We start from the raw sequence: 72,089 nt of genomic DNA on the forward strand, positions 1-72,089 counted from the left end.
GCAAGCTTCCGTTTCCGCGAGATCTGATCTGGAGACACTTCCCGGTGCCCTGCCGGAGGGGACTTTGGAGTTGGATGGCTTCTTCATCATCATCGTCGCCTCTTCAATGACTCGTGAGTAGTTCACTTCAGACCTACGGGTCCGTAGTTAGTAGCTAGATGGCTTCTTCTCTCTCTAGGATCTTCAATACAAAGTTCTCCATGATCTTCATGGAGATCTATCCGATGTAATCTTCTTTGGCGGTGTGTTTGTCGAGATCCGATGAATTATGGACTTGTGATCAGATTATCTATGATATATATTTGAGTCTTTGCTGATTTCTTATATGCATGATTTGATATCCTTGTAAGTCTCTCCGAGTCTTGGGTTTTGTTTGGCCAACTAGATCTATGATTCTTGCAATGGGAGAAGTGCTTGGTTTTGGGTTCTGCCATGTGGTGACCTTTCCCAGTGATAGTAGGGGCAACAAGGCACACATCAAGTAGTTGCCATCAAGGGTAAAAAGATGGGGTTTTTATCATTGGTTTGAGATTATCCCTCTACATCATGTCATCTTGCTTAAGGCGTTACTCTGTTCTTATGGACTTAATACACTAGATGCATGCTGGATAGCGGTCGACGTGTGGAGTTGTAGTAGTAGATGCAGAAAGTATCGGTCTATTCACATCCATCGTTTACATCTCCGCTTTTACTTTGCTTTGTTACTTTGTTGCTTTCAGTTCTCACTTGGCAAACAATCTATAAGGGATTGACAACCCCTTCATAGCGTTGGCTGCAAGCTTTTGTGTTTGTGCAGGATCTTGAGATACTCTTTCGCCGGATTGATACCTTGGTTCTCAAACAAAGGGAAATACTTACCGTCACTGTGCTACATCACCCTTTCCGCTTCGGGGGAACACCAACGCAAGGCTCCAAGGCCACGGGGGAAATCCTTTGCATACTTGCCTAGGAACTCCCTTAAGGCGTAGCCGTAGCTGAAGGATTCCTGGTGCCGTCGACACAACTATTTCTGGCGCCGTTGCAAGGGATACAGAGCAAACATCAGAAGTATTTCTGGCGCCGTTGCCGGGGAGGAGAAATCAAGATCTATTCAAGTAGGTCTCACAAACTCTTCTCTTGCATTTACTTTTGTTGCCAGTTGCCTCTCGTTTTCCTCTCCCCCACTTCACATTTGCCGTTTTCATTCGCCTTTCTCCTTCACTGTTTTCTCTTGCCCTTGCCGTTTTCCTTTGCCGATTTCTTGCTTGCTTGTGTGCTTGTTTGTTTGTTGAAGACATCATGTTTAAAAACACCAAACTTTGCGACTTCTCGAGCACTAATAATAATGATTTTATTAGTACTCCGATTGCTCCCGCCACTAGTGCGGAATCGTATGAAATCAACGCAGCTTTGCTGAATCTTGTTATGAAAGAGCAATTCTCTGGCCTTCCTAGTGAAGATGCCGCATCCCATCTCAATACCTTCATTGAGCTTTGTGATATGCAAAAGAAAAGAGATGTGGATAATGACGTGATTAAGTTGAAACTTTTTCATTTCTCGTTGCGAGATCGCGCAAAAACTTGGTTTTCTTCTTTGCCTAAAAATAGTATCGATTCTTGGGATAGGTGCAAAGATGCTTACATATCCAAGTATTTTCCGCCGGCTAAGATCAACTCCTTACGTAACGATATCATGAATTTCAAGCAACTTGATCATGAACACGTTGCACAATCTTGGGAGAGGATGAAGCTTATGATTAGAAATTGTCCTGCTCATGGCTTGAGTTTGTGGATGATTATACAAATCTTTTACGCCGGCTTGAATTTTGCTTCTCGTAATATATTGGACTCCGCCTCAGGTGGAACGTTCATGGAAATCACGTTAGAAGACGCTACAAAACTCCTAGACAATATCATGACCAACTACTCTCAGTCGCACACTAAAAGGTCGCCTGCTAGCAAAAAGGTGCACGCTATAGAAGAGATTAACTCGCTTAGTGCTAAGATGGACGAGTTGATGAATTTGGTTGCTAGTAGAAACGCTACCGTAGATCCTAATGACATGCCACTATCTTCTTTGATTGAGAGTAGCAACGCTAGTCTGGACGTGAATCTTGTCGGTAAGAACAATTTTGGCAACAATAATGCTTTTAGAGGAAACTAGGTTCCTAGGCCTTTTCCTAGTAACTCCTCTAACAATTATGGCAATTCCTACGGCAACACTTATGGAAATCAAAACCAATTACCCTATGATCTAGAGAGTAATATCAAAGAGTTCATCAACTCTCAAAAGATTTTCAATGCGTCCATAGAGGAAAAACTACTCAAAATAGATGATTTGGCTAAGAGCGTTGATAGGATGTCTTGTGATATTGATGCTTTGAAAGTTAGATGCGCTCCTCCCAAGATCAACTTGGATGAAACTTTGAAAGCTATGCGCACCTCCATGAATGAGAGCAAAGAAAGAACCGCCCAAATTCGCGCTAGACATGAATGGTTTAAAAGGGTGCGTTCTAGTGATGCAAATCACGAAGATCTTAAATTTCTTGGTGTGTCTCCTCTTGAATCTTTTTTTCGCGTGTTAAACCTACTTATGGAGGGGCTGGATATGAATCCACTTTGGTTGAAAAACGCCCCAATGATTCGGAGTCCACCTATCTTGATGATAAAGGTGTGGAGAGTGGAGTAGAAGAAGTCAAAATTTTGGGTAGTAATGAAACTCCCACTCTGGATTTCAAGGAATTCAATTATGATAATTTCTCCTTGTTTGAATGCATTTCTTTGATGCAATCCATTGCAAACTCTCCACATGCTTATAGCCAAAGTAAAGCCTTTACCGCGCATATCGTAGATGCTATGATGAAATCTCTTGAAGAGAAGCTCGAACTAGAAGTCTCTATACCTAAAAAACTTCATGATGAGTGGGAACCTACTATCAAAATCAAGATAAAAAACTATGAGTCAAATTCTTTGTGTGATTTGGGTGCTAGTGTTTCCGCGATTCCAAAGTCTTTATGTGATATTCTTGGTTTTCATGAGATTGAAGAGTGTTCTCTTAATTTGCATCTTGCGGATTCTACTGTCAAGAAGCCCATGGGGAGGATCGATGATGTTCTTATTGTTGCAAATAAGAACTATGTACCCGTGGATTTCATTGTACTTGACATAGATTGCAATCCTTCATGTCCCATTATTCTTGGTAGACCTTTCCTAAGGACTATTGGTGCTATCATCGATATGAAGGAAGGGAATATTAGATTTCAATTTCCCTTAAAGAAGGGCATGGAGCACTTTCCTAGAAAGAAAATAAGATTGCCTTATGAATCTATGATGAGGGCTACTTATGGTTTGAGCACCAAAGATGACTATACGTGATTCCATCACTTTCGCCTAGATAAGGGCGTTAAACAAAAGCGCTTGTTGGGAGGCAACCCAATGAATCTATCCTTTTTATTTCTGTTTTGTGTTTTCCACACTCTCATAATTCTGTTATGATTGTGTTTTTTGTGTTTCTTTTTGCGTTTGTGCCAAGCAAAACTGTTATGATTAGTCTTGAAGATGATCGTTTGGTCACGGTGGAAAAGACAGAAACTTTCAGCTCACGAAAAGAATTTTCATTTTTTTTCTGTAAGAGCTTTTGAGTTGATTCTTTCTTCTGCGGATTTCTACGCAAATTATTCACACTGTCGTAATTGTTCAGAATTTTTGAAGTACCAGAGGTATACAAAACATACAGATTGCTACAGACTGGTCTGCTGTTAACAGATTCTGTTTTTGTTGTGTTGGTTGCTTATTTTGATGAAACTATGCATAGTATCGGGGGGGGGGGGGGGGTATTAGCCATGGAAGATTGAAAGTACAGTAACCCAACATCAGCACAAGTAGAATTTAAGTTTGCTACAGTACCTAAGGAAGTGGTGGTTTGCTTTCTTGTACTAATGTTATCACGAGTTTCTGTTTAAGTTTCGTGTTGTGAAGTTTTCAAGTTTTGGGTGAAGTTCTTATGGACAAAAAGATAAAGAGTGGCAAGAGCTCAAGCTTGGGGATTCCCAAGGCACCCCAAGAGATTCAAGGATGCCGTAAAATCCTAAGCTTGGGGATGCCCCGGGAAGGCATCCCCTCTCTCGTCTTCAATCCATCGGTAACGTTACTTGGGGCTATATTTTTATTCACCACATGTTATGTGTTTTTGCTTGGAGCGTCTTGTATCGTAGGAGTCTTTTATTTTTGTTGGGTCACAATCATCCTTGGTGCACACCTAGAGAGAGAGACATGCACTCACCGTGATTTTGTCGAGCTTCACTTATATCTTTTGGTAGACAATTCAGCTCACATGTGCTTCACTTATATCTTTTGAGCTAGATACTTTTGCTCTTTGTCCTTCACTTATATCTTTTAGAGCGCAGCGGTGCGTGGCTTGATAGTTGATCTATGCTTTGAAAGTAGTCTCAAAAGGGGTAGTTATCCAAAGGGATACGAAAACTTCCACCTTCATGTGCATTGAATAGTTAGAGAAGTTTGATTCATCTCAATTAGTTTTGAGTTGTGGTTATGGTAATATTGAAGTCATGCTAGTAAGGTGTTGTGGATCTAGAAATACTTGTGTTGAAGTTAGTGATTCCCGTAGCATGCACGTATGGTGAACCGCTATGTGATGAAATCTGAGCATGATTAGTATATTGAATGTCATCCTTTGCGTGGCAGTCGGGATCACACGATGGTTTATACCTACCAACCCTTCCCCTAGGAGTATGCGTTGAATGCTTTGTTTCAATTACTAATAAAACTTTTGCAACAAGTATATGAGTTCTTCATGACTAATGTTGAGTCCATGGTTTAGATGCACTTTCACCTTCCACCATCACTATCTTCTTAGTGCCGCGCAATTTTCGCCGGTGCACAAAACCCACCATTAGCCTCCCTCAAAACAGCCACCATACCTACCTACTATGGCTTTTGCAAAGTCATTCCGAGATATATTTCCATGCAACTACCACCATGACATGTGCCACCATGTCTACATTGCTTTTGCACGATCGTAAGATAGCTAGCATGATGTTTCCATTGATGTCTATGCCATGCTAGATCATTGCCACGGTACACTACCGAAGGCATTCCATATAGAGTCATAATCGCTCTAAGTTTTGAGTTGAAAGTGTGATGATCATCATTATTGGAGCATTGTCCCATGTGAGGAAATAAAAGAGGCCAAAGAAGCCCATAAAAAAAGAGGCCAAAGAGCCCACCAAAAAAAAGAGAGAGAAAAAGAGAGAAGGGACAATGCTACCACTTTTTCCACACTTGTGCATATTGAGCACCATGATCTTCATGATTGAGAGTCTCTCGTTTTGTCACCACCATATAGCTAGTGGGAAATTCTCACTATATAACTTGGCTTGTATATTCCAATGATAGGCTTCCTCAAAATTGCCTTAGGTCTTCGTGAGCAAGCAAGTTGGATGCACACCGACTAGTTTTCTTTAAGAGCTTTCACATACTTGTAGCTCTAGTGGATCATTTGTATGGCAATCCCTACTCATTCACATTGATATCTATTGATGAGCATCTCCACAGCTCATTGATATGCCTAGTTAATGTGACTATCTTCTCCTTTTTGTCTTGCAACCTCCACCACATTCCACACCATCTATAGTGCTATAACCATGGCTCACGCTCATGTATTGCGTGAGAGTTGAAAATGTTTGAGGAAGTAAAGGTGTGAAACAATTACTTGGCCAATACCGGGGTTGTGCATGATTTAAACTTGTTGTGCAATGATGATAGAGCATAGCCAGACTATATGCTTTTGTAGGGATAACTTTCTTTTGGCCTTGTTATTTTGAAAGTTCATGATTACTTTGCTAGTTTGCTTGAATTATTATTGTTTCCGCGTCAATAGCAAACTATTGTTTTGAATCTAATGGATCTGAACATTCACGTCACATAAGAGAAATTACAAAGGACACCTATGCTAGGTAGCATGAAAGCATCAAAAATTCATTCTTATCACTTCCCTACTCGAGGACGAGCAGGAGTTAAGCTTGGGGATGCTTGATACGTCTCAAACGTATCTATAATTTTTTATGTTTTCACGCTGTTATCTTGCCTTCTTTGTATGTTTTATGTACCTTTTCATATCTTTTTGGGACTAAATTATTAATTCAGTGACAAGTGCCAGTTCCTGTTTTTCCGTGTTTTTTGACTCTTTTCAGATCTGATTTTGAAATGGAGTCCAAACGGAAGAAAAACCCCGAAATGATTTTTCCCGAACGAAAGAAGTCCAGGGGCTTTTGGTCCAAGCCAGGTGGGCTCGAGGGAGCGCACAAGCCCCCACTCCGCCACCAGGGGGGAGGTGGCGGTGGCCAGGCTTGTGGCCTCCCTGGCCGCCCCCTGACCTAGGTCTTTGGCCTATAAATTCCCAAAATTCCGCAAAAAACAGGGGATCCTCGAAAATACTTTTACGCCGCCGCAAGCTTCCGTTTCCGCGAGATCTCATCTGGAGACCCTTCCCGGCGCCCTGCCGAAGGGGACTTTGGAGTTGGAGGGCTTCTTCATCATCATCATCGCCCCTCCAATGACTCGTGAGTAGTTCACTTCAGACCTACGGGTCCGTAGTTAGTAGCTAGATGGCTTCCTCTCTCTCTTGGATCTTCAATACAAAGTTCTCCATGATCTTCAAGGAGATCTATCCGATGTAATCTTCTTTGGCGGTGTGTTTGTCGAGATCCGATGAATTGTGGACTTGTGATCAGATTATCTATGATATATATTTGAGTCTTTGCTGATTTCTTATATGCATGATTTGATATCCTTGTAAGTCTCTCCGAGTATTGGGTTTTGTTTGGCCAACTAGATCTATGATTCTTGCAATGGGAGAAGTGCTTGGTTTTGGGTTCTGCCATGTGGTGACCTTTCCTAGTGACAGTAGGGGCAGAAAGGCACACATCAAGTAGTTGCCATCAAGGGTAAAAAGATGGGGGTTTTATCATTGGTTTGAGATTATCCCTCTACATCATGTCATCTTGCTTAAGGCGTTACTCTGTTCTTATGGACTTAATACACTAGATGCATGCTGGATAGCGGTCGACGTGTGGAGTAATAGTAGTAGATGCAGAAAGTATTGGTCTACTTGTTTCGTACATGATGCCTATAGAAATAATCATTGCATAGATATCGTCACGACTCTGCACAGTTCTATCAATTGCTCGACAGTAATTTGTTCACCCATCGTCTACTTGCTTTCATGAGAGAAACCACTAGTAAACACTACGGCCCCCGGGTCCATTCAGATCCATCGTTTACATCTCCGCTTTTACTTTGCTTTGTTACTTTGCTGCTTTCAGTTCTCACTTGGCAAACAATCTATATGGGATTGACAACCCCTTCATAGCGTTGGGTGCAAGCTTTTGTGTTTGTGCAGGATCTTGAGATACTATTCCGTTGGATTGAAACCTTGGTTCTCAAACTGAGGGAAATACTTACCGTCGCTGTGCTACATCACCCTTTCCGCTTCGAGGGAACACCAACGCAAGGCTCCAAGGCCACGTGGGAAATCCCTTGCATACTTGCCTAGGAAGTCCCTTAAGGCGTAGCCGTAGCTGAAGGATTCCTGGTGCCGTCGACACAACTATTTCTGGCGCCGTTGGAAGGCATACACAGCAAACATCATGCAGCACAAAGAGGCACGGGAGTAAAGGCTCCACATCCACGGGATTGAAGCCTCAAGGAGACACGATAGTATGTCCTTGAGATCCACGGCACTCCAGCGTCTATAGCCACGGGAGTGAAGCTGGCAAAGGCATGTAGTTGTATCCTATAGAGGCACGGTACAGCCACGGGAGTGCAGCATGAAGAGGCACGGGACTAAAGGTTCCACATCCACGGGATTGAAGCCCCAGGGAGGGATGACAGTATGGCCTCGATATCCACGGCACTCCAGCGTCTATAGCCACGGGAGTGAAGCCGGCAGAGGCACGTAGTTGAATCCTATAGAGGCACGGTACATCCACGGGAGTGCAGCACGAAGAGGCACGGGAGTAAAGGCTCCACATCCACGGGATTGAAGCCCCAGGGAGGCACGACAGTATGGCCTCGAGATCCACGGCACTCCAGGCCCTACGGGCACATGAGTCAAGCCGACAGAGGCATGTAGTTGAATCCTATAGAGGCACGGTACAGCCACGGGAGTGCAGCACGAAGAGGCACGGGAGTAAAGGCTCCACATCCACAGGATTGAAGCTCCAGGGAGGCACGACAGCATGGCCTCGAGATCCACGGCACTCCAGGCCCTTAGGGCACGGGATGACAGCGTCTATAGCCACGGAAGTGATGCCGGCATAGGCACGTAGTTGAATACTATAGAGCCACGGTACAGTCACGGGAGTGCAGCACGAAGAGGCACGAGAGTAAAGTTTCCACAGCCACGGGATTGAAGCCCAGGGAGGCACGACAGTATGGCCTCGAGATCCACGGCACTCCAGCGTCTATTGCCACAGGAGTGAAGCCGGCAGAGGCACGTAGTTGAATCCTATAAAGGCACGGTACAGCCACGGGAGTGTAGCACGGAGAGGCATGGGAGGAAAGGCTCCACATCCACGGGATTGAAGCCCCAGGGAGGCACGACAGTATGGCCTCGAGATCCACAGCACTCCAGGCCCTACGGGCACGGGATGACAGCGTCTATAGCCACGGGAGTGAAGCCGACAAAGGCACGTAGTTGAATCCTATAGAGGCACGATAGAGCCACGGGAGTGCAGCATGAAGAGGCACGGGAGGAAAGGCTCCACAGCCACGGGATTGAAGCCCGAGGGAGGCACGACAGTATGGCCTCAAGATCCACGGCACTCCAGGCCCTACGGGCACGGGATGACAGCATCTGTAGCCACGGGAGTGAAGCCGGCAGAGGCACTGGCATGCAAGCTCCAGAGCCACGGTATTCAGACTATAAAGGCACGTGATTGAAGCCACGTAGTGAATGTTCAACCGGAATATTTTGAAGTTTCCAGGCTGATTCTTGACGCAACCGGAATATTTCGAAGTTTCCACGGTATTCTAAAACCTCAGCATTCGTTTCGGTGGCCCCAAGCACAACTATCTCTACACTGTAAAAAGAATATCCGACTAACCCGTTGTACATCACTCATTTTTCCTCTGTCGCCCTCTGTTCTCTTTCGGTCCTGATGAAACAGTGAAACTCACTCTACGATTCTCAAGTTATCTCTCCATTTCCGCAGTAATTTTTTTGTATTGTTTGTTCCATCTTGGAGATTTTTTATTCTTCGTGTTGCAAATCGATAGATCTACGCTATTATGATTAAAATTTTGCGGTTATCTCGTACAGATCCGCTAGATCCCCGGGGGAAGGTTTCCGCTCCATTGATTTTCGACATCAACGAGCTACTTCGAGTAGGAGAAAGCTCTACAACCGACAGCGAGGTACGACGTCGGAGACCTATGAGACAATTAAATTGCATTATTGTGGGCGCGGAGGTTAAAGGTGAAGGTTAGAGAAAACCTAGTAGCTCTGTGTCTAAAACCGGTGTGAGCGGAGGTTAAAGGGGAATGTGGATGAGGCGTTGTGTTGTATTCCTTACTGATAATCCTGTGGTGAGAGTGGCTCTGGGGGCGTGGATGGCATTTATAGATTGTTGTTTGTTGAAGTTGCCAGAATTAGAAAGGAGATTCGAGCCTCTGGACGGAAAACTGTCGTATTATTAGATACAGTTGTGTGTAATACAATGCAACTGGCTAATATTATACATAAGTAGCCGGGCATACTTTTTTGCATTGGCAACGAAGTGAACACTAGTTTCCTGTTATAATTGTTGCACGATCTGAGCTAATATTATACATAACTTGCACATTGCTTTTCCAGCTCTTTGCATGTGAACATCTCTTTTACTCGAACATGCTTGTGTTGATAATTTCGTGTATACCAAAGTTGACATGTAACTTCTTGTACGTTGTCTATATATTTTTTTGCAGTAGAATTATGAGTTGCAGAACATGTAAGTGTTGGAATTATGCCCTAGAGGCAATAATAAATATAGTTATTATTATAATTCCTGTATCAAGATAATCGTTTATTATCCATGCTATAATTGTATTGAATGAAGACTCATTTACATGTGTGGATACATAGACAAAACACCGTCCCTAGCAAGCCTCTAGTTGGCAAGCCAGTTGATCAAAGATAGTCAGTGTCTTCTGATTATGAACAAAGTGTTGTTGCTTGATAACTGGATCACGTCATTAGGAGAATCACGTGATGGACTAGGCCCAAACTAATAGACATAGCATGTTGATCGTGTCATTTTGTTGCTACTGTTTTCTGTGTGTCAAGTATTTATTCCTATGACCATGAGATCATATAACTCACTGACACCGGAGGAATGCTTTGTGTGTATCAAACGTCGCAACGTAACTGGGTGACTATAAAGATGCTCTACAGGTATCTCCGAAGGTGTTAGTTGAGTTAGTATGGATCAAGACTGGGATTTGTCACTCCGTGTGACGGAGAGGTATCTCGGGGCCCACTCGGTAATACAACATCACACACAAGCCATGCAAGCAATGTAACTTAGTGTAAGTTGCGGGATCTTGTATTACGGAACGAGTAAAGAGACTTGCCGGTAAACGAGATTGAAATAGGTATACGGATACTGACGATCGAATCTCGGGCAAGTAACATACCGAAGGACAAAGGGAATGACATACGGGATTATATGAATCCTTGGCACTGAGGTTCAAACGATAAGATCTTCGTAGAATATGTAGGATCCAATATGGGCATCCAGGTCCCGCTATTGGATATTGACCGAGGAGTCTCTTGGGTCATGTCTACATAGTTCTCGAACCCGCAGGGTCTGCACACTTAAGGTTCGACGTTGTTTTATGCGTATTTGAGTTATATGGTTGGTTACCGAATGTTGTTCGGAGTCCCGGATGAGATCACGGACGTCACGAGGGTTTCCGGAATGGTCCGGAAACGAAGATTGATATATAGGATGACCTCATTTGATTACCGGAAGATTTTCGGAGTTACCGGGAATGTACCGGGAATGACGAATGGGTTCCGGGAGTTCACCGGGGGGGGGGGGCAACCCACCCCGGGGAAGCCCATAGGCCATGAGGGTGGCGCACCAGCCCTTAGTGGGCCGGTGGGGCAGCCCAAAAGGGCCCTATGCGCCTAGGAAAGAAAATCAAAGAGAAAAGAAAAAAAAGAGGAGGTGGGAAGGGAAGGAAGGACTCCCACCCACCAAACCAAGTCCAACTCGGTTTGGGGGGGGAGCCTTCCCCCTTGGACTCGGCCGACCCCCTTGGGGCTCCTTGAGCCCCAAGGCAAGGTCCCCTCCCTCCCACTTATATATACGGAGGTTTTAGTGCTGATTTGAGACGACTTTTCCACGGCAGCCCGACCACATACCTCCACGGTTTTTCCTCTAGATCGCGTTTCTGCGGAGCTCGGGCGGAGCCCTGCTGAGACAAGGTCATCACCAACCTCCGGAGCGCCGTCACGCTGCCGGAGAACTCTTCTACCTCTCCGTCTCTCTTGCTGGATCAAGAAGGCCGAGATCATCGTCGAGCTGTACGTGTGCTGAACGCGGAGGTGTCGTCCTTCGGTACTAGATCGTGGGACTGATCGCGGGATTGTTCGCGGGGCGGATCGAGGGACGTGAGGACGTTCCACTACATCAACCGCGTTCACTAATGCTTCTGTTGTACGGTCTACAAGGGTACGTAGATCACTCATCCCCTCTCGTAGATGGACATCACCATGATAGGTCTTCGTGTGCGTAGGAAATTTTTTGTTTCCCATGCGACGTTCCCTAAGAGTAAGAACGTGAATTGTGCTGGAGTAGAAACTAGCGTTCAATGCACTACAGTAGCATTTCAGCTACCGCTGTGTTATGAGACATGCGCTGTAAGTAGAAAAGATGTGCATAATCAACGAAATGATTGTGTTTTTCAAAGCACACCTTTTACCAAAATGGTGGACTACTGCGTGAAGCATTCTTTACTAGTCTGGAAAACCCTACTGATTGAAGAATTTTTTAACTGATTGAAGAATTCCTACTTGCTGATTGAAGCATTTTAATTTTTTTTGCAGTATCTGCCATGCTACTGTAGGCATCATGTTGTTTCGTTGGTGAACCAATGGAAGCAACGAGCTCTGGAAGAGGAGGGCGAAATTAAGAACCCCGTGCTTCTGACAAATGAAGATCTCTCTTATGAAGTAAACATGACTGATGAAACTCTCAGGTCTAAAATTCATGGACCTGGCTGGAGAAAGTTAATGAGTGATTATGAGCTTCGGCAGCAAGATATCATCATCATGAAGTTAGATGGCGAAGGTCTCTGCATTCGAATTGATTTGAGGTTGAGTGAATGCCGAGGAGGTCTCAGAGCATAACCGAAACCATCAATTGGTATGGTTTTCATCCACCCTACTGATTTGCGTTATCATTTATCATTTGGCAATGTACCCCTGTTTCAATTAATAGTAATGATGCTACCTCTTTGTTTAAATTTTATATACACAAAACTATTCAGACAACTATTCAAAGGTACTTGACTTTTTAAATTAACCATTAACAACACTAACTGAATCCAAAGATTATGTCTCAGTATAATTGCCACTATTACTTCAAGCAAATTGGCATAACAAGTTTTTATTTAGCTTGAGACAGTTATTTTGGGACGGAGGGAGTACTTATTAATTTGTTTTGTGTGCGTGCTAAAAATTTGGTCCTTCTCCATCATAACAATCTGCAGAGAATTCCGTCAGTTGTTCTAAAGACAATGAATGCCAGATTCGTGTACCTTCCGCCAAGAGGCGTCGTAAGCCTTGTATAGAACTCTGATGAAATCGATGTTAAGACTACTTACTCGATAAGAGCTGACGATACAATGGAAGTGACGGGCTTTTCGGGGTTTGCAGAAGAGTCAAAGTTGAAGGTTGGCTCAATAGTGCTTATCACGATTGAAAAGCACTGGCCAAGAATGTGAGATATGAGCTTACTGCGCCTTACAATTAATGATCTCTCCTGAAATAGTGTGCTCGTAGTGTCTTACTAAGCAAACTGCATGGTGTGTTTTGTTTTATAATTATATGACAGTAGGTGGTCGTATATACTAAATATATTATCATGTCCAGCTAGACACTGGTCTGAATTGAGAGTTAAGAATGATCTAATGTTTATTACCTTCATCACTTTAGTACATATAACTGTGGTGAATTACAAATTTTCATTTCAGTTGTTTCCTGTGCATTTGAGGGATGCTTCGACACCATCTCGTGGACTGCAGTATAAAAATTATGTGTAGAGTTTGATCTCGACAACTAATCTCATAAGTGTACGCCAACTCATTGTGTTGAACGTTATTGCTTCTCCCAAGAGACAGAGTAGTGCTCATTGTCCTTTTGCTATGCATGTGTACATGCACTGTTAATATTATAGTACACGACTGTGTGTGGCTTTGCTACACATGGAACCGTGTGTAAACTGCCAGCGCACTCACGACAACGGTGTGACATTGCAACGACCGGCAACATACAGGGGCACGCGCGTGGCCCTTCCTATTGAACAAGCGTGTCTGAATGCCCCCATTGAGTTTTGCTGAAGAAAGCCGAACAACCAGCACACTCACAGAAACGGTGTGACATCGCAACGATCGGCAACAAACAAGGGCACGCCCGTGGCCCTTCCCATTGAACAGGCGTGCCCCAATGCCCCCCGTTTAGTTTTGTGACGAACGACGAACAGGTAGCACACTCAAGGCAACAGTGTGACATCGCAACGATTGGCAACACACAGGGTCACACACGTGGCAACACATGGGGGCCCGGCACGCACGTGGCAACACACAGGTTCACACGCGTGGCAACACATGGGGGCCCGGCACGCACGTGGCAACTCACAGGGGCACGCGTGTGGCAACACACTGAATGGATCTGCACGCAGTGAAGAGTGAAGACCTAACCGTCTGTCCAGATCCACGTCGCACAGAGCGCGCTGTGAAGAGCGAAGGCCTAGCCATCTGTCCGATCCACACAGTGAACGAACCAATTGGGACGGAGATGGATATCCAGCCCGGTGCTCTGAGCACCAAGATGGCGAGGCTCGCGCCACCGGCAATGCCCTGCTCTAGCCCGGATTGCATCAGCGACCTCCCGCACTCCATCCTCGGTAAGATCATCTCCCGTCTCTCCACTAAGGAGGGCATCCGCACTCAAATCCTCTCAACCCGGTGGCGCCCTCTTTGGTGCACCGCGCCTCTGAATCTGGACTGTCGTGATATCCCTTTCTCTGGAGTTTTTAATGCCTTCGATAAAGCAGATCACGAGATCATTTGTAGTTTCGTGTCCACACCGGAGGAGCTCCACCGCATAACGTACACTGGAACTGCTTTTAATGAATACACTGTTGTTGAATTTGATGGGAACATTCCAGAGGCCTGTTGGAAATATGCCCTAGAGGCAATAATAAATTAGTTATTATTATATTTCTTTGTTCATGATAATCGTTTATTATCCATGCTATAATTGTATTGATTGGAAACACAGTGCATGTGTGGATACATAGACAAAACACTGTCCCTAGTAAGCCTCTAGTTGACTAGCTCGTTGATCAAAGATGGTCAAGGTTTACTGACCATAGGCAAGTGTTGTCACTTCATAACGGGATCACATCATTAGGAGAATCATGTGATGGACTAGACCCAAACTAATAGACGTAGCATGTTGATCGTGTCATTTTGTTGCTACTGTTTTCCGCGTGTCAAGTATTTGTTCCTATGACCATGAGATCATATAACTCACTGACACCGGAGGAATGCTTTGTGTGTATCAAACGTCGCAACGTAACTTGGTGACTATAAAGATGCTCTACAGGTATCTCCGAAGGTGTTTGTTGAGTTAGTATGGATCGAGACTGGGATTTGTCACTCTGTGTGACGGAGAGGTATCTCGGGGCCCACTCGGTAATACAACATCACACACAAGCCTTGCAAGCAATGTGACTTAGTGTAAGTTGCGGGATCTTGTATTACGGAACAAGTAAAGAGACTTGCCGGTAAACGAGATCGAAATAGGTATGCGGTTACTGACGATCGAATCTCGGGCAAGTAACATACCGAAGGACAAAGGGAATGACATACGGGATTATATGAATCCTTGGCACTGAGGTTCAAATGATAAGATCTTCGTAGAATATGTAGGATCCAATATGGGCATCCAGGTCCCGCTATTGGTATTGACCGAGGAGTCACTCGGGTCATGTCTACATAGTTCTCGAACCCGCAGGGTCTGCACACTTAAGGTTCAACGTTGTTTTATGCGTATTTGAGTTATATGGTTGGTTACCGAATGTTGTTCGGAGTCTCGGATGAGATCACGGACGTCACGAGGGTTTCCGGAATGGTCCGGAAACGAAGATTGATATATAGGATGACTTCATTTGGTTACCGGAAGGTTTTCGGGCATTACCGGTAATGTACCGGGAATGACGAATGGGTTCCGGATCTTCACCGGGAGGGGGGACCACCCACCCAGGAGGGCCCAAGGACCTTGGGGGTGGCGCACCAAGTAGGTGGGGTCAGCCCAAGGCTGTCTTGCGCAAGAGAAAGAAAAAACAAAAGAAGAGAAAGAAAAAAAAAAGGGGAAAGGTGGGAAAAGAGAGAAGGACTCCACCTTCCAATCCTAGTTGGACTAGGATTGGAGGAGGACTCCTCCTCCCCTTGGTGGCGCAGCCCTTGGGGCTCCTTGAGCCTCAAGGCAAGCCTCCCCTCCCTCCTCCTATATATATGGAGCAATTAGGGCTGATTTGAGACAACTTTTCAAGGCAGCCCGACCACATACCTCCACGGTTTTACCTCTAGATCGCGTCTCTGCGGAGCTCGGGCGGAGCCCTGCCGAGATTAGATCATCACCAACCTCCGGAGCACCGTCACGCTGCTGGAGAACTCATCTACCTCTCCGTCTCTCTTGCTGGATCAAGAAGGCCGAGATCATCGTCGAGCTGTACGTGTGGTGAACGCGGAGGTGTCGTCCGTTCGGCACTAGATCGTGGGACGGATCGCGGGACGGTTCGTGGGACGGTTCGCGGGGCGGATAGAGGGATGTGAGGACGTTCCACTACATCAACCGCGTTCACTAACGCTTCTGCTGTGCGATCTACAAGGGTACGTAGATCGGAAATCCCCTCTCGTAGATGGACATCACCATGACAGGTCTTCGTGCGCGTAGGAATTTTTTTGTTTCCCATGCGACGTTCCCCAACAAGGCCATCTTCTCCCGCCATGAGAGCGCAGTTCACAGCCTATGCATCCCGTCGTTGTACCTCCAGTGCAGACCCTCAACCGTCGACGCCTGGCTCGAGTCCCCAGATCGAACAATCTCCAGGTGCTTGATTTTTACTACATGTTACCACGACAGTTGGTACAAGGTGACTTAATACCAATCTCATCACCTTCGGTTTTCCCATCGCCACCGGCATTGAACCCCCAGATTTCCTCTTCTCTCCACACCATCACCTTTGCTCACTGCACGTAACCAGAAAATTATGTACGTTCGCTTAAACTACCACTGGTCAGGAGACTCTCGGTTGTGGATGTCGATATATCTGAAGTCTCATTACAAAGCATAATCGAGTGTAGCATTTGCCCTGCACTCGAATGTTTGATGCTTATTTGGACATTCCAGGGATATTGGATCAGAATAAAGTCACGTAACCTTATAACCATTGGCATCTGTGCTTTTCGTGGCAAACTAGTTATAGAGGATGCCTGCTCACTACAGCGGTTGATTTGTGGTCATCGTAGGAGTAATTTGCAGATAGATATCATCTCTGCACCTAGACTGGATGTCTTGGGCAAAATATATGATATTTTTGATGAATCCAGCATCGCACGAGACCGTATAGTTGTCCAGGTACTGACTTTGCATGATATTTTCAGTTGGATTCATTCGAATAAAGCAAGTTCCATGTAATCCTATCTTTACTCTATATTAATATTATGTTTTATTTTTCATGAAGTTTTTTCCGACAGTCTGCTCATCCACAACGGTACAATATGTGAAGACGTTGTTTATCAATATGGATTATAATAACGGCACAACTGTTGCCTTGGTGCAATGCTTCAGAAGCTTGGAAAACTTGTATATCGAGGTGATTATTCTCACGCACAATGAAAAAACATAACATGCATTGTGTACTACTCCATTCGTGTAAAAATTCTTGTCTTAGGTCTGTAAGTCATGTACAAATATGTATGTATTACCCACATTTGTGTCTAAAAAAATAGTAAGCTTTCATCAGAACATAGTTTATTATAATTAATGATTGATTTGTTGTTTCAACAGAATTTTTCATTGTAGACCTTCAGCATAATGAATCTTTGTTCCTATTTAGGGAGGAGTCTCTCACGATGAAAGCCTTACAGACGATCGTTCTTTTGAACACCATTACGATGTTCGTTTGAAGTCAGTGACACTTTTAGGCTATAGACAATGCGAGAAAAGCATTCAATTTGCAACATTTTTTATCCTCAACGCAAGGCAGTTGGAGACTATCAGGCTTAAGTTTCTTTCTCATGGAGACTTCACGGAAGGATTTTACAAACAGCAACGACAGGTTCTTCAGTGGGACAAAAAGGCTTCTAAACATGCTTGCCTTAGGTTGTCGCCAAGTTGCGACCACAAGCCCCTGGATCTAAGAGAAGCACGTGCTGAGCACCTGGATTCAATGGATCCATTCACTTGTAAATGCTGAAAAACAGCGTTGGGGCTAGATGTTGCCTGTATCTTTTGCTCGGTCTGTAAGCTGAAACGTTGCCTGTATCTTTTGTTGTCTGGGTACTGAAACGTTGCATGTATCTTTTGCTCGGTCTGTAAGCTGGTTAACAACATTTTTATTGTGTTCAAACAATGCTTGTACTTTTTTTGCTTGAAACTGTAACCTTGTTAACAGCATTGTTACTGTGTTGTTTACCCACGAAGAAGCTCGCAGCTGCCAAAACCAAACTACTTACTCTCCTTTTATCTTGGTGAAACAACATTTTATATTCTCCAGCTACGTGTAGTAAACAAAAACATTCTACTCTCTCCTGAGTTATCTCGCAGAGGATAACGACCAGCAGAGCTCTGTGAGGTAGATTGTGTACAATTTTGTTTTATATATGAAACAACCGTGGCCCAACTGTGGAGGTGCGTGTGCAAATTCGTGCTTCTGCCTAATAATAATTCTGTGTTCCTGTTTTCCGTCATGCACGTTCCTGCCTAAATCCAATGATTTCATATTTCCCTCGTCTGAAGGCATGCTTTGTGTTAGTGCACCAGCCGTATGTTCACCTGTGGATCTGCTCCTTACACACCCGTGCCTATTCAATTGAACCGTGCTTCCTATTTCCTTACGCCTACACGCTCACTCGTGTCATCCTCCCTCCCTACTTAAGGCTAGTAACATTTGGCCATGAACGTTAAGGCGAGTTGACGGAAAAATTGCCATGGAAACTTTACAACTAATAAATTCACACGGATTAAAAAAGTCCCATTAGAATTCGAGCGGTTGCGTCGCAAACCCATGATCTGCACGAACGCATCTGAAGAGAGATCCTGCACTCATCGGTTATAACCATGCGACCCTATAAATTGAGGTCTTCTCGCATGGTGGCATGGAACCTCGTCCACGTACATTCGACAACGCCGGTGTGCCCGCTGATCGATTTCCACAAAAACTCTTCTGCGGGCTATGGGGTTCATCAGAGAATTCAAGGAGGTTCGGGCTCACAGCACCACCAAGTTGCACGTAATCCACACCAACGACTTGCCGAAGGTGGAGGCCATCATCGATCAGTATGAGCAGCACCCAACAAGATCGTTGGAGTTGATGTGGAGTACACATACGAGGCAGCGCACAAGCAGAAGGCCGCCCTCATCCAGCTGTCCGTCGGCAAAACCCAGCCGATGCTGCTATTCCAACTGAGCGCCACCCAACAGAGGTGCACGGTGTTCGACAACTTCCTCCTTGACCAAAGGTACACTTTTGCTGGCTTTTCCATCGATCAGGATATCGAGAAGCTGCACCGCGTGGGCCTGCATATCGCGCACTTTGTCGACATCCAGAAGGAATGGAGGGTGCCCGGAAGCACCAAGCATATGGACTCGCTTGGTGACGTCTCCAGCATGCTCATTGATGACTACCACATGAGCATGAAGCAGAAGCTTACAAACGAAGATAAGCGTTGGGCGTGCATGCCCTTGTCCATGAAGCATGTCCAGTACGCAGCAAAGGATGCTTACGCTGCGTACGATATATGGAGTCGCATCACCGTCACTCAGGATGGACTTCGCTGCACAATGCTGGAGAAGTCCAAGAAGCGTGGCAGGACCTGGGGAGATGACGGCTGGTGAAGATTTGGATGGGTTGCTTTCTAGTTATATTAGATTGCTGATCACATTTGCTTTAGATTACATCAAGTAGGTTGTTTGCTTTTTCAAAACACAGATTTGCTTGTCGTTGTAGTTGTCGTTCTAATCATGCATTTGCTTATGGATTAAACAAGTTCATTTATGTTCTATGGTACAACAAAGTATGAACAAGTTTAAACGGTATTAAGAGTTAATATGTCATTTTCAGTTATAGTTTTTGCGAATTTTTCGGGCCACAGCTTCATTGCCAAAAGATACTGATCCCCACCTTGGTTGCAAACATTTCCGCTGAATTGTACACCCTTGGACAATCATGCCCGTGTAACGTCCTCATTTGGATGACACGTTCACACAGAGAGTCACAGTTGCACAGCCAAAATAAGCACGCCTTATCATTAAGAAAACGCAAGGGCTTTCATGGCAGTGGTATTGCGTGTTTTTTTTGCGGAAGTTGGAGAGAAAATGGTATAATGTGGTCGACGTATTTTCTCTGCAATTGATTCGTAGTGTAGCGGAATGCGGTTTGTTCGAATAACGTAGTGGGTGTTGCAGTTTCTGTACGTGGCAACCGCCCAGTGAGAGTGGCAGTGGTACACTCCTCGGTTTCTCAACCGTGAGTTGGTTTTTCCATGGCCTAATTTAATTGCTGCCACACCTATCACGTCAAATGGCAGTGCTATTCTGAATTTAAGTGCCGCAACTGTAGGTTTTGTAGGTGGTAATCATGGCAGATAGACCAAGTTGTAGTCCAGAATGTACATGATGTGAAAGCAAAAGATAACTTCATATATCATTGTTATTTTTGAGGCACCAATTGTGCTAATTCTAGAGGCACGAGAGTGCCTCCATTTTTTCTTGGAGAAGCACAGTTGTGCTTCAGCCATAGGCACGGTGTTTCCATCGGGAGATGCACAGCCTTGCGGGACAGGGACCCGGCGAGAGGCACGGTTTTTCATTCACTGCCTCTATGTCAATCACGTGTAACCCATCTGTTCACCCTAAAATGTCACCGGTGACATGTTGCTTGTAGAGGCACGACTCTGGTGTTACTGGAGAGACTCAATGTGAAAACAGTATACGAGTTTCAGAGGTGCACTATTAGAGGCACTCTGATTATTAGAGGCACGTCTATACGGGTAGAAAATGCACGTCACCTGAGCCATGGTCAAAATGTTTTCTGTCGCTCTGCATGTTCTGAAACAAATACCAGAACATAAAATATCAGAGCTGCAACGTCATCACGACAAAAGAATGACACCTTTTCATTAAGGATACACACGGGTTTCCAAGTTGGACTACCACATTCTGAAGGTTCATGATGTGCAATGAGATAAGTGCCTAACATCAATGAGAGGCACGGTCGTGCCTTCGCCAGAGGCATGGTTTTGTTATCGGGGGATGCACGGCCAAGCGGTACAGGCACCCGGCTAGATGCACGATTCTTAGTCTAGCTAAGAAGCGATGCAAAAGTTGAACGGTTTGTTTGTGCAACTATTGCAAGCGCCACCCTTCACACAATTTTCCTGTAGAGATCAGCAACTACAAGTGAGAGCAACTCCTTATCGGCCACGACTCCGTTGTTGATTGTGAAGAGCACAACCGAGTCTATTGTCAATTCAGCTGCATTTGTCAAAGCAGAAAACCCGGATATTGCCAACCTTCCATCTTTGTGCAAGCAGTACGTGCCACGGAATTCGACGGAACTAGAAAGTTCAACAAGTTTGATGCTGCCCTTTAGAGGAAAATATCCAACCTTCATCCTTAGAGCACGGGCAACAGTAGAGGGTATTTTCTATACAAAAACAAATCGTTGTAAGTTGTGAAATTGTATCAAGGGGAATGACATTTGGAGAAAGAACAGGTGACTAACCAAACGGCCTTTGTGAACATTGCTAAAATTTAGACAGTGCACGAAGGCAATCAGAGGGGTGTCTTTAGGACTTAAAACGAGGCTGGTCACGTACACCATTTCAGTATATGAAAGTTTTATGCCTCGGGTGTAGAGAGTCTTGTCTAGGTAGTTTCTCTGGGATATACTCAGGTCTTCAAGAGCTGAAACAATAAAATCAACTCTAAGTCAATGTGTCTGACTTAAGAAAAAAATGTCGGCAAAACAATAAAAATAAATATTCAGTCCTACAATCTTCGTCGAGATTCAGATGGCATAATCTTTTTATAGGCGAGTGTAACATACCAACAGAAGGATTGGGAACGGCTTTCTGACTCTCACGAACTTCATTCAACTCCATTTCAATGTGAAAGAAGAAATCTTCGCCTTGCAAATCCAGTTTAATAATATCACCATAACAAAGATCATAGTCGTGAATCATCTTTTCCCACCCAGGACCATGAAACTTGGACCTGTTAGCGCTATCAGTAAACTTAATATTGTATGACAACTCCTCGTCGGTGCCAAACACAAGGTTAGATCCATCAATTTCGAAACCCTCATCTAAAGCTTTATCTTGCCAAAATGAAATCAAAGAGAGGACCTGCTTCCGGTAATAGCAAGGAACATACTGCCAAATAAGAAGAAAAAATAAGTATGAATCATATAGCAGAACAACCATGCAAAAAAGCTACTAACAAGAATGATTTTGTGTCACTATTTATATCTCTTATGTAAGAACAGTAGAGGCAAAGCCACGAAACAAAATGTTCTTGTTACCGGCACCGAAAATTTACCAGGCACGACTCATAACAACGAGGCAAAGGGACAATCATGAATGAGTGGTCAACAGCTGATTCACCACCATCACAATCGAGGATCCAGCAAACATTGAAGTTCATCGCTGTCTGCGAATACAAAACAATTTTTAAGACTGAGATGGCGCAGATTTATGGCAAATATGTGTCAATAAAACAATATATAAGACTGAGTTGCAACAGAATTGGAAAAAAATTATATAGATATTTGACAACATGTGTATCCATTTATAACAAGACTATGCATTAGTGATATATACTCAATTTAATCTCAAAAGAGGACATAGTTATGTACATCCTTTGATGTTAATGTTTATATGTAAAAAATTCACACATCTACCACTAGTTGCAGAGATTGGATATTTAAAACAGGTAACATATACAAGAATCCCACGTACGCTAGCTAATTCACACTGCAAAAAAGAGTGGAGATCTAAGTAAGACATACGAACCGTAGACAGAAACAGGGGAACGCGCTAAACTGAAAGAACCAGATCTGATGATAAAGCGGAAGAGCAAGTAACTCTGTTTAGGAGATATAGAGAGGCTCGCATTGACATAGTAATTATTGGAGCAAAGGTGGTGTTGGTGGTAAGTACATGCTTTCCGACGTTTGGTGGTGGAGTGGGACCATGTGAAAACTTCTTGCGAAGGCTCACCTACTAACATGTGGGCCAGCTTGCCGACGAATCCACATGTCAGCTTCACAACGGCAGGGTGCGAAATGGCGTCTGGGTCCTGAACCTGCTTCGATATAGTATTATGGAGTGGTTGTGCGGGTCCCACCACAATTACTTTCCCCATTCGTTCGCCCCGAGCTTCCTGCTTCTATTCTGCTCTCCTCCTATCTCGTTGCCCTCAAAGATCCCAATCGAATCCTCGCGAAAAGGTGATTCCCTAACAAAAATATTTCCATAACTTTGTTCCTTGTAGTATTCTCCTCCTATTCATCCAATTTTTTTGTTAAATGTTCTTTTTATGCTACAATTGTTACATCTTAGATTATTTACTTCTTAGAGAAACCCTAGCTCGCAAAGAGTGAAGTATAGGGGCGCCCTCTCCTTCGAACCAGCTAGCCGAAAGGCATGCCTCTGAGGCCTTCTGCAGCGCACACTTTTTTGGTGCGGAAAGCCATGCATTGTTATATCTTGTTTGGAAAATTTAGCTTATAATGTTAACAAAATGTGTTTTAGTGAAGTATCGAGTAGGATTTATTTTGGCAATTATCTTAGAAATATAGGAATGCACAAAATCTTGCTTGGGTGAGTATCGAATAATTAGTGCGTATTGAATTGTCATTCTCTGAAATGCAGGATGACACCGTTCATTTACGCTGAGGTTTTTGCTGAGTCGGCGGCGAAGCGTGAACGCGAATTTATTGATGAAAAAATGAACGACTGGGTGGAAGCGATTGATGCGTTGAATGCCGCTTGTAGAGCCTTTTCAGACTACTATTTTTATAAGGACGTTGGGAAAAGAATAATCGACAAAAAGGAGCGCGAGATCACCAAGCTGAAGAAGAGGGAAAAAGATTGTCGACGTGATCTTGCAATACAAGTTGCTCTCTGTGCAACAAGGGAAGAACATGAACATTTTAACATTCACAACCATGAGCAGGTCATTGATTGGTTAGTAAAGCAACCTTTTTCGCCAGAGCCGAAGCGGGATTCTCGTTGGGCATGGGTCAAAGAGAGAAATGATGTCATTTGTTGCAATCCTGGACCTAATGACAATTAGGCTATGTAATTTTTGTTATTTGGCACTACAATATCATGTATCCATCAGCTTGTTATCTAATCTTTATCATTTGAACTATGTAACCTGGATCATTTGAACTATGTAATCTTCATCATTTGAACTATGTATTCTTCATCATTTGGCACTACAATGTCATGTATCCATCAGCCTGTTATCTAATCTTTATCATTTGAACTATGTAATCTGGATCATTTGAACTATGTAATCTTCATCATTCAATGTCATGTATCCATCAGGCTGTTATCTAATCTTTATCATTTGAACTATGTAATCTGGATCATTTGAACTATGTAATCTTCATCACTTGAACTATGTAATCTTCATCATTTGAACTATGTAATCTTTATCATTCGTAAGTGCAGTGGAGTGCAGCCCCTGTAGGCACGGGAGTGCAGCTGCTAAAAGGCACGGGAGCACAGCCCCTATAGGCACTGGAGTGCAGCCTCTAACAGGCACGGCACTGCGGCCACTAAAAGGCACGGGAGCGCAGCCCCTAGAGGCACGGGAGCCACAGCCCCTATAAGCACTAGAGTGCAGCCCCTGTAGGCACGGCAGTGCAGCTGCTAAAAGGCACGGGAGCGCAGCCCCTATAGGCATTGGAGTGCAGCCTCTAACAGGCACTGCACCGCGGCCACTAAAAGGCGCGGGAGCGCAGCCCCTAGAGGCACGGGAGCCACAGCCCCTATAAGCACTGGAGTGCAGGCCCTATAGGCACGGTAGTGCAGCCGCTAAAAGGCACGGGAGTGCAGCCCTTGTAGGCACGGGAGCGCAGCCCCTATAGGCACTGGAGTGCAGCCTCTAACAGGCACGACACTGCGGCCACTAAAAGGCACGGGAGTGCATCCCCTATAGGCACGGGAGCGCAGCCCCTAGAGGCACTGGAGTGCAGGCCATGTAGGCACGGCAGTGCAGCCGCTAAAAGGCACGGGAGCGCAGCCCCTATAGGCACTCGAGTGCAGCCTCTAACAGGCACGGCACGGCGGCTACTAAAAGGCACGGAAGTGCAGCCCCTATAGGCACGGGAGCGCAACCCCTAGAGGCACATGAGCGCAGCCCCTATAAGCACTGGGGTGCAGCCCTTGGGGACTCTGAACCGTCAGTAGTGGGGTAGTGGGGTGCGTGGAGCGGTGGCGTGGAAGTGAGGGTGTGTGGAGGGGTGGGGGTGGGCTTGGCACATTTAAGTAGGTAAACAGTAACTCTGTGTAAATGCATGGAGAGGCAGTTTTTGTTTCGTGTGACTGTTCGTGTACACGACCCTTTAAAAAAGCATCTATGCGCCGCCACCCTCATCGCCGTGGTGTGAACGCCGCGTGTCACCCGTCTGGCTCGCCGACCAAAAGCAATTCCCGTTATTTAAGCCTACATGTTTCCTCTGTGCCCCTCCACCCGAGCCCTTCCTTTCTTCTATATCTAAGATTTCGTCTCCTCTCCGGCCACCCCCCCCCCCCGAGTGTCGTCATGGTCCGCCGTAAGATCACCACCTACACCATGCTCACTCCTGAGCGTCGGATGCAGATTGAGGCGGATATCCAATCTAGGCGCGCCGCCCGGATCACTGCCGGCTTGCCTCCGGACTCGACGGAGCACGAGGAGGATGAGAAGAACCAGACGAAACAGTCCAAGGAAGACGAGGAAGAAAGGCAACTACTAGAAGACAAGGAGGAGGAGCAGGAGCAGACGGAAGACGAGGAGGAGGAGCAGGAGCAGATGGAAGACGAGGAGGAGGAGCATACAGAAGACGAGGAAGGAGGGCACCTGCCAGATCTAATGGAGGAAGATGAGGAGGAGGAGCACACGGAAGACGAGGAGGAGGAGCAGCCACAAGATGAGGAAGAGGACGAAATGGAGGAGTCACTCACAGTAGTCGAGATGATTGTGGAGCAACAGGCCATCATGGAGTCCATCCAAGATGAGGCTGAAGTGGAGGCCAACCGGCGAGTTATACGACAGATGCATGCGGAGGAGGACGCTCTATTCAATGTACCTGACGCGGAAATGCCGGTAGACGAGACCGAACTGGAGGAGGAGCAGGATCAGACGGAAGACGCAGAGGAGGAGCAGACGAAAGACGATGAAGATAAGGAGGAGGAGCAGACGGAAGACGACGAGGAGGAGCAAGAGCAGACGGAAGATGAGGAGGAGGAGGAGGAGCAGACAGAAGGCGAGGAGGAGGAGCAGACGGAAGACGATGAGGAGAAGGAGCAGACAGAAGACGACGACGAGGAGCAGACAGAAGACGAGGAAGGAGGGCACCTGCCAGATCTAATGGAGGAGGAGGAGCAGACATAAGGCAAGGAGGAGGAGCAGACGGAAGACGATGAGGGGAAGGAACAGACAGAGGACGACGACGAGGAGCAGACGAAAGACGATGACGATGAGGATCTAGTGGACGAAGATGAGGAGGACCAGATGGAACACGATGAGGACTTGCAGCAGGCCATCATGGAGTCCATCAAGGATGAAGCCAAAGTGGAGGCCAACAGGCAACTTATACGGAAGATGCAGGCGGACGAGGACACTTTATTCCAGGTACTTGACGCGGAAATGGCGGCAGACGAGTCCGAAGTGGAGGAGGAGCCGGTGCCGGAGGAGGTAGTTAACAACTCCGATGAGGAGTAGCTATGTAGTACTTTTTCTATGTTTGCATGCTTTCGTATGAATTATGGACGTAAGAATGTAAGCATCAACGCGGCGGGTGCCTTGAAGTTAATATGGATAGTTTTTTGCCACGAACTTCGGTGATGTAAAACGAAAATCACGGATGTGTACACGGTAGGTCCACGATAGTGCATCCCTTATAGGCACGGGAGTGCAACCGCTAACAGGCACGGGAGTGCAGCCCCTATAGGCACGGGAGGATAGCCTCTACAGCCACGGGAGTGCAGCCACTAACAGGCACGGGAGTGCATCCCTTATAGGCACGGGAGTCCTGCCCCTACAGGCACGGAGCCACAACCCCTATAGGCACGGGAGGACAGCCATACAGCCACGGGAGTGCAGCCTCTACAGGCACGGCAGTGCAGCCGCTAACAGGCAAGGGAGTGCAGCCCCTATAGGCACGGGAGTCCAGCCCCTACAGGCACGGAGCCACAACCCCTATAGGCACGGGAAGACAGCCTCTACATCCACATGAGTGCAGCCACTAACAGGCACAGGAGTGCATCCCTTATAGGCACGGGAGTGCAGCTGCTAACAGGCACGGGAGTGCAGCCCCTATAGGCAAGGGAGTGCAGCCTCTACAGGCACGACAGTGCATCCCCTATAGGCACGGGAGTCCAACCCCTACAGGCACGGAGCCACAACCCCTATTGGCACGGGAGGACAGCCTCTACAGCCACGGGAGTGCAGCCACTAACAGGAACGGCAATGCATCCCTTATAGGCACGGGAGTGCAGCCGCTAACAGGCACGGGAGTGCAGCCCCTATCGGCACAGGAGGACAACCTCTACAGCCACGGGAGTGCAGCCGCTAACAGGCACGGGAGTGCATCCCTTATAGGCACGGGAGTCCTGCCCCTACAGGCACGGAGCCAGAGCCCCTATAGGCACATATGGAAGAAATGAAACAATTTATGAATAACTGCCTCGATGGGTTACCTGTTCATGAAAAGTTTGTGCCAACAACCGAGCTATTGGACGAGTACACATGACTGATACTAACCGGTGAAAATTCATCCGACTTCACTGCAGCCAACAACTCAACACATTCCACATAAGGCGAACCTGCAATTCTAGAACAAACGGAAATTAAAAGAAGTTTTTGCTGATGAAGCTAATACCCCAGATTGTACAAATGTCAAACAACCAACTCACATCATTCACCACCCTGAATCTCCTCCAATGATTCAAATACCAGAGCCAACGTAGTCAAAGAAATTTACTATTGTGGGTGAAGGTAGCGGAGCAGGTGACCAGCATGATACTCGAGGTGGTGACCAGCCTGATGCTGGGATTATTCAAATGCCAGATATTGTTGCACGTTCCACAGGCGATGACGCAATATTGGAAAAATTCCCAACAACCACAAAGGAGCTCATTATATCCAAACCTGTAACCAAGGCGGTAGACACTGTTACCGATAAGTGTTCTTCACCAAACAGGAAAAACAGCATTGCACATGATGCCCAATGCAGCTAACGGGGCCACACCGCCAACCAAAAAGGAGTCAGGATAACAGAACCTCAACGGCAGTCACCCGAACACGAGTCGAATAAGCGTCAAGTTGTTGACAACCGCGCAGTCCTGGGTTCTGATCCCTTCACGGAAGATGACAGAATATGGTCTGACCCAAAAATATACGAAGAAATTGACAAGCTAATACAACAGAGGAGCAACTCATCCAACTCTGATAATGTAGGCTTCAAAGGATGTCTACCTCCTAACAGTACAATGCACATATCCAAGGCTACAAGCACATCAGCAAAATCCAACCTTACTTGTACTGAACGGTCAACTATACCTACAACACCAGGTCCTAATTCAGTGTTACAAGTTAGTTACCTCTCAATGCCAGCTGCTACGCCACATACTGTCGGTTTAACACAACATGCCTGGTCACGAACTCAGATTCCTACGTCAAACTCTGTGAGTTTAACCCAACCTGCCTGGTCACAAGCTCCAAGACCAAATGCTCTCTGCACACAACCTTCTGGTTATAATTTCCAATCCTGCCATCACAGAAATGACCAAAATAATGGTAGTTTGCACAGCCATCAGAGCCACCCCAATGATTACAACCAGCAGCAAAACCATGTGCAAAGCTACATCAGCTTACATTCAGCGACGAATAATACGCACTATTCATGCATGCATCTACGGAATACGTCATCAGACATTGCTCATAACTAGATCAGCTTACCATGAGTCGCAATGTCTGCAACACGGATGCAACATCAACAAACAGGAGGAGATGTGCTCGAGAGAAACAACCATTGCAATGAGAGCCAGCACCACCAAGACCATTACCATGACCATCAACATACCGGAAATATTCAAATCGGTTGCAGTGCACCTAACTCACAGAACATTCATTACCATCTGCAGCAACAACAACAGCTAAATCATCAAATTAGTGACAACCATGATTGCTTTAGATTGTTGGATATAAGAGATTCTATGCTCATAGAGAAACTCGTCTACGAAACAGTCGTGGAGAGCACGCCAATGATAGGCAGAGATGACAGGTAACAAGAAAATTGTTCCGCCTGTAGAAAAGTTTTCCTAATCTGAAATATTGGTGTTGTTAATATAATAATTATTATTATAATCACTGCGAAAATTGGAGCTAAAGCATTAAAAAGATTCACATTATGTGTATACTTCGAAACAATGCTTCTGTTTTCCATAATTCAACGTAAGTGTCCTTGCAGTTTGATCATGCTGTTGTTAAAATACATGCGCTGCTTATCATTTTGCATATTGAACACTGGCCGCCTCTCATCAAGGTAATTGTTAAAATACATAATTCATAAAATTTAATGGGCCCTTTTTTGGCAGCAAGAGGATATTTGCCATCGATCGACGCTGGGCTGACCATCGAACCTTCGGTCTATCAATGAAGGTGTACGGTTATATGAACGAATATGTGATGGATACTTATTCAGAGCTGCTGCTAACAGAACAATTTCACACTAGACACACCTTACACAAGCACATAATGTACATGGAAGCTTCTGGAAGTTCTAATTTATTTAATCTACCTTTTTTAAAAATATTAAATAAAAAACTGTACCAAATAAGACTCAGCAAGCATCTATCTTTTACATGACAAATTCCAGGTCAAAGATGTAAGCATTGAACTTCTAAAGCAATACATTGTCAAATCAACAATTGGATACAGGATGTCAAACCTCTGCGACTTTGTGAGTTTATATTACTAACTTCACTTTACTGTGCTGGCATTTGTTTATCCAGTTTCCAAACAATATTTCCCCTCACAAACATTACTGCTCACTGTTTTAGGTGTTAATTCCTGTGAGACAACACCGCTTTATCTATTTGATTATGGTTAATTTCGACAAGAAACGTTTTGAAATATTGTGTCCTTATATCAACTACGACGACATAAAGGAACATTCAAACATTGTAATTGAAAACTTCAAGATAGCATACCATTCAGCTTACAATGCTCATCCTCACAGAATATACGATTTCACTATACAAGAAGTGGCCAGCGTAACTAACTCAGAAAGATCGTGAGTTTATTATTACTGTACCTGTAATTCGTAATACACATGTCTTATATTGCTCATGTATAAGGTGTGTAATCAACGGTATATTGCTCTCATTTTACAGAGATGACAGTGGTATATACATAATTCACTTGATGCCACTCATCGACACGAGATCAACCTTTTTATCAACAAAGTAAGTTTTATTTCTGTCAAAACCACTAGATGTTTCGATATATAATGTTAAACCAACCAACATGTAGCATTGAGTCCTAGAATAATTTTTCTTAAATCAATTACTCCTCTGCTTTGCAGATCTATGTGAAGCAGTTGCGAGAACAACTAACTTACAGAATGATGACAGCTGGTTACAACAAGGGCAAAATATTCAAACAACTGCAAAATGTATTCAGACAGCATAACATACAATGCAGAAGACCGAACCTTTGAAGTCCACCATTCTAACAACTAGATGTCAGAACAAGAATAATCCTATTTTTCCTCGTGCTCTTCCGAGAACAATGATTCAATATACATTTATATCTATAGCAGACATATGTCGTGTCAAAGCTATGTTTGTCGTACTTACTATCCTACTGTAATTTTAAAATAAGGTGGTGAAATTTCCTGTGTTATGACACTGACTATTTCCTATGTTCCACTAGTCCCTATGTTACATGGACACTTTCCGTTATGTTATGAACACTTTAATTCCTAACCGATAAAAAAAACAAAAACACTTCAAATCCTCTGTCGTGAGCAACAGGTAAGGAGACTTGCACAGTGGTTCATATAAGAGACGAACAGCTGTCACAGTCAGACAAAGCACAGTAATAAATAGGAACGCACGGTGTGCCAAAAAAAAGCACTAATTCGTCTAAGGAAAACGCACGTATGACTAAGAAAATAATACCCCTATATGCACGGTTGTGCAGCCCCTATAGCCACGATATTGAACTCTCTACGGGCACGATTATGCAGCCCCAATAGCCACGGTATTGAAGACTCTACGGGCACGGTTATGCAGCCCCTATAGCCACAGTATTGAATCCTCTACGGGCACGGTTATGCAACCCCAATAGCCACGGTATTGAAGACTCTACGGGCACGGGTGTGCAACCCCCTATATAGCCACGGTTGTGAAGCCTATATGGGCACGGCTGTGCACCACTATAACCATGGAATTGAAGCCTATACGGGCATGGGTCAGCACCCCATATAATCACGAAACTGAAGCCTATACGGGCACAGGTCACCACCCCATATAATCACGGAAGTGAAGCCACCACAGGCACGACTACGGAAGGAAAGCCACCACATCCATGTGAGTGAAGTCTCCAGAGAGACGGCAATGAAGCACAACCCTCACAGACACGGTATTAAACCCTCTACGGGCACGGTTATGCAGCCCCTATATCCACGGTATTGAAGCCTCTACGGGCACGGTTATGCATCCCCAATAGCCACGGTATTGAAGACTCTACGGGCACGGGTGTGCAGCCCCCTATATAGCCACGGTTGTGAAGCCTATACGGGCACGACTGTGCACCACTATAACCACGGAATTGAAGCCTATACGGGCACGGGTCAACACCCCATATAATCACGGAACTGAAGCCTATACGGGTACGGGTCACCACCCCATATAATCACGGAATTGAAGCCACCACAGGCACGGCTACGGAAGGAAAGCCACCACATCCATGTGAGTGAAGTCTCCAGAGAGACGGCAATGAAGCACAACCCCTCACAGACACGGTATTAAACCCTCTACGGGCATGGGTGTTCAGCCCCTATAGCCACGGTATTGAAGCCTCTACGGGCACGGTTATGCAGCCCCTATAGCCACAGTATTGAAGACTCTATGGGCACGGGTGTGCAGCCCCCTATATAGCCACGGTTGTGAAGCCTATACGGGCACGAATGTGCACCACTATAACCACGGAATTGAAGCCTATACGGGCACGGGTCAGCACCCCATATAATCACGGAACTGAAGCCTATACAGGCATGGGTCACCACCCCATATAATCATGGAATTGAAGCCACCACAGGCATGGCTACGGAAGGAAAGCCACCACATCCATGTGAGTGAGTCACTGGGGTCTCCAGAGAGACGGCAATGAAGCACAACCCCTCACAGACACGATATTAAACCCTCTACGGGCACGGGTGTGCAGCCCCTATAGCCATGGTATTGAAGCCTCTACTGGCACGGTTATGTAACCCCTATAGCCACGATATTGAAGACTCTACAGGCACGAATCTCCACTAAAAGACAAGAAGCACAATCCATATGTACAACATATCTTAATATCTGTAATTCTGAATAACAATGTTTTGTACCAAATATTTTATTAAAAACATCTGCACACAAATAGACGCTACATAAATGTTTTACTTCACACTCTATAAGTAACAAATATATGGGGTGCAGCCCCTATAGGATCACTGCGGCAGAAGGTTGAAAATAACAACAAGCTCCTGATCACGCTCTTTGAAGGTTATGAGCACCAAACTGTTTACTTAATAGACGATGCCCGAAGAAAATTACTGAAACCCTCCTTCTTGAACACCATTCTACCACCCAAGCCAATAAAGTAGGAACAAGGAATGCTCACATATATATCATCATCTTCAGAATCCAAACCAATTTCAAGAGTTAAGGAACCAGTCCTAGGAATTGACAAAAAATCCTTCAAACTACTCACAACCAAGCTCGGAATAACCTAACAAAAAACATCAGGTTATATGATGTTCAGCTCTCAAATTTTGAAAAAATAAATTCCAAAGCTCAACATACATAAATAACAAATAAATAAACAGTAACCAAAAACAAGCTCACCATATGTTGATCATTGACATTCATGGACGTAATCCTGTGAACAAAAGGAAAACATAATATGTAGTCATCATCAAAGAGTTGTCGCGACATGACATACATTTGATGATAATTCAAAGTGACACCACGACTACAAAAACAACCGTCAACAAGTTCCCTCCGAGTTTCACTCAGATCCTCAAGAGCTACAAAAAATAATTTCACAAACTGAGCAAAACAGAAAAATGTATAAACTGAAACAAAAGTAAAAATCAGTCCAACAAATAACTTACCAACACAGGGTAGAGGGAACAATATAACACCATCCCGATGAAAATCGACACTAATCATAGTTCCATAGTGCTCAAGCCTAACAGTCATAATGTCATGATGACGGAGACCATAATCATTCACAAGTTCTTCCCACGAAGAACCATGAAATTTACTGCTCGTCCGACCATGTCTAAACAGAACATGGTATAAGTTACCCTCACTGTTGTGAAGAGCAAGATCAACATCTGTGTCACCCCTCCGAATAGCTAAAGCTCTGCACTCCTTAATGTACCGAGCAAGATGTGATCTAACACTGCACAAAATATACTACAACAAGAATGGAAGCAAATATCATAATCATATAAACAAAAGCGTTGAAATACATTCCAAACAAAACAACAACATCAACAAGATTCTTACAACACACCTTGAACAACTACGATCCAGCACCACAGTGAACACGGACGCATAAGAATCAAAGGAAGAACAAGGGCCACCTGCAGCTCGGCAAAAGGGGCAAGCCATTACCTACAAAAGGACGGTGAACAATAAGAACTCATTCCACATCAGAATTGAAAGTTGACATTTGATCGTGTTGAAAGTCCCCACCCGTAATTTCCCATGAAATCTCAATTTCCCAGAAATATAATGGGAAAAACGAAATCAGGAATACAGGAAACAACGGGGCGATTTACCAAGGACAACCACTCCGACCCGATGACGACGCGGCCACGAAGGAAGGTCAACGACACCGGGATGGACGACGTCAGGCAACCACAACGAGACGCACGACAGCAACACCGCCACAGCAGGACGGACGAGGCAAGACGACCACAGCGGAACGAATGCCGGCAGCGAACGGAGGCGGCGAGACGGGACGAAGAAATTCTGAACAAATAGATCAGAGGATTACTAGAAAACCTAAATTGTTCAGGGGCTTAATTGCTAAAAGGAAAAACCAGAAAAAGAGAAACCGGAAACTGGAAATAACGGGACTCTTCCCTGCGCGACAAGTGCCACGCACGGAGCGCTGTTGAAAGGTCTCCAACGCGCTCCGAACGCGACACTTGTCGCGCGGAGGATACACCCCGCCTAATCGTTGCGAGGTGTACTCCCTAACTAGTGATTTCGGGAGCCATTAGTTAGCCAGCGCGGAGCCTTTTAACGAACACTCTTAGCGAGCACTCCCGCGGTTCCTTCGAATTGTTAAATCATTTTTATTTATTCCAAACCTTATTCGTTCATGGAAAAACTATTAAGAAACGACTTTATTTAGTTACCACCATGAAAAACGATTTATGAGTTTTTAAACTATTTTTGTTCTCGGAGAGAGTGATTTCAATTATACCAAAAAAATCATTTCAATCTTCTCTATTTTCACTAATTTGAAATATTTCAGAACATATGTTTCAGTAATTTCCATAATAGTTTGCAAATCACATATTTCACCTTTTTGGAATGTCTATGAAACACACATCTCAGTGATTTCATTACATATTTTAATAGTACTTACCCGAAATATTCCATAGGTCGGATTTTTAATGTATTTGAATGATTTTAAAACAGCGATTTCCAATTATTTCATCACAACTATTTCAATTATTACAAACAGTTTTCACTATTGAAAAACAAGATTTCGATTATTAAAATTTCCTAAATACAATTTTGACCACTAGCTTCAAAGAAAAATAGTTCAGAAAATTCAGAAAATGAGTTCCACATACCGAAAGGTTAATTCCATTTCAATGGTGCAAAAACAACTTAAATATGTATTACTATTCTTCTAAAAAGGAGTGAAATAAGTTTTCAGTTCTATTAAACATAGCGTAAGTTTATGAAACCGATTTCAAACATGATTGAAACAAAAAAAATTAAAACTACTTCGAATGTATCAAGAGTCGGTATTGTTCTGAAGTTCTTCTCGCTAGACATTCAAATATTTAAAATCTCAAAAATGAAATCATCATTTAAAAGAAAACACTTTACTAATATACGAAAAGCAAAAAAATAAATTTGAATATATAAAAAGTTTCAAAAATATGTTTTTATTGAAAGAAACCAGTTATCTAAAGTAGGAAAAGCGGAAGAAAGAGATGCAAATGTTGTCTTCTGTTATCCCACTTGCGGCAAGACCTCCCAAAGTTGGTATCAGGCAGCATCAGCACCATCAAATGCTGACACCATAGGCTGGCCACCAGTCCCAAACCCATCATAACGTACTTCTGTTGGTATCCCCAAAAAATGGAAAAGTTAAATAAGAGGAGCAGTTCATTTAGTCCCACCTCGCCTGGGAATGGGGAGAGAGCAGGGAGCTCGCCTACATAAGAGTTTGGGGTGCCAGTAGTGAAAGACACGCAGCTGCGTGGTGAGCGCAAAGCGAACTATTCTTTCGCCTTTTACTAAAGAATACCGTGCGCACGCCACATCAAGCAGCATACCCTAATTTTTTAAAGGGTGCCTTCTCACAAGGAGAAGGCCCCAACAATACTGAATTTGAAGCATTCGCTGTATTTGTTGAAGCACAAACACAAACGGCAGCTGCAATATCCACGGAAGAGAACGCCGCGGTCAGCATCAGCACCTCTCTACGTACCTCTGTAGCTATAAGCAGCAGGAAAATCGCACACACATACATCGGCGTCTCTCTTGCTGAAGACGCCAACGCCACAGCATCCAACACCACGGCGCCATCCATTCCCCCGCCTCAGCCCCACCAAGGTGACGATATATATCTGTTGCTCGATCTGAGAAAGCAATCGGAACGAACCTGTGACGCTTCCATGACGGCGGCGGCGGATCGGAAGGCGTACTTCGGCGAGATCCCCCTAGAAAACAAGAGCGTTTTATTTATTTATTTTCTACTCTGGAAAACAGAATAGTGCGTATTTGGGTCGCGGGTGATGGGCCTGGTGGCCTGGCGGGCTTATGCTCGATCTGCATAGGCCCTTGTGCTTTTTTTTTCCCTTTCAGAAATAGGCTGTTATCCACACTAAACAAAAAAAAACCTCAAATATGACAATGAGACGATAAGGACGGTGAGAAGATCGGGCGCAGGCAAGACACCACACCGCCGGCAACGCTCGAAGAACCCCTTCCAACCAAGTGAATCGAGGGGTGCATGCCGTGCGAGGTTAGAGACCTCGAAGGAAACCGCCACACGAGGAAGAAAATGACATGCAAAAAACAAGGTGATAAATGGACATAATGGTTTCTAAATCTTTCATGTCCCTCCATTGCCCATGTGAATGTGATGTTGAATATTGCATTTGGGAGACCATGGATTGGTCACAAATGGACATAATGGTCAACCTTTAACACGAATTAGCTAGACGATGTTTTCATAGCCAAATACATGTATACACCTTACTAATGATGTGCAACCTTTTCACCACAAATATATTCGGAAAATTTTAGTCCCTTTCAAAACTAAAATCTTCACGTGGCATTTAGCTAGATTGCAAGGTCATCTCGAGAAAACATAATCTGAAAAACCTTTTTGGCAAATATGCATTAAATTTTGCATTTGTGGTAACAAGGAGGCGATTCTATATCTATTCCTTCAATGCATCCTTGCACAGCTATTTTATGATGACTTGTCCATATAGCTTTTAATCTACCTCCATTCACGGGTAGTACGAATATGTTCGAAAATTAGTTAGTTGGGGTGCATTTTCAAGTTGAAGCCTCAGGTGCATGTGGGAATTTATGCTTTACTTTGGGCTATTTTGAACACATGTAATGATTGTGTTTTTAATAAAATGGAGGCTCCTAACTTTTTTGCAGGTTATCTTTAAAGCTATCAACTCGATTCATACGTTGTCCTTACTTTGCAAGGAGGAGGAGGAGCGAGCACCGATGGTCTTTGAGTGCAACTAATGAGAGATGGCCGCTCAGGATTTGTTCAACCAATTTGGTTGGTGGCCTAATAGGATTTGTAGTGCATGGAGCTCATCATAAGCTCATTTTCTGTCGTCTTTTTCATTGCCCTTGGGGCACCCATGCGGCATTTTATATATTGAACTTTATTGGTCACAAATGATGACCTTTGAAATCATTAATAAAATGTTGTGTGCATCACTCAATGTAGAACCCAAGGGTGTTCCCCTTTTGGAAAAATAAAACATCATGTAACACATAACGAGTCTCTTAATGCAACTCTCAGAATTCATGGTTTATATGAAGATAGTCCATTTGGCACAAGAAAGGAATCACAGAGCACATAGCGGCTTGTGGTTGCATAGAGTATCTAAGGATTTGAATTGATGTAAGAATAACCTTTCTTGTAGGAACAACATCTCTTCATCTCTTGTTTCTTTCCCAAAAATTCAGAGTTTTCGGCTGATTGATCTGGCATTTGTGAGTCACGAGCCTTGAACAAGCTAGGCCTGGATGAGAGTATTTGTAAGATGGACATCATTGGCTTCGCTCTGTTCCTCATGTGATTTGGCACTGGACTCATTTTTTATGAAATTTTCACTATTTTGTGTTCTTTTCTTGCAAGAGGAAACAAAAACACGCAAGTGGAATGATTACATGTTTTTGCAGTGTGTATCTACATAATACAAGAGAGGATAAAATGGTTCTTGCTTGACTTGATCAACACTTACCACACTCTTACCTTTTTTTTAGTTGTACCACACTCTTACTTGTCGAAACTACATATAGCCCTTCTGCCTTAGTCATCAGGGATGTCAAACATCCAGTGTTGTTTAATCAGTATGTTTTCTTCTATCTTACTGCCCAACCTATGAGATAGTATGAAATGAAATATTGAAGAAAAAAATACAGTAGTATGTCCTTATATAATCCTACATTACCAAAAAACAGAGACACGTGAAACCAACCGCAGTCACCTTCCTGTTCGCAATGGGGCTCACCACCAACCACACTACCGTCGCAAACATTAGCCGTTGTAGCCAGCAACTTGCCGCGCAACCCTGCCATGCCCCTCAAGCGCCACACAATCTGGGATGTCCATGCCGCAGAGCATTGGAAGAACCCAATGTTGACGATATGAGCAAACATCACAATGTGTTGACCGTTATTTGTACAAACGATGGTCAAAGCTATGAAGCCATGGGTTGCATTTGCATCTACACTGCCTCTTATGGCACATCCATGGATATTGACTACGGTAATATATGGAAAGGTAGCAAAAGTTTGGGTTGTGGCTCGTTTCAAAACTCCATTTTCCATTTTTAGCTGGATCGTATGTGAAACTGGGATGTGCTTATTACACCAAAACTAGGATGTTCTTATGTTGGCTTTTCCACACCTGCTGTCTGAAGCAAAAATAAATGATTCAAATCATGGAGTTGAACCTCAATTTTAATGGAAAGAGTGAGCAACATGAGTAGAACTCATGACCTCTTCATTTACACAGAATCACAATAACCAATTAGGACAATTAAACCTCATGCATATTTTTTTCTTTTCTTTTTCTTGAGTTCGTAGAAGTCATCGGTTCCATTCGGCTGGCCTGTTGTCAAACAGGTCTTTTTCTAAATGTATTTTTTTGTGTTTTTTTATGTTTATTTTTAAAAAATGCCCGTGCTTTTGAACTAAAATGACTGCCTTTTCAAATTTTATTCAAGAAATACATATATTTGCATTTTCAGAAAAGTGTACAGTAATTTCGAAAAGAACAATTGTGACTTTTGCAATTGCTCAGAATGCCAAAACATGAACATTTTTCTAAAAGCGAACACAATTTTGAACATGAACATTTTTTCAATTTTTGAGATATTTTCGAAAAATACAATGAAATTTTGAATAAAACATAAAATACAATCAAAACTTTGGTAGCATTTTTTTGAATTACCCCATTCATTTTTGTATTTGTGTATATTTTTTTGAAAACAGAAACATTTTTTATATTCCAAACAAATTTTGAAAGCGCGCACATTATTTGGACTTTCTGAGCATTTCTAGAATTTGTGATCAAGCTTTTCATGGCCTTGTATGACAATTCAGGGCACCACGCCAAGTTGTTGGGTTTTTTTTTGACAAATTGTTTTGTTGATTTTTGCAAAGTTATGACCTTTTTCACCGACAAAACTCCTAAAAAATATAGAACTTGTCGAAAATACAAGCCACTTGGCATGATGCATTGAATTAGTTATAGAAGTTGGTGGATAAACTTTTGGGCTATTTGGTAGATGTCGAACAAACAACGTGCTTTCAAATGGACTCTTCTGGCATACCCGAACATCGTCCATTGAGCGCGGTCTACTTTTGGACCTTCTCTGCAACGACCACAACTTTTGCAAGAATATGAGAATGCCCATGGTAGGCATCAATACCTTGTTTGAACAAGTTTCGACATTGTATGCAAGTTGTGACACTTCCGGTCATTTATCAGCCTTTTTTAATCGAGAAAACTCCTGAAAATGCAAAACTTGTCGAAAAGCCAAATAATTTTATATGATGCCTTGAATTTGTCATACAAGGCTATGAAAAAATAAGATTGTTTAAGGGATGTTGGGAAACAAGGTGCTCCGAAATGAGTCCTTCTTGGCATACCCGGACACCTTCCGTTGAACATCTTCTATTTTTGGACATCCTTGAAATGACTACAACTTTTGCAAGCACGTGGTCCTGCCCATGGTAGCCATCCTTGCCAGGTTTGAACAATTTCCTAAACCATATGCAAATTGCTACACGTCCGGCCATTTATCGGTCTTTTTTGACCAAGAAAAACGAGAAAACAAAAATTTTATCAAAAACCAAAACAACTTGGCATGGTGACTTGAATTGGTTATACAAGCCAATTAAAATTTTGGGATCGGATGTCGAGAAACAACATGCTCTCAAATGGAACTTTCTAGCCTTTACCCAAACACTCTGTGTTGAACATGGCGTATTTTTCGACATTCTTGTAATGACCCCAACTTTTGCAAGGAGGCGAATATGCTCATGGTAGGAATCCATTTCAGGTTTGAATGACTTCTAATGCCGTATGCAAGTTGCGACTTGTCCGACCATTTATTGATTGTTTTTACCGAGAACACTTCAAAAAATGCAATACTTGTTGAAAACCCCAAAAACATGGCATATTGAATTGGTCATACAAAAATTCAGGCCATTTGATGGATGTAAAAAAAAGTCCTCTCAAATGGAGCTCTGGCCTACCAGGACATGGTGCTTTTTTTAGACATCCTTAAGTGACCCTAACTTTTGCCACCATGTGGGATGCCCATGACAGGAATCCATGCCATGGTTTGATTTTTTTGACACTATGCATCTTGCAACATGTCCGACCATTTATCATCCTTATTTTCACCCAGCAAACTTCAAAAAATGCGACACTTGTCGAAACCAAAACAACTTGGTATAGACCTTGAAAAATGTTCCTATTTTTTTATAATGTATTACAAAAAATGATTGGGGAACTTCATAAAATATTTGGTTTCAAATTTTGTTCAAATTTTTTAGATTTTTAAAATTCCTATTTTCTAGTGTTTTTATAAAAATGTTCGTGCTCAAAATTTTGTTTGCTCTTTGTAAAAAACATTTATATTTTTTATTTCATTTGAAATTTTGGTACAAAAATGGAAAATGTGAATTTGTATTTTACAAACAAAAATTGAAAAGTGAACTTTTTTAAATTTCATACAAAATTTTAAAAGCGCGGGCATTTTATAAAAAAAGAAATGAAAAATATAAGAAAGTAAAAAAATAGAGGGAAAAGACCGGTCCGATAATGGGCCGGTTCAGGGATGAAACCGGGGCTTCCGCAAACTGAAAAAGAAGAACGGGAAGAAAAGAAGTAAATAGACACGAGAGTTATAATTTCCTTGTTGGTTAGTGTGGTTCTCTTTGAATGAAATGATCACGAGTTCAATTCACGTCGCCTACGAAGCAGAAGTGCTTATTAGCACACGTGATTGATGAAAAGTTGGCTTCATGGTTGCAGCTGTGCTAATCCCAACTGAGTGTTGTGCTTTTGGAAAGTAGTGTGTTACATCTCATCTCTAATTGTAAGAAACCGATGTTACATTTTAGCTGTTTCGATCTTGTGAGATGTGTCATCCTATTAGCACAACACATCCAGTGTAATTAACAAACACCAGTAACAATAGTCATTCTTATGTTATCTCTCTTCAAGGAGAATGTAAGGGCATGCATGTTTGATGTCCCCGCGGCCATACCAAGTGTTGACAACAGTTTCTCAAGAGAAGAAGAAGAAATGTTGACAAAATTTTGGCCAATTATTCATGGGACCTTTAGTTTGATGATTATTTGCAAGAATCCATGAGACTAATATGTGGACACTTTGGGAACCCAAACTTAAAAAGGTACCATTTCTCCAAGGAACTTAACATGAAAAATACAAAAATGATGTGTACAATTATTGCTCTTTCTAGGCATTTGAAACTCATACAACTAAAGTTCGAGAAGATGATTCTTTCATTGTAATAGTACGATAATATTGTAAAATTTATTTGATTCTGTAGAGGCATGGAGATTTGCAAGTGCGGATACCGGTTCAAGGTATCTTGTTATCTTGTGATTATTAAGCTGGCTCTACGACTATAATGAATTTCCTTGTGCACTGCATGCACACATGTGGTGGGGTGATGAGTGGCCCGTGCAGTAACGGCGCCTCCGTGATTTGAATGATCTTTTGATTTCCTCCAATTTTTCATACTATTCGGAAGATTGCTTACACATTTTCGAATCACAAGTCTTGAACATGGCCTGACTGAGAGTATTTATACGATGGGCATTCATGAAGCTCTGACCCTTCTTCATGCAGTTGAGTTCCATCCAACTACTCATTTCATGAAGTTTTTACCTTCTTTTCTCTTCATTATTTTTGTAAGAAGAACTACAACATAAAAAAGAACGATCACATGAGGTTTCAGTGCCTACTCAGATAATGAAAGATATATATTAAGAAGTTCCCGGATGACGTGGCCAACACTTATTGCATGCTTGGATGTCCAAGGCTATATATATATGTAGTCACACATCCGCTCACCTTCCTTAGGAATTAGGATGTTAAAGGTCCAGTGTTCATGAGTCTAGATATCTTTTCTTTCATATTCCTTTCAATCTATGAAATACTCTGAAATATTGGAAGAAAGCAAAAGATCATGGTGAGCATTTACTATACTACTGCGAGCCATTTCTACATGGAACTTCACTCGACAATAGACAACGATTTTGTGCAGTTATTATTCTTGTGTGTCTAATATTTTTTTATTCATTCCAATTAGATTCAACCAACATATATGACATAAAGATTTGAAGGTTGGGAAGCCAGTAGTTGGAGGATGCTGGTTGCTCAAGTTTGAGGATAGGGCGTTGTCTTTCATCACAGAAGCAAAAGTTGAAGAGTTTTTTCAGATATGGTCGTCTTGGACGTCGAGTGTCATGGGAGAAATACTCAGGAGTATAGTACTGAATAACATTGTATAAAGAGCTTGACCAATGGTGTTCAAGGTTTGTTAGGTGTGTTAGAATAAAGTGGACCACAAAAAATTGTATGAATTACATAGCAGTGTAATCCTTCACTACAGGAATCAGTAAGTTTGCCGTCAGGCAAAAACAAACGGGAAAGGCCTGCGTACAAACATCAAAGATTTTTGCCGTCTACCAGTAGACGGCAAAGCATGACGGCATACTATGAGTGGGGAAAGAGATTCTTTGTCGTCAGTTTTTGATCGGGCAGGCGGCAAAGATTTTCCCGACAATGTGAATTCTTTGTCGTCAGCTAGTCCGAAAAAGACGGCAAAAAAAGCAACTCACAGAACAGGCCGTCAAACGGACGGAGTTAGTCGCGGAGGTGCAGGGTGAGGCGCTGCACTCGCGGCCTTCATCTCCCTCTACGTACCCTACTTCACCCCAGAGGGCTTCCGGGGCTGGGCCTGCTGCGGTATCCACTCCCACGCCGCTCAGACGCAGCGGTCGACATCTCATAAATGCTGATGGCACATCTGTCACTGATGAGGACTCCATGCTGAAGGCCATGCGCAGAACGACTTCCCGCAACCTCGACTTTGAAGGTATCTCTCCGCAAAAATCTTTTCTTTCTTTTAATAATGCCAAAGTTTCATCAACTATTTCTAGCCTTGGTATTTCTTTAGGAAGAAATGAAAAAAATGATAGAAATCTCTGTTAGGGCTCTTAAACAAGTGGAGTTCGGCCGGCTTACGGTTGCTCCTAAGTCGCTCATGTTTGTGGACCCCTTAGTACGAGATGACGAGGACGAGGACGTTGATGCCAATCATGACAGCAAGCTCCTTTCCCATTTGGTTACTGACACAACTGAAGTAGACTTGGTTGTTGAAGTAGCACGTAGCCCCGGTCTTCCTGAACTGCTGCCAATAGGAGTTGAAGGCGTAGTTGGCCTGCGCCGCGCCCGTGCGCCACAAAAAATAACTCTGCTACAGATTCAACATCTAGGAGAGCAAGGCTGAATCCATGAGTGTAGGTGAATAAGCATGCAACAATTCTACCAAAAAAAGAATGGGGGATGGGCAGCTGAATCTCACCTTGAAGGCACGGCCGGCCTTGATCCGTGGGGGCGGCGGGCGTCGACCGGCAGGGAGGCATGTGTTAGGAAGTATTGGTATTAGTCTATGTTTACTTTCCTTGCACCTCAAGTCATGTGTAATATATATATGCCCCTTGGGTCTTCAATAAAGATAAGTTGCTTTCCTAACATGGTATTAGAGCCTAGGTTTAGGTCTTCAGACGCCGCAACTCGTCCTCACGATCCAAATTTTTTTCTTCCTCTCGACGATCTGTTCTGGGTCGATCTCGTCTTCTCCCGTCGTTTCCAAGCTGTGGGCACCTACCGATCGCGGACGCAGATCCGGTGCTGCTCCAGATCGAGGCGCCCCTCATTAGGTCCGGTGCTGCTTCAGATCGAGCGACACCGAGCCATCTTGTCAGCCTCTTTGCTCTCCGCTCAGGCCAGCGCTCGGCTGCGCATGAAGGCTGCTGCTCCAGCCAAACAAGATTGATCTGGATGGACACGGGTAATGCCCGTGGCTGCTTCTCGTCGTTCCACCAAAGCGTTGCTGCCTTACGCCTGTGCCTCATGCGTCCCTTTTGCCACGATCGTGCACAAGGCTGCCTTCTTCCAGCATGTATTTCTGCTGCTACCTCTGCCCAGTGCTTGCGTTCTGCAGCTACAACGCATGGTTGTATGCTGCTACTAGCTGCTTACTGTTGCTACGTAATGCTGCTTGCTGCTGCTATGTGATGCTTCTGTCACTTGCCGTTCTATAGTATACTATGTGCTTTCTAGTTTTTCTTTTTTTGTTTTCCGCTGCGTCCATCAAATCCGTCGATATTATGTGTTTCTCATGCCATACGAGTCCACCGTACCATTGTCCGTCAGCCTTTCTCCGGTTCTGATCCTTTCTATACAACTTTTGTGGCCTATTTGCCCTTGTTGTTTTCTATAGGATTTTCTAGACTTCTTTTGCATTGTCGATCTACGTCCATCGTGCCTTATCCGCCGAGCTTCTTTCGCCGACGGTTGTCGTCGACTATGATTTTCTGCACAATGCTTTATTTTCTTGATGTGCCATCTTCTTTTGACAACCCATCTTCTTTTGATACTTATGTTGTATCTTCAAGTGATGCGGTGTCTTCCTCTGATGTGCCATATCTTCGTTGTCTTCCTCTGATGTGACATCTTCTTTTGACAACCCATCTTCTCTTGATACTTATCTTGTATCTTCAAGTGATGCGGTGTCTACCTCTGATGTGCCATCTCTTCGTTATCTCCTTCGGCGACTCGACAAGTTTTGAAGACTCTTCGTGCTACAACGACACTCTCAAGACGCAGATTTGGATTATCATTTTTTTAGTATTACACTTCTTCAAATGTAATGCTATTGCATATGCTTTGCATTTGAGGGGGGGGATGTTAGGAAGTATTAGTATTAGTCTAGGAGTCCTTATTAGTCTATGTTTACTTTCCTTGCACCTCAAGTCATGTGTAATATATATATGCCCCTTGGGCCTTCAATAAAGATAAGTTACTTTCCTAACAACAGGGACCGGCAGGGAGGCTCGCGGTGGGGTGGGAACGGAGCCACCGGACTTATCCCCCAGCCATCTTGCGGAGACCGACCGCTGCGGCCGTGGCGACCGGGGAGGGCGGCGGAGGCGGCGACACGGGAGGGGGCGGCGACCGACGAGGGCTACAACACGCTGCTGTGGCTGAGCTCGCGGGTACCGCTGGTGTGAGAGAGGGGGGCCGCGGTGGTTATTTTGGGTGAGTGTGGGGTGTGTGTCTGTTTTTTTCTCTTTACCGTCATGGGTACAGAAAGCAGAAGGCAAAGCAACCCTCTTTGCTGTCAGCTGGATGGAATGCAAGACGGCAAAAATATATGCCTTTTTAGGCCCGTTAGATAGGCCCATGGATAACTGTTTGCCGTCAGCTAGAGAGGAGGAAGACGACAAAGATTCAGCTACCCAACTAGTTGACGGCAAACCTGTCTTTGCCGTGAAGTATTCTTTGTCGTCTGCTTTATGTCACTTTAGCCGTCCGTCTTACTTTGTCGTCTGCTCAAAGACGGCAAAATAATCTTTGTCGTGTGCCCCTATAATAAGCTGACGGCAAAGTATTTCACAGTAGTCAAAATAACTGTTCCCGTGGTGCTTGTGCCTTTTGTCTAGTACTGAATAACGTTGTATAAAGAGCTCCACCAATGGTGTTAAAGGTTTGTTAGGTGTGTTAGAATAAGGTGGACCACAAAAAATTGTATGAATTACTCCCTCCGTTTCTTTTTACTAAGATTTGATCAAAGTCAAACAACATAAAGTTTGACCAAATTTATATTAAAAAATATGAATATCTAGTATATTAAAATTATATAGTATGAAAATACATCTCGTGGTGCATCTGATGATATTGATTTCATGTTGTGAATGTTGATATTTTTTAATATAAAGTTAGTCAAACTTTTCAAAGCTTGACTTTAACCAAACCTTATATGCAGACTAAAAAAACGAAGGGAGTACATAGCAGTGTAATCCTTGTACCTTTTGTCTAGGTACAAGGCCACAAAAATAGAGTGTTTGTGATGTTGTGATCTCTCTTATTGGGATATGAAAGGCAGGTTTCTGAATGAATTTTCATCCACTGCACATTTCGATTTTTTCTGTTCTTGTAAAATCTGGTGTTTTTGCTGCTAGGAACAGATGTAACGTGGTTGTTCAGCCTGCATACAAACAGTTGTGGTTCCCTCTGCACGCGGCTGCACATAAGCAGACCTTGGTGGAAACCGATCAAGGACATCCAGCCGACGTTCCTCCTTCGCGGACACGGAAGGCAATCTCCAGAATGATCCACCGGCCTTGGCCGAACCTCACGACCAGTCCCATCACCATCAATTGTGAGATCTCCTGGCCCGGCTCGATAACGATGACGACCACCAAAAGACATGGGATTTGAAACAAGTTTGCAATGCATATTTGAGTTATAATAAGGACGAGATACGAGACACATGAAAAAAATGAGTATGGTCGATTTCGACGCTGGTAAATACACTTTTTGTCCTCAGGAATAGCATAGTATGTCTAAAGATTTCTAGGGTTGCCCAAGTAGCATATTTGAAAATGCATTTCCTTAGGACGAGTGCTCGCCCACCCTTTATTTTCCTCCAATATTCCATACTACTGTGGGGAATAATTTGGGTAGATCACAACTGCTGAATAAGACCTGAATGGGAGTATTTATGAGTAAATTGCCAAAAACTATCACATTTCGCGCAACCGTGTTCGGTAGCTACCACTTTACGATTTTGTGCGGAAAACTACCAAAATTTTTCTAATATGTGGCAAAAAACCATCAAACTTCTTAACTGACGGATTTAGCTCTTTTAACCATTTTTCTGGCAATGCTGGCCCACACATCAAACTTTGACCGTTATTACATATAGGACCCACACATCAGACCTTTCTTCCATCTCTCTTCATCCTCACGTGCATTACATCAAACATGTTACGTGCGTCTCGTCGCAGAGCAAACGGAGAGCTCGAAGGCCACCGTGCCGCTGGCGATGTTGGAGCGCACCAGAGCCCCTCGCTAGCAGGGCCAGCCGCCGCAGCGCGGCCTTGAGGCTCTTGTCCCGCGTCGAGGTGCAGCTCTCGGGGCTCCCCGCCAAGCTGGTCCGGAGGATGCGGGAGAAGGGCGTCGACCTCGCGGCCCAGCCGGTGGAGCCCAACGTCGGGTTGGACGTCCTCGGCATCCTGCTTAACCTCGACGTCCCCCTCCCCTCCCGGCACGCCGCGGCGGGTCATCGTCTCGCACCGCCTCCCCCTCCACGCGTCTCCGGACCCTGCGGCCCCGTTCGGGTTCAGGTTCACCGTCGACGCGGGCACCGTCGCCTACCAGCTCCGCTCGGTCCTGTCCGCCTCCGCCCCCGTGCTGCACGTCGGCACGCTGCCCCCCGGCGGCCGCCGACGCCGCCTCCGACGAGCTGGCCAGCTTCTCCTGCCTCCCCGCCGACCTCCACCGCAAGTACTACCACGGCTTATGCAAGCACTACATGTGGCCGCTGCTCCACTACATGCTCCCGCTCACGCCCTCCACGCTCGGGGGCAGACGCTGAACCAATTAACGGTCAACATAATGGTCAATGTAAACAGGGCTTGACTACTATGCCACATCAGCACTTTCATGCGGGCCATCCTTGTCATAAACTGATTTAAACAAACCAAATCGCCAACTTTTCTGACATGGTAGTTTTTTATCACAGATTAGAAAAAATTTGATAGTTTTTCGCATAAAATCGTAAAGTGGTAGCTACTGGACACGGTTGCGCGAAATGTGGTAGTTTTTGGCAATTTACTCGAGTATTTATACAATGGAGATCGATGAACTACTTAATATATCATGAAGTTTGCGCCTTCCTTTTCTCTATATCATGAAGTTTGCGCCTTCCTTTTCTCTATTTGTCTTGCCAAGGAAACAAAATATTGACAAAGAATTATCACATGATTTTTTATAGTAGTTATTGGGATGATAGAACATACGACCAAACAGTTCTTGAATGACTTGCTCAACACTTATCACATGCTTATCAAATGAAAGCTATATCTATAGTCCCACCTATAACGAAAGCTATATTTTTCTGTTTCCAGGTTTATGGAGGAGAATATTATACATAATGCTGAGAGTATTGGAGTCTCTCTTGGATCTAATAATTATGAGGCTACGGTGTCCATTAACGATCTGTTAGACTCACAGGGAGATAGAGTGATGCTCGTGTTGAAAGTATTGCAGCTACGTACTAAACCCATGTTTTTTTTAAAGGAGGGTTGTACCTCCGGCCTCTGCATTTGGGCGGATGCATGCAACTATTTTATTAATTATTGACAAAGACCTTACAAGATAATAAATCAGTAAGCCTCAAACCATCATCTTGGCAACACATGTCGCTACTCATATCCCCTTGATGAAGGGGTGCCGAATGTCCGAGCCTAATACCAAACAGATATCGCACTAAATCCTAACATCTAAAGCCGGATGTCCCAACCAAGCCACAATACCTGGAGTGGGGCACACACGGTCCGGCGCACTCCCAGTGGGCACCACATGCGGTCGCTGCAAGGGCCGTCACCTCAAATATAACTTAGGAAAAAAGTTATATTTTCTTCTGAATTATCATGGTTTGAAAGAAGAGACTTCCAGGATTTGGTGGCCAGGGAGTGGGGTAAAGAAACTAGAGGGAAGACTAATGTGGAAAGATGGTAGTTTAAAATCCGGCATCTAAGACAACTCTTGCGGGGTTGGGCTAAGAATGCTAGTGGATTTTATAACGTGGAAAAAGAGAGGCTTCTTCATCTTATTAATGAGGTTGATATTAAATATGAAATGAGTACTCTTGATTTGGCTGATAGCATGGCTAAGAGAGAGGCCGAAGAGAGTCTTGCAAAGTCTCTTAGAGAGGAAGATATTAAGTGGGCAAAAGGAGCTAAAGTACGAGGTGTCGTACAAGGTGACAATAACACTCAGCTATTCCATCTAATTGCGAATGAAAAACATAAGAAAAAGAGAATTGCCCAACTTGAACAAAATGGAGGTACACTTCTAGGCAATGAAACTTAAATTGTACATATCAAATTACTATAAAAAATCTCTTTGGCACTTCAACAGTGAACTTTATCACACTAGATGAGGGCATGGTCAGGGATTTTTCGCAGTTATGTGCGGAAGAGAAGAAGGTCCTTAGTGCTCCTTTTACGGAAAAAGGTGTTAAAGGCCATTGCGGAGATGAACAATAATAAGGCACATGACCTCGATGGATTACCGACAACATTCTTTTGGAAGTGTTGTGGGATTATTAAAGGAGACTTGATGCCTATGCTTCATTATCTTTTCAATGGTCAACATTACTTTTTGAGTTTAACTTTGGGGCAATTATTTTATTGCCTAATAAAGAAGAGGTTGTTAGAATTGAGCAATTAAGACCCAGTTTCCTTCTCAGTGTTAGTTTTAAGATTTTCATGAAAGTCGGTACGAATAGTCTAATAAAGATTTCACACACCATGGTTAAGTCGACTCGGACTTCTTTCAAGCCATGACGACACATACTAGATGTTTTTTGGTCTTGCGTGAAACTTTATATGAAATTCATTCGAATAAACTTGACGGAGTCATCTTCAAAGTGGATTTTGAGAAGACCTATGACAAGGTTAAGTGGCCTTTCATGCAACAAGCTTTATGTACGAAGGGCTTTGATCCTTCTTGGAGGAAGCATGTTGAGACTTTTGTACAAGGAGGTAGTGTTGGAGTTAGGGTGAATGATGATGTTGGGTATTATTTCCAGACATGAAAAGGATTGCTTAGGTAGATCCGTCATCTCTAATGTTGTTTAATACTGTCGTAGATATGCTGACAATCCTCATTGGGAGAGCCAAGGAGGACAATCAGGTAGGAGGGTTGACCTCGCATCTTGTGGATGTGAGTCTTCATCCTACAGTATGATGATGATAGGTACTAAATTTCCATGTAACATTATATGGACAATACAAAACAAAAGTGATAATTTGTGACGCTCATTCCGTGACGATTCAATGAAAAAATGTCACAGTTTGTGAAATTAAGAAGATTCCCTTACCTTTTTTCACTGAATCGTCACAGAATGTGCGTCACAGATTATCATGTTTCTTGTAAGTTAATGTTGTGTCTATTTGAGCATTTGTCTCGACTAAAAATTAATTTTCACGAAAATGAACTGTTATGTTTGGACATGCCAAAGAGGAACCAAACAACAACATACATTTGTTTGGTTGCGAGATTGGATCTCTCCCATTTAGTTATCTAGGGATTCCAATTCACCATGAAAATTAACGAAAAAAGAGTGGAAATGTACCGAGGATTGATTTGACAAAAAACTTAGTTGTTGGAAGGGCAAGCTAATGTACTATGGGAGGGGGGGGTGATACTCGTGAACTCGGTGCGTACAAGTTTGCCTATGTTCACGATGTCTTTCTTCGAAATACCCGTTGGGGTACCGAAAATATAGTACTTTTATAGATCATGGTTTTTTGGCAGAGCCATGAGAATAAAACAAAACATAGACATGCTAAGTGCGATATTCTGTGTAGGCGGAAGGACCTAGGGGGTTTGGATATCAAGTGTTAAGCTTCATGCACTAGCCAATGCAACAAAAGTCCGAAATGATGGAAATGACTAAGAATTCACATATACACTTTAACACCCCCTCTCACATGTGACGCGGAAAGTCAACACATCGACATACTCAGAGGTATCGCTCAAGAGGCCTATATGTGGATAAAGGGAGGCAACAACAATTTTTTTAGACCAACTGCAAAATCCGGGACATGAACTCGAGACCTTGGACTCTGATACCGTGTTAAGATTCATGCACTAGCCAATGCAAACAAAATTCTAAACTAATAAAAAGGCTAGGCAATCCACATATACACTTTAACTTTAAGAACTTGGCGATTAAAAATAAGTGTTTGCTAACTAAATGGCTTTATTGGTTATCCTCCGAGGAGGGGGAGTATGGATATAATTATTGGTAACAAGTATCTACACTCCAAACCTTTATCTCAAGTATTGGCTTAGCCGAATGATTTACCCTTTTGTAAGGATTTGACGAGACTAAGGTTGCTTTCTGTAATAGAGGGAGGTTTATTACTCGATATGGGCGTAATACCCGGTTTTGGAAGGATATTTGGGCGTCGGATACAATGCTAGCCTAACAATATCCAATGCTTTATAGTATTGTACAACGTAAAGAGGCCTATGTGAGTACAATATTGTGGTCGGAGGTTGGTGGAGGTCACCTTATCTAATGGACCTGACTCATTTCAATGGACACTCTCTGTTTTTGGCGTGCTTTTCGTTAAATTAATGCACGTGGACTTGATTAAGACTTGACCGATTCTTTGGTCACTTCATATCTGAAAAACAATCCTCTAAAATTTAAGATTTTCATGTGGTTTGTGCATAAAGATGTGATCCTAACGAATAATAATCCGGCAAAAACGTAGGTAGGACGGTAGTAAGTAGTGTTGTTTCTATGACCATGAGGAAACTATTCAACACTTATTTCTTAAAGGTCCACTTACTACGAAAATGCCTTTTGGAGCTCGACCTTCATAGAGGCCGGTTTTTGAAAAATCCAAAAATCATATTTTTACAATTAAAAAAAACTAAAAATATATGCTATACATGGAGGCATAACACACATGTGTGTAAAATTTTAGGATGAAATACACTGAAATGAGGGCTGCGCAAAAAAGACAAATCTGAGGCTTTTTAACACATGATACTATTCATCCTAGAAGTCTAGAAATTTGTCTTTTTTGTATATGTCGCATTTAAAGGTATTTCTTCCTGAATGTTTACACACACACACATTTCATCCTTATATAGCTGCATATTTGTTTTCAGAATTTTTTGAAGTCGAAAATTTTGAATTTTGAATTTTTAAAAACAAATGGCTCCATGGAGCTCGGTCATCAAAACACCCTACTCCTTACGAGGAAAATGCCTTTTGGAGTTCGGCCAACATGGAGGCCAGATTTAAAAAAAAACAAAATTCATATTTTACAATTAAAAAAATCTGAAAAAAATAAGATATACATGGAGGCATAACACATATGTGTGTAAAGTTTTAGGATGAAATACCTTGTAATGAGGGCTGTGCAAAAAGACAAATCCGAGACTTTTTAAAACATGATACTATTCATCCTCAAAGTCCAAAATTTTATCTTTTTTCTACAGGTCGCATTTAAAGGTATTTCATCCTGAATTTTTACACATGCATATATTTCATCCTTGTATAGTTGCATATTTTTTCAGAATATTTTGAAGTCGAAAAGTTTGAAGTTTTTTTTCAAAAATAAAGGGCTCTATGAAGCTCGGTCACCAAAACGCCTTACTCCTTACTACGAAAATGCCTTTTGGAGCTCGACCTCCATGGAGGCCAGCTTTTGAAAAACCCAAAGTTCATATTTTTACAATTCAAAAAAATCTGAAAAAATAAGATATACATGAAGACATAACACACATGTGTGTAAATTTTTAGGACAAAATACGTTAAAATGAGGGCTGTGCAAAAAGATAAATCTAAGACTTTTTAACACATGATACTATTCAATCCTCAAAGTCCAGAAATTAGTCTTTTTTATACAGGTCGCATATAAAGATATTTCATCCTGAATTCTTACACACACATACATTTCATCCTTGTATAGTTGCATATTTGTTTTCAGAATTTTTGAAGTAGAAAAGTTTGAAATTTGTTTTTTTTTTCAAAAATGAAGGGCTTCATGGAGCCCAGTCACCAAAATGCCCTACTCCTTGCTCCGAAAATGCCTTTTGGAGCTCGGCCTCCATGGAGGCCGGTTTTAAAAAAACCCAGAATTCATATTTTTACAATTCAGATTTTAAAGAAATAATAAGATATACATGGAGGCATAACGCACATGTGTGTAAATTTTTAGGTCGAAATACATTGAAATGAAAGGGATGTACAAAAAAGACAAATCCGAGGCTTTTTAACACATGACACTATTCATCCTCAAAGTCCAGAAATTTGTCTTTTTTGTGCAGGTCGCATTTAAAGGTATTTCATCTTGAATTTTTACACACACATACATTTCATCCTTGTATAGTTGCAAATTTTTTTCAGAATTTTTTGAAGTCAAAAAGTTTGAATTTTGAATTTTTAAAAAATAAAAGGCTCCATGAAGCTCGGTCACCAAAACGCCCTACTCCATTTACTATGCTTTTTTGGCAAACAATGCATGTCTTTTAATGTACCTCCATCTACTCGCATATCAAATTTGTTTTGTAATCGGTTAAGTGAGGTCGATCCTAATACCGCGACACAAATCCGTGTGGAAATTTTTGCATTACTTTGGGCTATTTAGAACTGTTAGAATGATTGTGTGTTTAACATAGCAAAGACTCGATTTTTTTATGGTTTATCTACAGAGCATCTGGTTGGATCCGCACGTGCTCATTACTACACCATGTAGAAGCAAGAAAGCTTATGGTTTATGGGTGCAATCGATGAAAGATGGTAGCACAGGCTACGTACAACCGATTTGGATGACATTCTAAGAATATGATATGTGTGTACGCATAGTGTCATATTTTTACCGGTTGTGGCATTTCTTCATGTAATCTTTAATTTGTGTATTGGAGCTTAATACTTGGAACTTGTCTACTTCAAACTTCTTAATAAATGGCTATGTGTGATGTGGAGACGGGGAGTATTACTCCTTTATGAAAAAATAGACCCACCTATACTCTCCGCCTTAGGAATTAAGACATCGAACATCCAATGCTGTTATATGAGTCTAGATATATTTTCCTCCATATTATCTTCAATTTTTGAAATTTGGGATATTGGCGGGAAAAAGCATGCACTAGTGCTGAGTGATGCTATAAAGACACAACTATGCACATCCTAGAGTTAAACTGTGTACAACGCATGCATCACACAGGTTGCTAAAATAGGGCCTTCTTCTCAAAATCCGAAACTTGTGCGATTGTCGAAAACTAGCTTTCTAATTTGCATGTTCAAATTTTTGGGCGGTTAGGATTTTGTCGGCTAGTTGCTTTGATCCAAATTGATTCGATTCAGTTCGTATCAGGTCAATTCGAATCAATTCGCGTCGTATGATTTGAACCATGCTATGCGCGTATATCTGTTCTTCCTATGTGCTTATAATGTTCCCATGTTGATGATATGTGTGTCATTACTGGGACTGTGTCCATACTATCTATGATTACTGGGTGGGGGGGGGGGGGGGGTTGGGTTTGGGGGTGAACCATGCTAGAAAGACGACAATAAGGTTGTCCAGCCCCTTGTCTTCCTAGTTCTGTAATTTGGTAAAGCCATTGCGATGAAACACCTGAAGGCTTTGGCTACAGAAACACGTGGTGCGCGCATAGCGATACATTTTGTCTGCTTGTTTTAACATTATATTTTGAGGCCTAGGTAATGTTTCCTCTTAATTTCCATGCATCCTCTGGTGGTTGGTGTGGTACATGCTATACTTAGCTACCACCCATGATTGACCAATCCATCAATATCAGCTCTGAATGCAGTCCATCATGTTTGTTCACCACATGTTGATCGAGCTGCAATTGTGCAGGAGTGCAAAAAGCAAGTATCACCTATTCTCATTTTGTAGTAATATAGATTATAGAATATCCAGCTCCTAAAGATAGCAAGTATGTACGTATATTTAGATGGATATCAGCTTGTGTGCCCTGTGTTTTTCTAAGTATCTGAACCATCGAGTAAATAACTAAGTACAGTATACAATCTGTGGTACATGGTTGCATCGTCAATTTACAGATTCAAATTTCCACGTATTAGCTCTTCATATCTTGTTTTCCTCCAATATTCCAGAGTTCTCAGTTGATAGATTTTTCATCTGCGATTGGCATTTGTGAACTGAAATCTTTGTTGGCCCAGACCCGACGTCGACGGTGTTACCGTGTACTTTCCGGCAATCCACGTACGATGAAGCTCGATTACTTTCCGAGCCGTCGGTTGACGAAGACGCAACGGGCAAGTACAATACTAGCCTAAGCTAGCAAGCACGCTGCTGGATGGTTTTTGATCATTTGACGTGAGGCAAGCTAGCTAGCTATGATGTATAGCTAACAATCAGCCATCGACTCGAACTAGCACAACTCGACGAAACACAAAGGATCTGATGGCTAAACAGGGCCTTGTCGGTCCTGCTATGTTATTGCTTTGATCTTGCTGAGTTGATTACAGGGGCAGGTTACAAGTATATATATAGGAGCACTAATAGCTAGCTATGGCAGTCCTAGTCCATATACAAAGTCCTAGACGGTAATTGCCTCCGCGTACTAGTCGAACACGGACACCACATCATCATGGTTAACTCCAACAATCACCCTCCTAAACACGATGTCCTCACTTTACAGCTTGGACGCCGATCCTTCTCCGCATCTCTATAAACTTCTGTCGTCCCAAAGACTTGGTCAGGATATCTGCAAGCTGGTCGTCGCTGCAAACGTAGTTGACTTCAATCTTGCCTTCTTCCACGCACTGTCGTATGTAGTGATACCTTATATCTATGTGCTTACTCCTGTCATGATGCACTGGATTCTTACACAGGGCAATCGCAGACTTGTTGTCAACATTGAGCACCACTCTTTCAGGTTCTTTATCTGTGAGGTCACCGAGTAGCCTTTCTAGCCACACACCTTGACCCGCTGCGGTTGCAGCTGCTATATACTCTGCTTCGCAGGACGATAATGTGACCACCTTCTGCTTTTGTGATAGCCAAGTTACTATGCTCCTGCCCAAGAAATATGCCAGACCCGAAGTACTTTTACGGTCATCCACATCTCCTGCCAGGTCGCTATCACTGTAGCCAAGTAGCTCCACCATCTCCTTCTTTTTCTCTCTCAAATAGACACAACCGAAGTTTGTTGTCCCTTTGATGTACCTGAGTATATGTTTGACAGCTGCCCAATGTTCAGTCGTGGGTGCTTCCATGAAGCGACTCACTATGCCAACGGAATAGGCCAAGTCCGGTCGTGTATTCACAAGATACCTTAGGCTTCCGACCACACTTCTATAATCCGTTGCATCAACCGCAGGGGCTTCACTCCTTTTGCTAAGTTTAAGCCGAGGCTCCATTGGAGCATAAGTTGGTTTGCAATCCTCCATGCTACAACTTTCAAGTATCTTCTTTGCATATGCCTCTTGACATATTGTGATCCCGTTCGGCTTTTGTTGTACCTCGATCCCGAGGTAGTATGTCAAGAGCCCTAGATCACTCATCTTGAATAGCTCCTTCATTTGTAGCTTGAATCTTGCAATCTCCTCTTCGTCTGCTCCAGTTATCAAGAGATCATCAACATAGATGCCCACTAAGAGACGATCCTTGCCTTTACCTCGCTTGTACATAGCATGCTCGAGTGGACTTTTCTCAAAACCAAGAGAAATCAATGTACGGTCAAGCTTGATGTTCCATGCCCGAGGAGCTTGATGTAGCCCGTACAATGCCTTGTGTAGCTTCAACACCTTGTGTTCTTCTCCTTCTTTGATGTACCCCGGTGGTTGCTTCACGTATACTTCTTCTTCCAACTCCCCGTTCAAAAATGCGGATTTTACATCCATGTGATGTAGCCTCCAAGATTCTTGAGCCGCGAGAGCTATAACTAGCCTCACCGATTCCATCCTTGTGACTGGAGCGAACACTTACTCGAAGTCCACACCTTGCTCTTGCACAAATCCTTTAGCTACGAGCCGAGCTTTATGCTTGACCAAGTTTCCTTCAGCATCCTTCTTGACTTTGTACACCCACTTGAGCCCTATGGATTTGTGACCGTTGGGAAGATCAGCGAGCTCCCATACTTTGTTGTCTCGTATTGATCCCAACTCTTCATCCATAGCACGACGCCAACAGTCCTCAGTATTTGCTTCTTCAAATTTTGTCGGTTCCTCGACGTTAAGCAAACATTGTCGTCCTCTTCTTATAACTTTGACAGGATTAATAGTACGAAGTGCTTCCTCCGGATATGAATCCACCACTGGTCGAAGACGAACTGGTGTCGGCGGACGTTCCCTTGTCTCCTGTTCTGTCGAAGACGAGGAATTTTCATCTTGTGGAGTTGCCAAACTCCTGTTTTCTGGCGATCCAGGTTCTCCAGAATTAGTTGCACATACATGTGAACCTTCAAGTCCACGTGCATGCCTTCCTGTCTCACAGCTAGCTTGAGTAGAAACCAGATTCTGGCCACATCCAGGCTGTGGACTTCCAGGCGCAGCTCCCAGGCTGCTCCCCTGTGGTACGCAGTCACTTGGTCGAGCGCTTCGAGCATTGCTTGGTGTGCTGCACGAGCCATCGCACGCCTCGTCTGCTGCGTCCTGCTGCATGCCTTGGCGCGCCTCCGTCGCTGCTTTATCTGGCGCGTTCGGCTGCGTTGCGTTGTCTGGAGAATCACTCAGCGTCGTTGTAGTCTCCGGTTGATTATCGACATGCTCGTATTCGTTGTAAACAACGTGAAAGATTTCATCAGAGATCGGGTATACCAGCTCGGTAGAGTTCCAATTCCATGACCTTGCTTCTTCAAAGACCACGTCACGCGTCACAACCACCTTATTGGTAGAGGGGTTGCACGCACGGTATGCCCTCGAGCCCGCTTCATAGCCAACCAATATCATTGGAGTACTCCGATCCGCCAACTTACTTGTATGCCCGGCCACCGTCTTCACATGCGCCACGCACCCAAAAGTACGAAGATGATCAACCGCGGGCTTATGTCCGTACCATGCTTCGTACGGCGTCATCCCAACCACACTCTTGGTTGGAGCCCGGTTTAGCAAATAAACGGCCGTATTGACCGCCTCACCCCAAAACTTGCCCGGAATCCCTTTGCTCTTCATCATGCTTCGTGCCATTGCCACCATGGTTTGATTCCTCCGTTCCAAAACACCGTTTTGTTGCGGTGAATATGGCGCCGTAAGATACCGCTTGATCCCATGTGCTTCGCAAAATTCCGTGAATTCACGAGACTTGAACTCACCCCCCCCCCCCCGATCGGTGCGGAGAGCCTTCAGTTTGGCTTAGGATTCTACCTCGGCCGCCATCTTTACTTTCCTGAAGGCTTGCAAAGCTTGGTCCTTCGTCTTCAACAACACAATCCACATGTATCTGCTGAAGTCGTCGACGATGAGTAAGAAGTATTTGTTCCCAGCTGGGGTAGCCGGTGTAATGGGTCCGCACAAGTCTCCATGGACCAACTCAAGAGCTTTAATTGCTCTAATGTTTCCCTCTCTCGGGAACGAGGCCCGCCTTTGTTTCCCAACAAGGCAACCGTCGCACACTTGCTCAACATGATCAATGCACGGTAGTCCACGTACCATCTCCTTTTGTCCAAGTTGCCGAAGAGCCTGGAAATTTAGATGACTGGAGCGAACACTTCCTCGAAGTCCACACCATGCTCTTGCACAAATTCTTTAGCTACGAGCCGAGCTTTATGGTTGAACAAGTTTCCTTCAGCATCCTTCTTGACTTTGTACACCCACTTGAGCCCTATGGATTTGTGATGGGTCCGCACAAGTCTCCATGGACCAACTCAAGAGCTTTAATTGCTCTAAAGTTTCCCTCTCTCGGGAACGAGGCCCGCCTTTGTTTCCCAACAAGGCAACCGTCACACACTTGCTCAACATGATCAATGCACCGTAGTCCACGTACCATCTCCTTTTGTCCAAGTTGCCGAAGAGCCTGGAAATGACCGTAGCGCGCGTGCCACTTCCATGCCGAGTCCTCCATGCTTAAAAAGAGACATACTGGATCCACACGATCCAAGTTAAGGACGTAGAGTCTGTTTGGCGACCTTTGCACCTTCATGATCAACATCCTCTGACGGTCATACCCCCATAAATAGCCATCTTCGAGCACAATCTTGCAACCACGCTCCTCGAGCTGGCCAAGACTTATGATGTTGCTCTTTAGCTTGGGAATATAGTACACGTCTGTGAGTACCTTGTGACCGCCATTCTTCAGCTCAAACAGGACAGTACCTCGCCCTGTGATGTCAACGGTCCGCCCGTCACCGAACCGAACCGTGCCTCCAACCGAGAGATTTAGCTCAGAAAACTGGTCCTTGTCACCGGTCATGTGGTTGCTTGCTCCCGTGTCAAGGTACCACACGTGCCTCGCAGTGTTCACCCTCTTCTTGTCATGAGGGTAAACCTTCTCTTCGTCGAGCGTGACAACCTCGGTAGCCGGTGCCTTCGGAGCTGGACCATCCTCGTCCATAAGCTCGCATACTTCGACCATGAGCATCATATCGCTATCATCACCTCCCTTGGCCATGAGAGCTTTTTCCTTCGGTGGACTCTTGCAATCAGACTTGAAGTGACCGAGGATTCCACAATTGTGACACCTTACTTTTTTTATGTCAAATTTTCTCCTTGGTTTTCTAGCCTTTTCTTCCTGTCCAGCAAGGTCCTTTTTCGCCGGGCTTTGCTTCTCCTTTGCTTTACTACCGCTTGTGGATCCACCTTGCTTTCCTTTCGACAGGGCCATCCATTGCGCCATTGTAAGCATGAGATGCTCACTCTCCTTCGAATCGCCGAAGCTGATACGAATTCTCTCGTCGTGGGCCTTGAACCTTCCGACGAGATCCTCGACCGTGAGAGTGTTCAGGTCAAGACATTGCTCGATCGACGTGACGATTTGGATGTAGCGTGTCGGCGCGGCGCGCAAAAATCGTCGGACGATCGTAACTTCTTCTAGAGTTGAACCATAGCCGCGTATGCCGTTGACGAGGGTCTTGAGACGGGAGGCAAACTGATCAACCGTCTCGCTTTCCTCCATCTTCAGGCACTCGTAGCTTCTCATGAGGGACTGAAGGTGTGCTTCCTTGACAAGGTCATGACCCTGGTGCAGGATCTTGATGGTCTCCCATGCCTCCTTCGCCGTTCTTTTTCCGACGAGGTGTTGCAGCACATCCTTCGGCATGGCGGAGTAGATCACCGTTAACGCCTGACGATCCGTCCGGTACTTTGCCGCGCCCTTCGAGTACTCGGCGCCGCCGGGATCGACAGATTCCCAGAATTCCGCTCCCTCCATCGCAACCTCCATGTTCATCGCCCATAGTGCGTAGTCCTCTCGATCCAGCCGGGGGAATTGCGACCCCCCAACCATCAGCATCGGTGCTTTAGCTCCCGCCACAACGATCTCCTTGCCCGGGTTTGACATGATCCTTCGATTGCTTTCCGAAGATCACGCCAATAAACCAAGCTCTAGATACCAATTGTTGGTCCAGACCCGACGTCGACGGAGTTACCGTGTACGTTCCGGCAATACACGCACGATGAAGCTCGATTACTTTCCGAGCCGTCGGTTGACGAAGACGCAACGGGCAAGTACAATACTAGCCTAAGCTAGCAAGCACGCTGTTGGATGGTTTTTGATCCTTTGACGTGAGGCAAGCTAGCTAGCTATGCATGTATAGCTAACAATCAGCCGTCGACTCGAACTAGCACAACTCGACGAAACACAAAGGATCTGATGGCTAAACAGGGCCTTGTCGGTCCTGCTATGTTATTGCTTTGATCTTGCTGAGTTGATTACAGGAGCAGGTTACAAGTATATATATAGGAGCACTAATAGCTAGCTATGGCAGTCCTAGTCCATATACTTTTTTTTGAAACGAGGCAGTCCTAGTCCATATACAAAGTCCTAGACGGTAATTGCCTCCGCGTACTAGTAGAACACAGACACCACATCATCGTGGTTAACTCCAACAATCTTAAACAATAACTAGGCCTGAATGCGAGTATTTAATAGCTTGACATCATGGAGTTATCATTGTTCATCGTGCGATTGACATTGAACTTCTCCTTTATTTTTCTTATGTTTCTGGAAGAGGAAACAAACACATGGAAATAGAATGATCACATGATCAAAGAGAGACAATAAAACACCTCTTCCATGACTTGATCAACACACTTATTGCATGCTTAGCAAACAAAACTGTGTGTAGCTAGCCTTACATATATCCACCTGCCTTAGGAATTATTATGTCAAAGGTCCAATGTTGTATGGTTGTTATGTTCTATTGTAGTACAGTCTATGGGATACTCTGAAAAAAACTATCGCAGGAAAACAAAATATATTGATATTTCCTTATACACTCCTGCATTACCAAAAAACCCAGAATTGTGAACTCCAACCCGGTAGCAGTTGCATTCTTGTCAGAAATGGAGCTCACCATTAACGACACCGCAGCCGCAGCATTGTCCCCTGTATTCAGCGATGCTATCTCGCAGCCTCGACGCACCCCGTCCTTACTCCCACTAAAGCACCGCACAATCTGCATGATCCATGTTGCAGAGCTATGGAACAACCCTGCCGCTGCTGCAAAACAGGATCACCGTCCCGGCTATTGTCTTTGCGGGAGAGGCACGGCAACTAGAGGAGCATCTAGCAGACGCCACTATGGGCCAGCCCTTCTTGGAGGGAGGTGGGGAGATGACAACGTCCGCAAGAATACTCACCGATTTGCAAACCATAAGATTTTGGACAAAAGTCATAGTGAATTTTATTTGAATACAATCGATAACAAGAAGAAGTATCGTTTGGTTAGATGAACCAAGAGGTAGGCATTATCAACACTTCACTCATGAACATATGCTTAATTATGAAATGGTGCTGGTGCGTTCACCTTGCCCCCCGGATTCCCTTTGGATTAAGATCCTTATAAGGCTAAATATTTTCCATCTGGGACTGGGAACCCCTTAATTCTAACACTAGAGGTAGATGCCAATTCCGGCATTCTTTGGTGGAAGTTCACAATGAATTCTGATCATTTGTTAAGTTTGAGGTTGGCTCTGGCACTTCGGTTTTGTTTCTGGCCGGCTTGATTGGTGGATTGGGGCTGGTCCTCGGAAGTTCCTTTTCGTCATTTTCGTTTCCTTTTTGTTCAAATCCTGGTATCTCCATTTTGGAGCTTGCTTCTTGTAATTGGGATTTTTTTTCTGGCTCTCTCCTTAACCCATAGAAACGGGGAAATGGAGGAAATCATTGCCCTTTTCCCGAACCTCTCGGAGGAGGTGGACCGGATGCTCTGACCCCACTCCTCGTCCGGCAGGTTTTCGGCTAAGTCATCGTACTTTAGGCCAGGGCAATGGAAGTTATCTGATCAAGGTTGTGTGGAAGGCGCGGATTCCACTCAAAATCAAAATATTTCCTTGACAGGCTATGAGGCACCGTCTTCCCGCTAGTGGTCAGATCAAGTTCTTAAACCTAATGGCAATGTGGCGACATGTTCTCTTTGTGGAGAGAAGGAAAACATAGAACACATCAATGTGTTTTAGCTAGATTGATGTGGAGCTGTGTTCGCTCTGGGCTTAATGTTAATTGGAACACAGAAAACTTCTCTCACCTAAGATCTTTACTTGCTAGTTGCTACTCATTCGGGTCAATTCACTTATCTTTTTTTGTCTGCCTTTGCCGCCCTTGGCGGGTCCCTTTGGATTGTTGGCGCCGCCTCCTCGCAGCGCCGCTTCTTCTTCTGCCTCTTGGTTGCCTCACAAAACTCTCTAGTCTCTTGTTTCTCTTGAACACTCACGCACACATGTGAAAGCTCAAGAAAACACACGCACACACCCACCCCTCACCGTGGAGAAAAACTGCTTTGGCTTGTAACTCCCGGTGACACTACAAGTGCTACATTTTGCCAAACCCTCACGGCCTCCTTTTTTTCATTCACTCAAATGACTTATATACACACATGAGATAGAGGCACCCACTAACCCGGCCACCATGCCCGGCCACTAACCCACCTATTTACATGCACTAACCCATTAAGCCACATGCACGTCCATGTACAGCCCCGCTTGCAGCGTTTCCTCAATAACCACACACCTGGTCATCAGCTAGCATGCAGCTAACAAACTAACTACCTTGACTAAATCAACTAACTCAGCTGACCCACTACTAGCTTACATGCACCCACATGATCTCATCTTATGTGCGTACACATGCCGCAGCTTAGTAAATGGACAAGTCTACATGCATGACTCAACGCAAAACAAATCCAACATGATGTAATCACCTATACAACAAGGTTAACTCTAACATGGATGACTCGTAATAAGTTTACTATTGAGCATGTCTTACCTAACAAGCCTACTGATTGCATGATTGCCTTCATACATTAGTGGTGGCCACTCTAAGGCTGGGCATGAGAGATCATACACACTTATCCCATGCTTACCTAACAAAAACTACATATATAGCCTTATAAATATCCACCTCCCTTGGGAATTAGGATGACAAAGGTCCAATGTTGTATGATTAATATGCTTATGTTAGTGTCCAGTCTATGGATACTCTGAAATGGAATATTGGAGGAAAACAAAATACAACGGCCTTCTATCCGCAGTAGAGATCGCCCATCAACGAGGACGTTGTTGTAGGACCTGACTAAGCTCATCACTAGGTTAGACCGCGTTCGGTTTTCTGTTGTAATAAGGCTCGCAGGCTGGTTCTATCAGCTGCCGCTCGTAGACAGGTTCAGGGAGTGCTCGCGCACGTCCCGGTCTTTTCCGTTTTACTTTGATCTGTTCTCCCGGTTGGATTAGCGCATGACTCGCAGCTGTGGGATGGCGCAGCGACGTGCGGATCGTGAGCGAGCCAGCTGGGAATTAGTTAGCAGGTTAGTTAGGGACTTTGTAATCGAGAGATATACATGGTCAGGAATAACAGAAAAGGTCAAAAGGTCTGGCGATGCAAAAACCTCTCTCTCTCGCACGATCTCGTTCGAACTCGGTTGATCTCGTTGGTTTGACACCAACAATTGGTATCAGAGCCTCGGTGTTCGATCCGCAGCTCCGGCGACCAGTGGTGTACGATCCGCGGTGGCCATGTCCGACAGCGAGACCGACAAGAACAAGACCGGCAAGAAGAAGGAAAGCTCGCCAAGCTCGCCGCCGCTAGCGCGTCTCACAAGAGGCGGCAACGGCGAGTTCCGAGTGGTGGAGCGGGTGGTGCGTGAGGAGTCCGGGATGACCATGATGCTCACCCGCACCAACTACATGGAGTGGGCCTTGTTCATGCAGGTGAAACTACAGGCCTGCAGGCTCTGGGCGGCGGTGAACGCCGGCACTGACGACGAGCGCGACGATCGGCGTGTGCTGGCCGTCATCCTCACCAACGTGCCGCCGGAGCTGATTCGGGTGCTGGCGGCCAAGGATACCACCAAAACCGCGTGGGAGACGATCAAAACCCCGCGTATGGGCAGCGAGCGCGTCCGGGAAGCCAAGGCGCAGGTGCGGCGCCGTGAGTTCCAGGAACTCAGGTTCAAGGACGGCAAATCCATTGAGGACTTCGCGCTGCGCCTGACGGGGATCGTCGCTGACCTAGATCTCTACGGTGATCCTGTTACGGAACACAAAGCTGTATAGAAGTTCCTACGGGTCGTGCCACGCAAGTACCTGCAAATGGCGATGGCCATCGAGTCTCTCATCGACCTCAAGACGATGATCGTCGAAGAGCTGGTCGGACGACTCTCGGCTTGTGAAGATCATTACGATATGGATGATGCCCCCCAGTCGGGCGGTCATCTCCTGCTCACTCGCGAGGAGTGGCTTGCACGCGAGCACCAGTACGGCGGCGGCGCAACGTCGCACGGCAACGGTGGCTCCTCCTCCGGCGGTGGAGGTGGCAAGAACAAGTCGCCGGGGAAACCCAAGCAAGCGAACGGTGGCAAGCCCGGAGGCGCGGGCGGTTCCGGCGGGAAGAAGAAAGGCAAGTGCCACTACTGCAACAAGTCGGGCCACTGGAAGAAGGAGTGCCGCACCAGAATCAAGGAGGAAGAGGAGCAGACCAAGCAGGGCCAAGCGCACCTTGTCCGAGATGGGGATGAGCACCACGAAGGCCTCATGATGGCCACAGTCACCATGTCTGTCACTAACAGACTCGTGGCGCCCCAGCAAGTTCACCTGAATGAAGAAAAAGTGCATCCGGAGATCTCACCGCCAGGGCTGTGGTATTTCGATACAGGAGCCACAGACCACATGACGGGGGACAGGGGCATGTTCAGCACTCTGGATGAATCCGTGCAGGGCACTGTGAAGTTCGGAGATGGATCTCATGTCGCAATCCGTGGAAGAGGTTCGGTGATCTTCAGAGGGAAGAGTGGCAACCAACGCACTGTTAGAGGTATACTTCATCCCAAGTCTGCGCAGCAACATCATATCTGTTGGTCAGCTAGATGAAGTGGGGTGCAGGATACAAATTCATGAGGGATCAATGACAATCCATGACACCAGTGGGCGCATGATGGCTCATGTCAGGCGTTCGAGCTGTCGCTTATACACGGCCGTGCTCACCATTGACACGCCAGCGTGTTTGCTGACGAAGAACGACGACGAGACCTGGCGTTGGCACGCAAGGATGGGCCATCTACACTTCAGGGCACTGCGTGCTATGTCTACCAAGAACATGTTACGTGGGATGCCACCGATCGACCGCGTCGACGAGTACTGCGACGGGTGTGCCCTCGGCAAACAACACCGCACACCATTCCCTCAGGTAGCAGCATACAGGGCCAAGCAAGGTTTGGAGCTTGTCCACACGGACTTGTTTGGCCCAATCAACCCTCCCACCGTCGGAGGGAACCGGTATTTCCTGCTCGTCGTTGATGATTTCAGTCGCTATATGTGGTTGTCAGTACTGAAATCGAAGGATGAAGCGTACAGCTGTTTTAAACGGATTCAGGGTATCGCTGAGACTGAAGGGAGATGCAAGCTGCGGGCCTTTCGGTCCGACCGGGGAGGTGAGTTCAACTCCGGTGATTTCATGGAGTACTGCGAGAAGCTCGGCGTCAAGCACTACACCACTGCACCATATTCGCCGCAACAAAATGGGGTCGTCGAGCGGCGGAATCAAACCGTGGTTGAGATGGCGAGATGCTTGCTCAAGAGCATGGCCATGCCCGCAACCTTCTGGGGAGAGGCTGTTAGAACAACAGTCTACATCCTGAACCGGTCCCCCACGCGCAGCCTCGATGGTGTCACGCCTTATGAGGCTTGGCACGGCCGTAAGCCCAATGTGTAGCACCTGCGCACTTTCGGCTGCACGGTTCATGTGAAGAAGCTGGGACCAGGGACGACGAAGCTATCCGATTGATCAACGCCAATGGTATTCATCGGATACGAAGAAGGAGCAAAATGCTACCGGGTGTATAATCCAATCACCAACAAACTGCAGGTAACTCGTGATGTCTTATTTGAGGAAAGCAGGCCATGGAATTGGGACGAGCCGGGCACATCCGCAGCAATGCCCGCGCCGCCTACGTTCACGGCGGTCTACGCCACTGGACCTGGAGAGCACGAGCTGGACACCGGCGGCGCCACACACCAGCAGGCGAACAGTGACGCGGCGGCACCCTCCACACCAGCTCTAGGGTCACCGCGGTCACCCATGTCGCCGGGTCCTGGGACTCCACAGCCCCACACGGTCCCGACTCCAGCGACAAAGGAGGATGTCTCTGCTACACCCGCTGCAGTCCGTAGCATGGGCTGGGCCACGCCTTCAACACACGACGATGCGTGAGATACAGACTCCGGGCCTATTCGCTATCGGCGCCTCGAGTACTTGCTCGACGAGACTGAGAGCGAAGCGGTGCGGGAGTCCACCGAGCGCTGCTTGCTCAGCGCCGAAGAGCCGCGTAACGTCGGGATGGCACTCGGGGACGCAGCGTGGAAGGCCGCCATGGACGAAGAGATGCACTGCATCGAAGAGAACAAGACCTGGCAGTTGTGCACACTCCCGGCAGGACATAAGGCGATTGGTTTGAAATGGGTGTTTAAGGTGAAACGAGATCCAGCCGGCAACATTGTCAAGCACAAAGCTCGCTTGGTGTCTAAGGGCTATGCACAGCGAGAGGGGGTGGACTTCGATGATGTCTTCGCACCGGTGGCCAGGATGGAAACAGTCCGTGTTCTTCTTGCCCTTGCCGCACATTCGTAGTGGGAGGTGCATCACATGGATGTGAAATCGGCTTTTCTGAATGGGGAGCTCATCGAGGAGGTCTATGTAGCTCAGCCACCCGGGTACGAGGTCACTGGACAAGAATCTCGGGTACTGAAGCTGCAAAAGGCACTGTATGGTCTTCGACAGGCACCAAGGGCATGGTACGCGAAGCTTGACGAGTCACTAACCTCACTTGGTTTCATCCACAGCCCTTTGGAGCATGCTGTGTACAGGCGAGGTGATTCTACTTCATATCTCCTGGTTGGGGTCTATGTTGATGATCTCATCATCACAGGGACGGAGGTGTCCGCCATTGTCAGCTTCAAGGATCAAATGCAGCGGCTGTTCAAAATGAGCGATCTAGGTTTGCTGAGTTACTACCTGGGGATTGAAGTGTCACAAGAAAAGGCGATGATCACGCCGCACCAGAGAAGTTACGCCGCCAAGGTATTGGAAGCTGCCGGTATGAGCAATTGCTACAACTCTGCAACTCCCATGGAGTGTCGCCTGAAGCTGAACAAGGAAGATGGAGGCGAGCATGTTGATCCCACCATGTACCGCAGCGTGATTGGCAGCCTGCGATACCTTGTCAACACTCGCCCGGACATCGCCCATGTTGTCGGCATTGCAAGCAGATTCATGGAGAAGCCTAGCTCGCACCATTGGGCGGCTGTGAAGCAGATTTTAAGGTACATCAAAGGAACTTTGGATTATGGGTGTTGTTACAAGCCTGGTAATGGGGAAGTAGCTTTGCTAGGGTATAGCGACAGTGATCATGCAGGTGATATAGGAGATCGAAAGAGCACCTCCGGGCAAGTTTTCTTCATCGGTGAAAATCCGGTCACTTGGTGCTCCCAGAAGCAAAAGATCGTGGCCATGTCCTCCTGTGAAGCCGAATACGTTGCGGCAGCAGCAGCGACATGCCAAGGGTTGTGGCTGTCTTGATTGGTTGGTGACTTGTTGGGCAAACCGACAGAGAAGTTCAGACTCTTGTTGGACAACCAGGCCGCCATTGCTCTCAGCAAGAACCCTATGTACCATGACCGTAGCAAGCATATTGACATCAAGTTTCATTTCATTCGGGGTTGTGTGGATACTGGTCAGGTGGAGATCAGCCATGTCCGCTCTCAAGAACAGCTCGCCGATACTCTGAAGAAGTCGTTGGGGAGGGTGAACTTCATCGAGATGAGGAAGAAACTTCGGATGATCAAGATAGATGCTGGGTGCTGAGCTTAAGGGGGTGAAATGTAGGACCTGACTAAGCTCATCACTAGGTTAGACCACGGTCGTTTTTGTGTTGTAATAAGGCGCGCAGGCTGGTTCTGTCAGCTGCCGCTCGTAGACAGGTTCAGGGAGTGCTCGCGCACGTCCCGGTCTTTTCCGTTTTACTTTGATCTGTTCTCCCGGTTGGATTAGCGCATGACTCGCAGCTGTGGGATGGCGCAGCGACATGCGGATGGTGAGCGAGCCAGCCAGGAGTTAGTTAGCAGGTTAGTTAGGGACTTTGTAATCGAGAGATATACATGGTCAGAAATAACATAAAAGGTCAAAAGGTCCGGCGACGCAAAAACCTCCCTCTCTCACACGATCTCGTTCGAACTCGGTTGATCTCACTGGTTTGACACCAACAATTGTCGCGTCAACAAGCAATCTATTCAAAGGCGCTGTCTCGCAGCCCCACTGTTCCCAGTCCTTCCTCCCACTTAAGAGCCACACAATCCGTGAAAGATGATCCTGCTGCCCGTGAAAGAACATAGCCACGTTCCTGGGCGTTCAGGTACATGAACTCGAGTGACAAAACAAACTAGTGTGGCCGGGCTTAGGGAATGTAGTAAGAATCCAAAAGGGTTTATATTTAATGATGAAATTAAAATGGACAAATAGAAATGGCTTTTTGGATTTTTGATTTTTTTAAATTAAAGGTTTTATGCTCTTATTAATAAGATGGGAAAGTTGCATTGTAGGCCGACTAACCTTATGATTTTGTATAAGATAGGTGGAAATTGTAAGTTCTATTGTAAGAATACTCCACTTTTCGTATTTTGCATAATAAAATAAGAGCAGCGTGTCTACCAATTTCACCACGGCGGCTAACTTCAAATAATAGGTAACTTAAAAGAATAATAGATATTATCCCACGAATCGTCAATATTGGGAAAGTCCATAAAATTTAGGAACATTAGAGACTTCATTAAAATAGACTTTGTTTGGTAGTATCGTTTTCATAAAATTTAGGAACATTGTTTGACCGGGGGTCATCCTCCTTTTCTAAAAAAGAAATAGACTTTGTTTGGTAGTATCGTTTCGATTTTTCTGTTTCAATCGTTTGAGGTGTGAGTCAGCTTATTAGCGCAACATGCAGAATAATAACAAATACTCCGTCCGTTCTTAAATATAAGACATTTTAGAGATTGCACTATGAACTACATACGGATGTACATAGACATATTTTAGAGTATAGATTCGCTCATTTTACTCCGTATGTAGTCTTCTAGTGAAATCTCTAAAAGGTCTTATATTTTGAAACGGAGGGAGTATTAGCAACCACAGTCACGCATTACACCCACCAGGTGTGTTGTGTGCCTGGGCGAACCATTTTTTTGCATTCTCTTTTTAAGAATGCAGGGGTATGTACGGCTGATATCCCTTGCGGCCCTACTAAATGTTAACAAAAGTTTCCCCAAAGAAAAGAAGAGTGAGAGGAAGAAGAAACATTGACTTGACTAGTAGGAAAAGGACCTATAGCCCTAGTTTGGTTGGGCCATTAGTCCCGGTTCACGAACCGGGACTAAACAACCGGGGTTAATGGTCCTCCATGTGGCCGGGCTTTGTTTCATCCGAAAAGGTAGATTTGTTTTTGAATTTTTTGAATATTTTTGATTTTTTTAGTCTTTTATTCTAATTTTTAAATCTTTGAATTATTTGACAATTTAATCTCTAATCATCCATCTTCACTGAGAACTTATTCTAAATCATCTAACTTTTCGACCGGTCACCCATCCTCTCACTGCTTCAGCCCGAGCACGCTTAATTTTCTGGTCTATTGCCCCTAGTTACCAAGTCTGCACTTGTTGTTTTCCTCATAATAGTAAGCTATCAACCCTAAACAACCTTGGGTCTTGATGTCATGTCACATGATTTAATTTTTTGAATTCAAACAATTATTAAAATATACAAAATAAGTAATAATAATAGTGAATTTCAATGAAAACAACCTAATATTTTTTAAATAATTTTTTTCTTATTTTTCTGGAAAAAACTTCTTTTTGAAATAACTTTTTTTATATTTGGAATTTTGAGCATCTCAGAAAACGGTCCAAGGGGGGGTAGAGTTTGAAAATTTCGGAATCCCCCTTTAGCCAAGAGTCCAATCATACCCTCGACTACATCTGCTAGCACCGTCCCCGCCAGAGTCACAACTAAGGTTAACCAAGTCAGAGTTAACCCTTTCTAACTTTATTTGCTATTTTTCATGCATTTAATGATTTTTTTCAGCTAAATGACCCTGAAATTGAAAAGCACTATAATGAACTTTGAAAATGTTGAAACTTGGCATGGTATCATAATTTCACCCACATAGATTGTGCTAAAAAGTTGAGACGGTTACGGCAAAAACTGGATGCACTTCGTGTACAAACTGGACCATCTCCTTTGAAGTATCAAGGTTTCACACGAAAACCCATCTGCTACAAAGGCATTTTGTTTTTTTACTTATTTGAACTCCAGACTTTTTGTGCATTTTGTGCATTCATATGCATCATTCAAAACCACATCCTAAAATTTCATCCCTGTATACTTCATTTGCTATTTTTCATGCATTTAATGATTTTTTGACCTAAATGACCCTGAAATTGAAAAACCCGACAAATGAACTCTGAAAAGGTTGAAACTTGGCATGGTATCATCATTTCACCCACATAGCATGTGCTAAAAAGTTGAGAGGGTTACGACAAAAACTGGATGCACTTCGTATACAAAACGGACAATCTCTTTCGAAGTATGAGGGTTTCGAATGAAAACTCAGCTCTTGCAAAGGGATTTCATTTTTTGAACTTATTTGAACTCCATACTTTTTGTGTGTTCAAAATGAACCATTCAAAGCCACATCATAAATTTTTAACATTTTCTGACTTCATTTGGTATTTTTCATGCATTTACTTATTTTTTGAGCTAATTGACCCTGATATTCAAAAGCACTACAAATGAACTCTGAAAAGGTTGAAAGTTGGTATGGTATCATCATTTCACCCATATGGCATGTGCTAAAAAGTTGAGAGAGTTACAACAAAAACTGGATGTACTTCGTGTACAAAACGGACAATCTCTTTCGAAGTACGAGGGTTTCGAACGAGATCTCATCTCTTACAAAGGGATATCATTTTTTCGAACTTATCTGAACTCCATACTTTTTGTGTGTTCAGTACGCATCATTCAAAGCCACCTCATAAATTTTCAACCCTTTTTCATCTCATTTTCTATTTTCCATACATTTAATGTTTTTTTTGAGCTAAATGCCCCTAGAAATGAAAAGCGCTACAAATGAACTCTGAAAAGGCTGAAACTTATCATGGTACCATCATTTCACCCACATGACATGTGCTACAAAGTTGAGAGGGTTACGGCAAAAACTGGATGCACTTCCTGTGTAAACTAAATTATCTCCTTCGCAGTATCAAGGTTTCAAACGAAAACCCATCTGCTACAAAGGCGTTTTTTTAAATTATTTCAACTCCAGACTTTTTGTGCATTCAATATGCACCATACTACAACATGTTAAAATCTACAGAAAGAACTAACTAAAAATAATAAAAAAACAACAATTAACCGACTGAAACAACTATATAAGCAAAACAGTATTGTTTTAATTAAAATCCTAATTTAACTTACTCTAAATATAACCAAATAAATCTTACTATTACAACAATCTAACACATGACTAGGAGCAAAAAGAAT

General features: G+C 44.3%; 2 pseudogenes; both read left to right on the top strand.

The window, feature by feature from the left end:
• Positions 1-18,727: 18,727 nt before the first annotated feature.
• Positions 18,728-19,389, top strand: LOC123399748 (annotated as a pseudogene).
• A 16,101-nt stretch (positions 19,390-35,490) lies between these two features.
• Positions 35,491-35,603, top strand: LOC123400471 (annotated as a pseudogene).
• The last annotated feature ends 36,486 nt before the right edge of the window (positions 35,604-72,089 follow it).

The sequence above is a fragment of the Hordeum vulgare genome, chromosome 5H, assembly GCF_904849725.1.
Source record: "Hordeum vulgare subsp. vulgare chromosome 5H, MorexV3_pseudomolecules_assembly, whole genome shotgun sequence".
NCBI lineage: Eukaryota > Viridiplantae > Streptophyta > Magnoliopsida > Poales > Poaceae > Hordeum > Hordeum vulgare.